The sequence below is a fragment of the Hevea brasiliensis genome, chromosome 15, assembly GCF_030052815.1.
Source record: "Hevea brasiliensis isolate MT/VB/25A 57/8 chromosome 15, ASM3005281v1, whole genome shotgun sequence".
NCBI classification, from domain to species: Eukaryota; Viridiplantae; Streptophyta; class Magnoliopsida; order Malpighiales; family Euphorbiaceae; genus Hevea; species Hevea brasiliensis.
The window spans coordinates 1,678,952-1,751,040 of NC_079507.1; the positions used below are offsets into that span (position 1 = coordinate 1,678,952).

General features: G+C 37.0%; 1 non-coding gene across 1 annotated transcript; it reads left to right on the top strand.

The window, feature by feature from the left end:
* Nucleotides 1–36,382: 36,382 nt before the first annotated feature.
* Nucleotides 36,383–36,489, top strand: LOC131174272 (small nucleolar RNA R71). Its single transcript, XR_009144520.1, has one exon. It is a non-coding gene; the product is annotated as a small nucleolar RNA R71 (small nucleolar RNA).
* The last annotated feature ends 35,600 nt before the right edge of the window (nucleotides 36,490–72,089 follow it).

Consider the following 72,089-nt stretch of genomic DNA (forward strand, 5'->3'; position numbering starts at 1 on the left):
ATCCTCCATGGCCAAGCTTCCATTTGCCATGATCCAAGCCATTTTTTCACTTGATTCCTTCACTAAAATTGTTCTACATAACTTGGGCAGTAGATAGGCAGCAAGAAAATCAAGTTTTGGTGAGTTTTTGAAGAGTTTCAAAAGTGGTAAGTATGTATTTTTTATGCTTGTTTCATTAAACTTTGTATGGATGTTATGGGTAGTTAAATTGTGGAAGGATTTTTGAAGTTTGATGAGTTAAGGGAGAGGCACATTTTTGGCAGCCATGGAACTTCAATAAGGGCAGTTTATCCTTGCATGTAAATGATAGATTCAAGTGTTGATATAAGTGTTTATGTGTGTGGGAATAAATTTGATGATGTATACTAGATGTATGTGATAGTAAGCTTGATTTTGGAAGCTTGAAAGTTAGTTGAAAGGGATGTACAATTCGACAAACTTGAAGTGTGAACCAAAATATGTTATTTCATGGTTTGGTTTATGGAATTATATTGTTGAATTATAATGCTTGTTATGGCAGCTTGTATATGTGTATAAAGGTTTGAGTATGGACAAGTAAATGAGCTATGTTATGTGGTTAAATTGTTTGTAATTGGACTTAGAAAATTCTGGACTATAATGTGCATGTTAAGTGTGGTTATAAGCTGCCAAAATGACCAAAAATGAGTTGCTAAATGTGTTTATGTTATGGTACAAAATAGAAATGGCATGAAGGAAGTGACTTGGTAAGTGTTGAATGTGTCCTTTGGTATGTGATGAAGAGTATACTGCAGGGCAGTGTATGTTTTGGCTTAGAACCTTAAATGTTTGATACATATAGTACATTTACATCATAAATATGAACTAATGGAGAGAAAACTCCTTGTGTTGGTTGTACAGGAACAGAAAATCCTGTGAAAAGATATGGAAGAGAAGAATGAGACAATAAAATAGTATGTGATGGCAGAAGTGCAAGTTGAGGCCTCAGCTCCACAAAGTGTCGAAGGCCTGACTGTACCAGTTTTACCGGTACAAATTACTGCACAAATGGCCACTTTCTTTCAACAAATGGCCACTTTCTTTCAACAAATGGCTGACACTCTGTCAGGTCAAGCTCAAACACAAACCCAACCCCCACAAGGGCAGTGTGAAATAGAGAAGAGGGAGAAATCTACGGGTCAGAACTCGAGTAGTAAATTGGGGAAGAGAAAAGAATTTGAGGAGCCCTAAGCTCAGGAATATGACAGAGGCGGATCATCAGAGCAGAGACCACTAAGACCTAGTTGTTGAACAACTAGAAGTTCCTATCCTCCTCATATCTGTAACTCTTGTGGCAAGCTACATGGAGGTATTTGTCGTAAGGCCTCTGGAGCCTGCTATAATTGTGGAAAGCTTGGACACTTTGTTAGAAATTGTACTAGAGTACCTTGATCTGCTCTCGAAAGTTCACAGATAGTCAGTAGAGGTCGAGATAGAAATAGAGTTGGTACTCCTCACAACCATAACACAGTGAATCAACCCGAACATAGTAGCGCATCAGTTAGAGCGTTCACTATGCGCCAAGGGGAAAGAGCAGAAACTTTGGATTTAGCTGCTGGTAAGTTCTTAATTTTTGAAAGAAACAATTAGTTATTATTTTATCCCAGCACTACTTAGTTGTGTGCTAGTGTTAGAACTATATGTTCTGTTGCTATTCCTTTACATGGGAATGAATTTTGATGTATTAGTGACTAGTCCTTTAGGATAAAAACTATAATAACAAGTATGATTGACATTAATTTCGGAAGAATTGTTAGCTAAAAGTATTTTTTAACACACCATAAATTATAAAGCTAATTAGCGAGCCTACTTAATGTAAGGCAAAAGGACCTAAAAGTAAGTTACAATAATAGAATTGCTCTAGATGAGGGCAAAGATGTTACTGTTAATAATTGTCAAGGGATATTGTAATCAGAATCGATTTAGGATATTAGTGGATTCGAGAAAGATAAGATGTTAGAAAACCTAGTCCATGAGGTTATAACGTAGTGACTATGTAATGTTCTTGATTGTAAGCTGTAGATTACAGTATCGACACAGTATTATTGTGTAGAGCTACATGCTTCCTCGTGGTACAATAAACTAAGAATATTTGTAAGTAATCTATAATTTGATACAGTTACACCCGAATAGAGTACTATTACAGGAAATAAATGTGAAAATTCTAGTCAAAAATTTAAAACTTCAGAACTAGCCTGTCGAACGACTACACTTGTAAGGTAGCTAGAGTCAGTGACTCGGTTACAATAATGTGAACTACCTGTACCATAGTAATTGCTATAAGCTTAGAGATATCAGTATGACTTATCATCCTCAGATGGATGGACAGTCGAAATGAGTAATTAAGGTAAATTCTGAAACTCATTGAGTTCCTGTAAATAATGAAATGAAATGATAATAATGACCTGTAAAATGTAATAAACCCTCGAAAAAATACTGAGAACTTATGTCCTTGAATCTGAGGGGAGATGGGATAGATACATCCCACTAACAGAATTTGTATACAATAATAATTGTCAAACTAGCATACAAACGGCACCCTATGAAACATTGTAAGGGAATGGATAACTATGGATTTTGTGATGAGACTTCCGAGGACACAGAATAGTCATGATACAGTATGGGTCATAGTTGATAGATTAACCAAGTCTGCTCACTTTTTGCCAGTCTTGATGGACTATAGTTAGAGAGATTGGCCAGATTGTACATAAATGAGATTGTAAAACTGCATGGAGTGCCAGTATCGATTGTATTAGACAGAGATCTTAGGTTCACTTCTAGATTCTGAGGTAGTCTTCAGAGAGCGCTAGGAACTAGATTGAACTTCAGCACGACATTCCACCCACAGACAGATGGCTAGTCTGAAAGGGTAATTCAGATATTGGAGGATATGCTACGGGCTTGTGTGATTGAGTTTGAAGGTAGTTGGGATACACACTTGCCTTTGATTGAGTTTGCTTATAACAACAGCTACCAATCAAGCATTGGGATACATCCATATGAAGCTTTGTATGGCAGGAAGTGCAAAACTCCCCTATGTTGGGATGAAGTAGGTGAAAGGAAGATGATTGGGCTAGGAATTATTCAGCAGACAGAGGAAAAGATCGGATTGATCAGAGATCGTCTCAAGGCTGCATTAGACCGTCAGAAGTCCTATGTTGATTTGAAGAGAAGAGACATTGAATATGCAGTGGGTGATAAGGTATTCCTTAAAGTTTATCCTTGGAAGAGGACATGAGGAGACAACACCCACAGCTATTCAGAAACTGATGCCAGGTAAAATTTCGAGACAAAATTTATTTAAGGGGGGGAGAATTGTAACACCCCTATATTTGGAAATGCGTTCTACTGTTCCGGTGACCAGTGTCTATCCGGACAGCTAGAATGCCTAGAACTACACTTAAATATTGATGAGGAGACATAAAATAATGAAATACAAGATAAAAAAAATACAAGAAAAACAAAGGAAAAATAATAGCAATGAAATGTAATCAAGTTAACGAGCTAAGAACCCTAGCGATGGGTGACTGCATCGGGAAGTTGCGGTGTGGACCGTTGACTAGCCCTGGACTGCAGGGAACCCTAGAAAATATTTTAAGACATAATTAAAGACCTATTAAAGTATAAATATCATTAGAAATATCAAAGAAAAATTAATTAATTAGTACAAAGAAAAATGGAAAATCGAGAAAACGACAAAACTTGGTGTTACCGAAAAATTGGGAATGCAACCTGAACAGGGGCATTGTGGTCATTTGACACCCTGAGTTGTCTTTTGGCCTAAATTTCCATTAAAAATAAATGATATTACACTTGGAAAATGTCATGAAAAATTAAATTGGTGGTACCTAATTCAAATAGCAAAAGATAGGAGCTTAATGTGAGAATTTGGAACTTTAGAATAAATAAATATTTAACTAAAATTATTCCTTCACTAAAATTATTCTACACAACTTGGGCAGTAGATAAGCAGCAAGAAAATCAAGTTTTGGTGAGGTTTTGAAGAGTTTCAAAAGTGGTAAGTATGTATTTTTTATGTTTGTTTCATTAAACTTTGTATGGATGTTATGGGTAGTTGAATTATGGAAGGATTTTTGAAGTTTGATGAGTTAAGGGAGAGGTACATTTTTGGCAGCCATGGAACTTCAATAAGGTTAGTTTATCCTTGCATGTAAATGGTAGATTCAAGTGTTGATGTAAGTGTTTATGTGTGTGGGAATAAATTTGATGATGTATACTAGATGTATGTGATAGTACACTTGATTTTGGAAGCTTGGAAGTTAATTGAAAGGGATGTACAATTCGACAAACTTGAAGTGTGAACCAAAATATGTTATTTCATAGTTTGGTTTATGGAATTATATTGTTGAATTATGGTGCTTATTATGACAGCTTGTATATGTGTATAAAGGTTTGAGTATGGACATGTAAATAAGCTATGTTATGTGGTTAAATTGTTTGTAATTGGACTTGAAAAATTATGGACTATAATGTGCATATTGAGTGTGGTTATAAGCTACCAAAATGACCAAAAATGAGTTGCTAAATGTGTTTATGTTATGGTACAAAACAGAAATGACATGAAGGAAGTGACTTGGTAAGTGTTGAATGTGTCCTTTGGTATGTGATGAAGAGTATACTGCAGGGCAGTGTATGTTTTGGCTTAGAACCTTAAGTATGTGACTCCAATTGGTATGAGACCATTTGAAGGTGAAACTAGGCACAAAAAGTGCCAACTTTCATGAAGGAAGCTTACCAAAATTCTGCTTGGAAGGTGACTTGAAAAATGACCAAATCCGGATTAGTGCATTGAAAGCCTGAAAATTGACCATTTGGGCAGTAGTTAGTGTTTTGGCCATAACTCACTCAAAAAGGGTCCAATTGACCTGAAATGTTTACCATGAATAGGTTAGACATATATCTACAATTCTTGTGAAGACACCAAAGCCCAGAAATGGCCAAAACTAAGCCAAATAGCTTGCACAATTTCAGGTCCAAAAACTGGCTGAACCAAAAGTGACCTAAAAATGACCTAAAGTGACCATTTTGATGCATTTTGACCAGCATTGGTAGATTGACCATAAATTGGTCTACATAACTCAGAATGACCTGAAATTTTGTCCCGCGTGCAATAAGACATAGGCCTACAAGTTTGTAGTTTTGACCGAAACCCGAAAACCAAGGAAACTAGGTCATCCGGCTAGGTCAAATTAGTATACCGGAATCCGATAACTTGCAATAAAATGCACTATGCATGAAAATGAATTGGGTAACATGTACTAACACTAAAAGGCCATAAAATGTGACATTTTGGTAACATTAAAACCTAGTTAACCTAGAGTGCATCGAGGGTCAACATTTTAGGTTGACTAAAGGAAATAATAGAATTCAATAAATTAAGTATTAAGCCTTATTGTTAGAAATGGTTTAAATGAGTACTGAAACACTTCAAATTGTGTTTCTCAGTTAGTAAAGACTCAGGAAAAGGGAAGGAAACACTAAGTCAGGGCCAAGAGACAGTTATCAGAGGTTTGTGCACAACTAGTCTTTAACTGATTTTGTTCTGAGTATTTCATATGATTAAATGATATATTTTTCTTATGTATTATGTTTAACAAGCATTGGATTTAATTAAATGATTATTGAAATTGTTATAGTATGTATGAATTTAGCTTTTTGAAATGGTATTTCCACAAGTGTTAAGCATTGTTGCAAATTGAATAAATTATGTTTTGGAAAATTATGATAGAACATGTTTTGAATTGTGATAGGCAATTTGCATGGAAAAATGCAAATTTATGATTTGAATTATAATGAGCATAAAAATTATTAGATATTGGAATTGACTTTGAATCAAATTGTATTGTGATTTATGCTCACTAAAAGGATTGTGATATTGTTTTATATCTCACTATAGATGCTTGTTTAGGTTATTACCCGTTTCTCTCATTTGTTGAGAAGACAATGGAGTTAGTTGTGTTTTGATTACCATGGTACATGCACAGGCTTAGATTTTCCTCTTATTAGAGGTTAGATCTAAGTTTTATGTTATGGCCCTTGCAAAAGATTCATTATTGTGATGTGTACTGTGCACGATGATTCGACCTCCTCGACCATACGGAGTTAGAATCTGATTCGACCTCCCCGACCATAGGGAGTTAGAATCACCCCGAAGATGACCCTTTCGGATTAGTCTTGCATAGTTAGTGAGATAAAGAATGGTTTTTGAGATAAATAATGGTTTTTGAAATAAAGAATGGCTTTTGAGATAAAGAATGCTTTTTGAGATAAAGAATTGTGGTTTCAATTATGATTTATGTATAATTGATTTTGTTGGAATTACCTTAAATGGTTAGTTATGATTTGATAAATTAAATTTTGTGATCAAAGTTATTTTATACAAATGATTTATATTATTGGAAATGAGTATTTTGAGTTTTGGAATTTGATGAGTATCCAGATTTACAAATTATTTGCTGTAATTTTGTCAATGTATATTGTACTATGTTTTAAATTATAGTTGTGCAACACTGAGTTCACCACTCAGCGATAGCTTTGTATGCTGTCGCAGGTGAAAAGAGCATAGAGCAATTGAGTAAGCTTCTTTGAAGAGATATCCAGATCAGCTCCAGGTTTACCCATGTACACAGGTTTTGATGTATGCATGTACTAATATGTATGTAAATTATTTGAGCAGTTGTATAAAAACTCTTGTAAAATAGTTTGGTATGTAATTAAATGTAAATTATTGTAAATTTAAATTTGAGATTTCATTTACCTGAACAGTTTTGTAATATAAAATTTGAGTCTTGTAATCAATGAAATGTTTCTTTTATGATGAGATTGGTTTGAAAATGAATTGATTTGATTATTGAGATTTGAATTGTGAGTTGAAATGAAATTATTGGAGTTGTATTTGAGAAAACATAGTGGGAGTGTGTTTCCTTGTAGGTTTTGAAGAAATGTTTTCTCAAAATACAGCCGGCGCTCTGCCAAAATTTTGAAAAATTTTTATAACACCAGATTTTAATCGATGATTTTAAATTTCACGGAAATTGATTTAAAATCCCTTGTAGTATATTTAATGGGTTACCGGTAGAGGAAGTACGGTAATTCATTAGGTGTACTATGGGATCGTGTTACATCTTATGGAGGAATAGGGTGTGACACACTCCATCACGAGTCTCCCGCTCAAATGCCTCCATATACACCACCACCTGCAGACCCGGTCCTTGCATACCTGCAGCATATGGAGACCACGCTCAACAACAGAATGCAGGCACTCAAGGATAGCCTCCAGAAAGCCCATAGCAAGCTAGACATGATACTGGAGAGGCTCAATGAAGATGGACCATTGTCACCATCGGAGACCTTTTAGAGTTAGGACTATATGATAGCTTCTTTATTGTATAATTTCATATACCTTAGTCCTAAACTGCACTCTTAAGTCTGCTTTGCTTGCTTTTTGTTCAAACTTTCAAATTCTTAATACATAATGTTCTTTCTCACAATTTTTGCACTATCTTTTAATTTTGCATATTGTGTTGGCATTGAGGATAATGTCTGCTTTGAGTTTGGGGGTACCAGGTCATTCCACGCATTGCATATCATTCTATTGCTTAAAATTATATATATTATACTTGTGTATCAAAATTCTAGAAAAATTTTGCAAATTTTAAACCTTGAGTTTCTGAAACTTAGAACTAAAACTAAAATTCTAGTGAGCTAATAATTGGACTCCATGGGATAGAGGAATGAACATATCTAGATAGGCAAAAAGGACTTTAATTTGTTTTTTGTGAAGAACTTAATCACATTAATGGAGCTAAACTAGTTAAACTCCTTCATAGCTATTAATTTATCACATTGAACTTGTAAAATTAGGAGAAAAATTTTTAAAATACAAGCAAACCTAAAAATGACTCACCAGCTCTAGAACATGTCTCTTGGACTTATCAAGGTGAAATCCTAGCATATGCTTGATGAAGAGATGATTAAGGCATTCTTTGATATAACCTCACTAAGCCTTAGCCACCCTTAATTAAAATATATATCCCTTGTAGCCAATTTGAAACCTATATTTATCCCTTAGAACTTATTGTTTATCCATATTATTTACCTAGCCCCTAGCCTAAACACCTACCCTACCCTTTTGAGGAAGCTAAATGCATAAGTAAAAAGTGTATTAAGTGCAACAGAAAAAAAAATATATAGAGAGAGGATGTAGAACTCAAGAAAGAGTGCAACTGCACAATTGAAGTCAAAGAAAAATTTGCCTTTCCAACCCAGCAAAAGTAATGAGTTTGGGGGAGAGGACAAAAGGGACATAAAAAAAAATAGAGAAGAAGAAGAAGTCCCAAGATAAGTATCATGGAAGCATGCTTGGCACTATAAGAAACCAAAAGCCCTTCCTCTTCATACAAAATCAGTAGAATAAACTTAGTATACTTGATATTTTATGCATACATGCTATCCTCATATTTGCATTCCCTAAAAACCTTTCATTGGCAACCAAGTCATTATCCCCTTAGCCCCCATTACAACCTTTTTAAAGACCTTTTGATCTTCTAAAAAGTGTATGCCATATTAGTGGAGATAAAAAATTGAGATATGCCTATGGAGTTGGAATTGGGTCACTCCATCAATTATCCATAATAGAGGCAAATTTGGGGGGAGTAAGTGTTTCTCAAGTCAATCCTGACAAAACAGGTTATTTGTGACTTATTAATAGCCTTGCATAGAGGAATAACTAGTTGAAACACCATGAAGGGAGAGCAAGTTCTAAGCAGGCAGCTATTGAAACCCTTAAGGCTTTAAAAAGGGTAATTGGTATGAAGGATTGGAGGAGTACAATTATGTGCTTATCGAATTGTTAGTTATATTCCTAAGTTATCCCCTAGAATATATTTTAAAACAGAGTTTTGTTTTGCTTGAGGACAAGCAAAAGTTTGAGTTTGGGGGTATTTGATACACTTGTATTATATAGATGTTTTTAAGTACATTTGTATACTATTTCATAGCATATAGGCAAACAATCTCATGCATAGTCATTAATTTCATTAACTTTTGTGATTTCCATTGACAAACCCTCAATTCCATGTTCTCTGCATCATTTCAGGTGTTTGGATAAAGTTCCAAGGTAAAGGAGTATAAAAGAAAGCTTGGAAAAACACAAAGGGAAGAGGAGTATTGCTGATACACTTTACACGGGTCATGTAAGCAAAGACGTAGACCCATGTAACCTACTGCCAAGGGAAAGCTGAAAGAGACAAAAAAGAAACGCAGGACATGGGCCATGTACCCATACCCGTGTAAATCATAGAAACCCATGTAAGTCTCTGCCTGGCTAGATTTGAAGAATTCTCTAAAGAACAAAAGTACACAGGCCGTGTACTTGGACCCATGTAACTAGCTGCGCCCCATGTAACCTTCTGTGACATTGCGAGATGTAAACCTTCAGAACTCCAGTTAGTTACATGGCCGTGGGCCGTGTAGTGATACACGGGCCATGTATCGTGCGGCAGCCAGTTTCCTGATTTGATTCCAGCTCCAGTCTTTTACACTCAGAACACACTTTTAATGCCTTAGGGACTCTGAAAACCTAACCCTAGGCTATTTAATATAAATAGAGGCTGTAGATAACAGAAAAGAGGAGAAGAGAGAGGGGAAATCCCACAGCCATATAATTGCTTTCTCATAGCTGTCTAGAAGAGCAGGACATCAGTATCAAGGAGAAGCCTTTAGCCAAAGTTTCACAAGATCAAAGCTACAAATCCTCTTCAGTTCTTTCGTTCTATTTCTTTTAGAGGATTTTTATTGTCTTTTACTTTATTTTTATCATGTTTGCTAAACTCACTATGAGTCAGTAATTTTCATATTCTGAAGTTGGGAGTGTAATGCTTGTAATCATTACTATGGACAAACATTAAGTTTTATTTATTAGATTTGAGATTTGTTTTTTGATTTAATTTCTTGTGATCTTAATTCATGCTATGTGTTGGTACCCACTTAGTATTGATTACAGATATTAATTGAAGGACTGAAAGGTGAAGATTAATATTAGAAAATTAAGATTTTGAATCTAGAAAATCTGACCTAGAGATAGGCTGATGACCTTTGTGGAGTTTTGAAATTAGTCAAGATCTTAAAGGGTTTTAATTAATTTAATCTCTATGAAAGTAGGGTTTAGGTTAATTAAAATACACCTTAGGTGCCTTGAGAGAGGACTTAGGATATTTTAGGATTAATTTCTATCAAGGCAAATGATTCTCAATCCAGTAAATAGACAAGATTACATCCATAGTAAGATTAAGTGTGAAATATTAATTCTGGAATTATTTCAAAATAAACTATTCATTTTAAGTTTATCATATTTTTTTATTCTAGCATTTAAAATAGACAAGTTTCATTCCCTCATTTTATTCGACAGCCTAGATAGCTAAAATCACTATGTAGTTTGGTATTTACTAATTAAATTCCTCGTGGGACGATACTCTACTTACTACTTTATTACTTATTCGTGACCCGTGCACTTGTGGGGTTGTAAAACTAGCAAACAATGGGCAGCCCCAACTTCTCCACCATAAGTGAGCTAACTACATTACAATAACTTCCACCATCCATAATAACACTGTGATGCTTGTCCTGTACTTTACTGTCCTTTACTTTGCACCTAGTGTGGAAGATGTTCTCCCTTTGTAATCGCTCTTCATCTTTCTCTTCCTTTGCTTGTGTGGTCAACAAGCGCATGGTCACAAGAACAATAGCATCATAACCCTCAGCTCCATAATCACCTTCATTACCATCACCCTCATCTTACAGTTCCTCCCTCTCTTCCTCTCTCTCCAGCTCTCCATCATCAGTAAAGATCATTACTCTCTTGTTAGGGCATTAGGAAGCAATGTGCCCATTCCCTAAACACTTGAAACACTTTATGTCCCTACTTCTTTGTGTGCCATTTGAAGCAATAAAAGTGATGTTTTTCTCCTTTCCCTCAAATTTCTCTTTTCCCTTTACTTTGGTGTGACTAGGAGTAGTTTTCTCAACCTTAGCCTTAGAATTAGTGTTTGGCTTCCATAAAGGTTTGGAGGCCAAATATGTAATTCCCTCATACTTAGCCAAGGGATTCTTCTTAAGTTGTTTTTCCACCTTCACGGCCATTTGCACTAGCTCATTCAAATCTGCATAATGGTGTAACTCCACTATGTTAGCAGTTTATGGATTAAACCCACTATGAAACCTAGCTATGGTAGCTTTGGTATCCTCCTTAATATTAGCCCTAATCATAGCCATCTCTATAGCTTTGTGATAGTCCTCCACACTTTTGGAACCTTGAGTTAGTCTTTGTAGTCTTTGATGCAACTCCCTAATACAGTGTGGTGGTACAAACCTGTAACACCCTCACTGTAGCAATTTTGTACATTCTACTGTTCTGGTGATCGGTGTCGGTCCAGATAGTTAGAACGTCTGAAAAAATATTTAGACTAAAGTGAGGAGCCATAATTAACTTAAATATTAACAAGAAAAATGCAGGAAAAATTTTAGAAATAAAATACAACTAAGTTAAATGAGCTGATGCCCTAGCAATGGGTAACCCAGTGGGAAGTTGCGATTTTCGTAGCTAGAAGCCCTTAACCCAGGGGAAAATTCATGAAATAATTTTTAGGACTCTAGAGAAGAGTTATTGAGGTTTTGATGGCATTAGAATGCCAAGAAAATGCTTAGAAAAATTTTTAGATTGGTATAGACGATTTTGGCTCAATAAGCCAAACTGAGGGCATTTTGGTCATTTCTTCTTCAGAGATGATTTTTTACCAACTTGTCCAATTAAGTAAATAAATTATATGACATAAAATTTGAATAAATATTGTTAAAAAAATTGAATTGAAAATGAATAGAAAGAAAAGAAAGGAAAAATGAAGAAAAATTGGACTTTTGACATCATATGATGTCATTATTAAAGCCTCCACCAATCAAATTTCACCAAGCTATAATAAGTCAACTTAAAGAGAGTTAAGTGGGTAGAAATTAAAAAGAAAAATCTTCATCCTCTACCTCTCACAACCCAGCCAAAATCGTCCCTAACCCCAAACCTCCATTAAAGCTTTATCAAGCTTTATACCCCACACCATTTCACCTCAAAATCCCTCACTCTCTTCACAAAAAGTTTTCCTCACCCCTTAAACTCTCTCAAGCCAGCAAAAAGAAGAAGAAAAAAAGAAGGTTTTGCAAGCTTGGGAGTTAGCTCCAACAAGGTTAGTGCCCAATTTATTCTCTTTCTCACTCAATTCATGTTTAAGGATATGATATAAGTTGAAATTGTAAGTTTAATGCATAAATTAAACTTTGAGAAATTTGAGACTTGAACAAAATTAGGGTTTGCTCATGTAATGGTATATGAACATTGTAATGGTCAATTAGTGACCATTTAACTATATGTGATGAGGAATTGAAGTGATTTAGGATAATGGAATTGAGGTTAAGTATGCTGCCTTTGGTGACCTGCAGGGCTGGGTGTGAGTCCAGCAGGTTTGGGTAGGTGTAACTTGAAAGGTGTAGGTGCAATTGATACAATACCAATTAGATATGAAACTAGACCCATAATGGCACAACTTTGGTGAAGAAAACCTACGTAGAAAAGCAACCCAACTTGACCTAAAAACTACCCTAATCCGGGTGACCAACATGTTGTCCCTGGAAAATGACCAAATGAACAATATTTGTTCAAATGGTCATAACTCAGTGTAGAAAAGTTCAATTGACTTGAAATTTTACCAGTAGAAATCTGAGACATAGCCCTACAACTTTTGTGAAGAAAATAAACCTAAATTTTGACCATAACATATTCAAAAACTGACCTACACTCAATGTACAAAAAACTGCAGAACTGATTCTGCCCAAAAATTCTGGAAAAATTGCAATCCGGCCAGTTATGGTGTTTAGGCCATAACTTGAGCTACAAAACTCCAAATGGAGTGATTCAAAAAAAATGTAACTAGACACAATAAGGAACAACTTTGATGAAGAATATTTGGCCAAATTCTTACTTTAGAATGGCCTAATGGAACAGTGAACTCTAGCACCTAAAATTGAAATTTCTGATTTATTCACCATTGGTTAGAAGTATGAATTGGCAACTAATGCCAACACTTTTGGGAACCAAAATGTGGTAAATTTATGTGATTAGGACTTATGTAGCTATTATGCATTGAAAAGTCAATAATTTGACCTAAATAGTAAAATGACTAGTAACCTTACATGTAAAGCATGAAAATTCAATCAATAACTTGGTAATGTGCCCTAGTACACCTAGTAAGATTGGTTTGGATAGGTTGGCATGCCAATAGGGTTCAGTTAGCAGTACTGCACATGGCATTATGTCATTCTGTGATTTTATAGCTTTTAGCCATTCTGATATTATGGTGATACTTGGCCTTGTGCCTAATAATTATTACAGCTTATTAGCTGTTCTGTTGCACACCGGGAGATACATATGTAACCGATGGTGTGACGGCCTAAGGTAATTGGTATCCAGTGCCAGTTTACCCATTTATCCAGTCCACTCATCCAATATAGGTTACTTGGGCAACCAAAAATGGAAGTTGATAAATTTAATGAAATAATGGATATAACAAGTACCAAATGAATAAGACTACAAATAATTACTAAAAATTTATCTGCATGAGACATCAATATACACACTGTATATTTATTTTCTTTTAGTTCTTTTTATTTTATTGTTAGAACCACTAAGCATTATTGCTTAGCGTGTTGCTTTTTGCTATGCGTAGGTACTGGAGATAAGGAGCGCGATCCCAGTAGACCCCAGTCAGGGTGAGTGTCAGATTTGCTAGTGTCCTGTGTTACCTCTCAGCTACAGTGCATTGGTAGGATGCTAGGCTATATTTTGTATTTTGTGTTTTGTATTTTTTGTAAATTTTGTAATTAAATTTTTATTTTGTCATGTAAATTGAAACTTGTGTAATTATGTATTAATGAAATTATCTATAAATGGTGTTCATAAATGAAAATTGAGTATTTATTTATGATTTGAGTATAAATATGATGTGAATGGAATGATTGGGAGGTTTGAGAAATTGTTGAAAATTGATGTGATAATTGAGAGTTGTGGAATAGAATGAGTATTGGAAGTGTTTTTCATAGGTTCTGAAGAACTATTTTCTCTATTTTTAGTTGGTACTCTGCCGAATTTTCTATAAAATTTTCGAAACCTCAATGAATTTATAATTTCAATAAATGACTTAAATGAGTTAAATTTCACAAATTGCACTTCATAACCATGGAAAAAAAAAGTTAAGGAAGGATAAAAATAATTGAGATAAAATATGATGTTCCGATACACTGTGTGGCATATCTTATTCGGCTACACTATAGATGGGTAAGGGGTGTCACATTTAGTCGCATCAGAGCATGGTTTAGGCATTTCTGGGTGTAGATTGAGTCCATACCATGTATTGCATTTGTAAGAGTTGAGATGACACTAATACAAATCTGTTTGTCTTTGTTATTTTAATTAGCATATGGACCCCATATCACAGAGGGCAGTTGAGGAGGAAGTGGAGAGTCATGCTCCACTTGCAGCAGCTGAGACTGGGGGTAGGGGAGAACCTGCTCCAGTAGAGCCTGCTCAGCCTCCACAGGCCATGTTCTAGCAAATGGCTGAGTTTTTCAGAAAAATGGCAGGGGTAATGCCACCACCACCACCTCCACAGCAGAAATCCCATCTGGAAAAACTGAGAAAATTTGGAGCAGTGGATTTCTTTGGCAAGAGAGAAGATGATTCTGTTGCAGCTGAGAACTGGTTGAACAGAACAGGGAGAGTTTTAAAACAACTCCACTGCACTCCAGAGCAAAACGTAGAAGCTGCTATATCTCTACTGCAAGATGATGCCTATCAATGGTGGGATACAGTGTCCAGTGAAGTACAGCCAGAACAAATAACCTGGGACTTCTTCCTCTCAGAGTTCAAAAAGAAGTATGTGGGTAGTGTATATTTGGAAGAGAGAAGAAGAGAATTATTAACCTGAGGCAGAGATAGCTGACAGTGGCAGAGTATGAAAAAGAATTTGTCAGACTAAGCCATTATGGAAAGGAGATAGTCCCTAATGAGGCCGAGAGGTGTAAAAGATTTGAAGAGGGGCTAAATGATAACATAAAGATAATGATCACTGCCTTAGGAATCACAGACTTCACCAAGTTAGTGGAAGCTACAGTAAAAGTTGAGAAAGTCAGAATAAGAGAGTAGATCAGGAGAGAGAGACAGCAGAAGAGGGGTCCGGGTCAATTTAGCTCATCTCCTGCACCTAGGAAGAAGTTCAAAGGTCTACCTGTGCAGAGTTCAAGTCAGCGTCATGGTCAGGGTCAGTCCCAGGGGCCCAGGCCATAGTTCACACCTAGGGGAGGCCAGTCCACACCATCAGTGGGCAGCTCTCTAGGGACGGTGTTCAGGGGACCAACCCCAGCATCTTCTGCATGTCCGCATTGCTTGAAGTGGCACAAGGGGGAGTGTTGGAGAGTGACGGGTGCCTGCTTAAGGTGTGGGTCGATAGAGCATCAGTTAAAGAACTGTCCACATAGAACTGCCATAGCTGCTCCAGCACAAGCAGATAGACCTGCCCTTGCACCTCAAAGGGGTAGGAAGTTCAGTAAATCTAAGGCAGTTGGTCTATCACTGAGATATGCATCTGAGCCAGCTGAGAGGCCAGAGGCTAGAGCACCTGCTAGATCCTATGCCATGAGAGCTTAGGAGGAGCAAGATGCCCCGGATGTTATAAGGGGTACATTCTCCCTCTACAACACATCTGTGCATGCATTAGTGGATCCAGGATCCACTCATTCATACATCTGCATCAACTTACCCATAGAAAGGGGGATACTAGTAGGGGAGAGTGACCAAGACATTCTGGTCACTAATCCATTGGGCCACAGTGTAGTGGTGAACAAGGTGTACAAAGGTTGCCCGTTAAGGATTCAGGAGTATGAATTCTTGGCAAACCTGATTGAATTGCCTTTCCATGAGTTTGACGTGATTTTGGGAATGGACTGGTTATCATGTCATCAGGCAATGGTTGATTGTAAATTGAAGAGGATTTCCTTGAAAACTCCTGAGGGTAATGAGATTACAATTGTGGGGGAAATGACAAATTTCTTATCCAATGTCATCTCAACCACAGTTGTAAGAAAACTGATGAGAAAAGGCTGTGAAGCCTACTTAGCATATGTGGTGGACACTAGGCAGGCTAAGCCAGATCTGTGTGACATACCCACAGTAAGAGACTTCCCAGATGTGTTCCCTAAAGAATTGCCTGGCTTGCCACCAGAAAGGAAAGTCAAATTTGCTATTGAGATACAGCACCAATCTCTATTGCTCCTTATAGGATGGCACCTACTGAGTTAAAGGAGCTGAAAATCCAGTTGCAGGAGTTACTGGATAAGGGGTTCATATACCCCAGTGTGTCACCATGGGGAGCTCCAGTGCTGTTGGTAAAGAAGAAGGATGGGACTTTGAGGTTATGTATCGATTACTGGCAGTTGAATAAAGTGACTGTGAAGAACAAGTATTCATTGCCTAGAATTAATGATCTGTTTGATCAGTTGAAGGGAGCAGGAGTATTTTCTAAAATTGATCTCAGATCAGGGTATCATTAGTTGAGGGTAAAGGATGCAGATATGCCAAAGACTGCATTCAGGACCCAGTATGGGCATTATGAGTTCCTGGTGATGCCCTTTGGCCTAACAAATGCACTAGCAGTATTCATGGACCTTATGAACCGTATCTTCCATCCATACCTAGATCGGTTCATAGTGGTCTTTATTGATGATATTTTGGTGTATTCCAAGACCAGGGAAGAACATGATGAGCATTTGAGGATTGTTCTGCAAACCCTGAGAGAAAAGAAGCTATATGCTAAGCTATCCAAGTGTGACTTCTGGTTGGGTGAGATTGCATTCCTTGGACATATAGTGTCAGCTGATGGGATTAAAGTGGATCCCAAGAAGATAGAAGTAGTGATGGAATGGAAGCCTCCTAGAAGTACAACTGAGGTCAGAAGTTTCTTGGGGCTAGCTGGGTATTACAGAAGATTTGTGAAGGGATTTTCTTTAATAGCTGCTCCAATGACCAAGTTGTTGCACAAGAATGTCAGATTTGACTGGAATGACAAGTGTCAGGTCAGTTTTGAGAAATTGAAGGCTATGTTGACAGAGGCACTAGTGTTAACACAGCCAGTGTCAGAAAAGGACTTTGTAGTCTATAGTGATGCCTCACATAATGGGTTAGGGTGTGTATTGATGCAAGAAGGGAAGGTGGTTGCCTATGCTTCCAGGCAGCTAAGGCCACATGAACAGAATTACCCTACCCATGTTCTAAAACTTGTAGCAATTATCTTTGCACTGAAGATATGGAGGCACTACTTGTATGGTGAAAAGTGCTACATTTACATAGAACACAAAAGTCTGAAATATTTGCCAACCCAGAAGAAGCTCAACCTTAGACAGAGGCAATGGATTGAGTTCCTGAAGGACTATGATTGTGTGATTGATTACCATCCTAGGAAGGCAAATGTAGTTACCGATGCTTTGAGCAGAAAATTCATAATAGCTTTGAGATCATTGGATGCCCGTCTATCCATGGCTCGAGATGGATCTATTTTGGCTAAATTGCAAGTGAGGCCAAACCTGCTACAACAGATTTTAGATGGGCAGAAGGTAGATGAGAAGTTAATTGCTACTATGAGCAAAATCTCAGAAAGGAAGGCAACTGACTATGAAGTGAAAGCTGATGGGTGTCTGTACTATAAAGGAAGAGTGTGTGTACCAGATGATGGGGAATTGAAAGCCAGTATTTTAAAGGAGGCACAACCTAGTGTTTATGCTATGCACCCAGGAAGTACAAAAATGTATCATGATCTGAAACTTCATTATTGGTGGCTTGGTATGAAGAAGGACATAGCTGACTATGTGACTAAATGCTTGACATGTCAGCAAGTCAAGGCAGAACATCAAGTTCCATCGGGTTTGCTACAGCCCATATGCATACTTGAATGGAAATGGGATCTGGTCACCATGGATTTTGTAAGTGGTCTACCTCTCACCTAGAAGAAGCATGACGCAATATGGGTGATAGTAGATAGATTGACGAAGTCAGCACACTTTCTGTAAGTTAGGACTGACTACTCACTGGAGAAGTTAGCAGAATTGTATATCAGTGAGATAGTTAGACTGTATGGAATTCCACTTTCCATCATATCTGATCGAGACCCAAGGTTTACATCGAGATTTTGGAAGAAGTTGCATGAATCCTTGGGTACACAACTCTACTTCAGCACAACTTTTCATCCTCATACGGATGGGCAATCAGAAAGAGTAATCTAGGTAAACATTAAAACCAATTGAATTAATACAAATATTGAACTGAAATGATAATAATAACATGAAATATATGGTAGGTCCTTGAGGATATGCTGAGGAGTTGTGTCATTGAGTTTGAGGGAAGTTGGGATAGATACCTCCCGCTGGCAGAATTTGCATACAACAATAACTACCAAGTTAGCATCCAAATGGCCCCGTATGAAGTACTATTGGAGGAAATGTAGAACTCCAGTGTGTTGGATTGAATTAGGCAAAGACAAACTGGTAGGGCCAGACCTGGTGAAACAGACTGAGGAGAAGGTAAAGCTAATTAAAGCCAATCTGAAGGTTGCCTCAGACAGACCAAAGTCCTATGCCGACCTTAAGAGAAAAGAAATAGAATATGCAGTTGGCGACAAAGTGTTCCTTAAGGTGTCACCATGAAAAAAAGTACTGAGGTTTGGAGGAAAAGGTACGTTAAGCCCTAGGTTCATTGGCCCATATGAAGTCATTGAACGCATGGGTCCAATGGCCTACTGGCTAGCTTTACCACCAGAGCTGGACAAAATCCACAATGTGTTCCACGTATCTATGCTAAGAAGATACTGCTTAGATCTGTCACATGTTATCTCCATGGAAGAAATTGAAGTACAACCAGATTTGACATATGAAGAAAAACCCATACAGATCCTGGCTTGTGAAGTGAAGGAGTTGAGGAACAAATAGATTCCATTGGTGAAAGAGCTTTGGAGGCACCACAACACCAAGGAGGCAACTTGGGAAAGTGAAGAGACAATGAGGCAACAGTTCCCTCAACTGTTTACATCAGGTAAATTTCGAGAACGAAATTTAAATTAGAGGGGAAGAATTGTAACACCCTCACTGTAGCAATTTTGTATATTCTACTGTTCTGGTGACCGGTGTCGATCCGGACAGTTAGAACGTCTGGAAAAATATTTAGACTAAAGAAAGGAGCCATAATTAACTTAAATATTAACAAGAAAAATGTAGGAAAAATTTTAGAAATAAAATACAATTAAGTTAAATGAGCTGGTGCCTTAGTAATGGGTAACCAAGTGGGAAGTTGCAGTTTTCACAGCTAGAAGCCCTAAACCCAGGGAAAAATTCATGAAATAATTTTTGAGACTCTAGAGAAGAGTTATTGAGGTTTTGATGGCATTAGAATGCCAAGAAAATGCTTAGAAAAATTTTTAGATTGGTATAGACGATTTTGGCTCGATAAGCCAAACGGAGGGCATTTTGGTCATTTCGTCTTCAAAGATGATTTTTAACCAACTTGTCCAATTAAGTAAATAAATTATATGACATAAAATGTGAATAAATATTTTTAAAAAAAATTGAATTGAAAATGAATAGAAAGAAAAGAAAGGAAAAATGAAGAAAAATGGGACTTTTGACATCATATGATGTCATTATTAAAGCCTCCACCAATCAAATTTTACCAAGCTATAATAAGTCAACTTAAAGAGAGTTAAGTGGGTAGAAATTAAAAAGAAAAATCTTCATCCTCTACCTCTCTCAACCCAGCCAAAATCGTCCCTAACCCTAAACCTCCATTAAAGCTTTATGAAGCTTTATACCCCACACCATTTCACCTCAAAATCCCTCACTCTCTTCACAAAAAGTTTTCCTCACCCCTTAAACTCGCTCAAGCCAGCAAAAAGAAGAAGAAAAAAAAGAAGGTTTTGCAAGCTTGGGAGTTAGATCCAACAAGGTTAGTGCCCAATTTATTCTCTCTCTCACTCAATTCATGTTTAAGGACATGATATAAGTTGAAATTGTAAGTTTAATGCATAAATTGAACTTTGAGAACTTTGAGACTTGAACAAAATTAGGGTTTGCTCATGTAATGGTATATGAACATTGTAATGGTCAATTAATGACCATTTAACTATATGTGATGAGGAATTGAAGTGATTTAGGATAATGGAACTGAGGTTAAGTATACTGCCCTTGGTGACCTGTAGGGCTGGGTGTGAGTCCAGCAGGTTTGGGTAGGTGTAACTTGAAAGGTGTAGGTGCAATTGGTGCAAGACCAATTGGACATGAAACTAGACCCATAATGGCACAACTTTCGTGAAGAAACCTTACCCAGAAAACCAACCCAAGTTGACCTAAAAACTACCCTAATCCGGGTGACCAACATGCTGTCCCTGGAAAATGACTAAATAAACAGTTTTTGTTCAAATGGTCATACCTCAGTATAGAAAATTTCAATTGACCTAAAATTTTACAGTAGAAAGCTGAGACACAGCCCTACAACTTTCATGAAGAAAACAAACCCAAATTTTGACCATAATATGTTCAAAAACTGACCTATAGTCAGTGTACAAAAAATTGCAGAATTGATTCTGTCCAAAAATTTTGGAAAAATTGTAATCCGGGCAATTATGGTTTTTAGGCCATAACTTGAGTTACAAAACTCCAAATATAGTGATTCAAAAAAAGAAATGTAACTAGACACAATAAGGAACAACTTTGATGAAGAACATTTGGCCAAATTCTCACTGTAGAATGGCCTAATAGAACAGTGAACTCTAGCACCCAAAACTGAAATTTCTGATTTATTCACCATTGGTTAGAAGTATGGATTGACAACTAATGCCAATACTTTTGCGAACCAAAATGTGGTAAATTTATATGATTCGGACTTATGTAGCTACTATGCATTGGAAAGTTAATAATTTTACCTAAATAGTAAAATGAATAGTAACCTTATATGCAAAGCATGAAAATTCAATCAATAACTTGGTAATGTGCCCTAGTATACCTAGTAAGATAGGTTTGGTTAGGTTGGCATGCCAATAGGGTTCAGTTAGCAGTACTGCACATGGCATTATGTCATTCTATGATTTTATGGCTTTTAGCCATTCTGATATTATGGTGATACTTGGCCTTGTGCCTAATAATTATTACAACTTATTAGCTATTCTGTAGCACACCGAGAGAAACATATGTGACCGATGGTGTGACGGGCCAAGGTACTTAGTACCCAAAGGCGGTTACTGCTTATCCATCAGTCATCCAAAGATAGGTTACTTGGGCAACCAAAAATGGAAGTTGATAAATTTAATGAAATAATGGATATAACAAGTACCAAATGAATAAGACTACAAATAATTACTAAAAATTTGTCTGCATGAGACATCAATATACACACAGCATATTTATTTTCTTTTAGTTCTTTTTATTTTATTATTCGCACCACTAAGCATTATTGCTTAGCGCATTTTTTTTTTTGCTACAATAGGTACTGGAGATACGGAGCACGATCCCAATAGATCCCATTCAGGGTGAGAGTCAAATCTGCTAGTGTCCTGTGTCACCTCTCAGTTACAGTGCATTGGTAGGATGCTAGGCTGCATTTTGTATTTTGTGTTTTGTATTTTTTATAAATTTTGTAATTAAATTTTTATTTTGTCATGTAAATTGAAATTTGTGTGATTATGTATTAATGAAATCATCTATAAATGGTGTTCATAAATGAAAATTGAGTATTTATTTATGATTTGAGTATAAATATGATGTGAATGGAATGATTGGAAAGTTTGAGAAATTGTTGAAAATTGATGTGATAATTGGGAGTTGTGGAATAGAATGAGTATTGGAAGTGTTTTTCATAGGTTTCGAAGAACTGTTTTCTCTATTTTTAGCCTGTACTCTGCCAGATTTTCTATAAAATTTTCGGAACCTCAAATGAATTTATAATTTCAATAAATGACTTAAATGAGTTAAATTTCACAAATTGCACTTCATAACCATGAAGAAAAAAAGTTAAGGAAGGATAAAAATAATTGATATAAAATATGGTATTCCTATACACTGTGTGGCATATCTTACTCGACTACACTATAGACGGGTAAGGGGTATCACAAAACCTATCCCTCATCACATCTTTCATATCTTCCCAAGTCTGGATTGCTCTAGCTCTATTTCTTCTCCTATAGGCTTACACTTGATCCCACTATACTATTGCATAATCCTTGAATTTCACAGTTGTTAATATCACCTTCTTCTCCTCACTGTAATTGTGGCAATCAAAGATCAAGTCAACTTGCCTCTCCCATTCTAAGTACACATCCAGGTCATTCTTGCTAAAGAATGTTGGAATTTTCATCTTAATGCTTCCCATGTAGCCATTCAATCTCTCCCTTTTACTATGGTACTCATTCGGTCTTCTTTCCCCTACTTCATCATCCCTAGCTACTCGTCTGCCTCTTCTTCCTCTCATCCTTCTTCCCCGTGGTGGCCTAACTCCTCTACCCCTAAAGTGATATGGCCAGTCTTCTTCAAATTCAAATTTTGCCCAATCTTCCTCATCCAGATCCTCTTCCCATTCATAGTCATGTTGTTCCTCTCTTACATTTTCTCTCCTACCTCTCCCATTTCCACCTAAATTCAACCTGTCCACACCTCCCTCATGTCTCTCCCCATTTTGGTTCCTATATTTTTTACCCCTCCTTTATTCAGTTCTAAGTCCCTTAATGGAATCTTGAAGATTGTTTAACACCATAACAAACTGATCAAATTTTTGTGAAACTGGCTTCCTATACATGGTTTCACTCCTATTCCCTTCAACTATAGTTTGTATCTCCAAATCATTACCAATAAAATCTCTTGCCCTACTAGTTTCCTTTTATTCCCTTCTTATGACATTTTGGTACCTATAAGAAAAATGAGTTAGTAGAAATGGCTCACCCTCTCAAAGTGTTTGATCACTCAATTTTAGGCTTTTATTGTCACACCTTACCCCTCTGTAAGGCGTAACATGATCCTATAGTATGTTTGCTGGTTTTACAACCACCGCAAGTGCACAGATCGCTAATAAGTAATAAAGTAGTGAGTGAAGTATCGTTCCCTCGAGGAATTTAGTTAGCAAATACCAAGCTACACAATAATTATGATTGTTTAGGCTACTGAATATAGATGAAGATTGAGTTAAATCTATTTTGGATGCTGAAAGTAAATTTTTGGTTTAAAATATTTATAAAAGTAATTCTAGAATTAAAATTTCACACTGAAATCTTTCTATGGATTTTTATCTTGTATATTCATCGGATTGAAAATCGTTGCTTTGATGGAAATTAATCCTAAGATATCCTGGGTCTGCTCTCAAGGCACTCAAGGTGTATTTTAATTAACCTAAACCATACTTTCGTGATGATTAAATTAATTAAAACCCTTTAAGATCTATGATTACTTATGGAACTCCACGAAGGATTTCAGCCTATCTCTAGGTCAGATTTCCTAAGTTTAATATTGTGATTTTCCAACACTAACCTTCACTTTTTAGTCCTTCAATTAGTATCTTTTATCATGTCTAGGTGGGTACCAACACATAGCATGCATTAAGAGCACAAAATATTAAATCAAAGAGCAAAACTTAGATCTAATAAATAGAAACTTAATATTGATTCATAATAATGACTACAAGTGCTACTCTCCTAATTCCAGAATAAAGGAATTACTCACTTATGGTGAGTTTAACAAGCATATTAGAAATAAAATAAAAGAACATGAATAGCCTTAAAGAAATAGAACAAAAGAACCGATGAGGATTTTCTGTAGCCTAGAACTTGTGGAACTTTGGCTGGAGGCTTCCCTCTTGTATTGATGATCTAGTCTCCAAGATGGCTGTGAAGGATGCGACTATGAAAGTACTGAAAAAAAGAACTACCTCTTGTTTTCTGCAGCTCCCTATTTATAATGAATGATCTAGGGTTAGGTTTTTAGTGTGCTCAAGGCATTAGGAGACTCTTCTCTTTGCCAAAGCTAGACTTAGAGCCAATTTAGGAAACTGATTGCTGCGCGATACACGGCTCGTGTGTCACTACATGGCCCAGGGCCATGTAACCTACTGGAGCTTGAATTGTTGCATCTTGTATCAAGATAGGACTTTACACGGGTCTCAAGTAATTACACGGGCCTTGTTACATGGCCCGTGTACTTTTGTTCTTCTGGGAAGTCTTCAAGCTTGGCCTAGTAGAGATTTACATGGGTCTTCATATTTTACACGGGCCTAGTTACACGGCCTGTGTACTTTAGTTCTTCCCTGGCTCTTTGTCTTTCTCCTGGCAGTAAGTTATATGGGTTTGGGGTTTTGATTACACGACCCGTGTAAGGTGTATCAATAACATTTCTTAATTCTTTGGCCTTTCCAAGCTTTCTGCTCTGCTCCTAGGCCACGAAACCTCTTCAAAACACCTAGAAACATGCAGGAAACATAGAATTCAGAGTTTGATAATGGAATTTACAAAAGTACATGAAATTGATGATTATGCATGAGATTACTTATCTAAATGCTATGAAATATTATACAAATGTACTTAAAACATCTATATAATACAAGTGTATCAAATACCCCCAAACTCAAACTTTTGCTTGTCCTCAAGCAAAATGAAAAACCTTTTTAGAATACATTTTAGGGGAAAACTCAAAAGTATAACCATAAATTCAATATGCATATAATTTAACTCCTTCAACCTTCATACCAATTCCCTTCCTTCAAGGCATAAGGGTTTTAATAGTTACCTGTTTAAAACCTCACCCCCTTTTTGTGGTGTTTCAACTAATTGCTCCTCTGTGCAAGGCGATTAATAAGCCACAAATAACTTGTTTTACTAGGATAGACTTATAAAATACTCACTCACCTCAAATTTAGCCTTTATTATGGAAATTACTGAGACTGATTTAATTCCAACTCCATAGGCACATCTCAATTTCCTATCTCTAATAATGTAGCACATACTTTCAAAAGATCAAAAGGTCTTTAAAAGGGTTACAATGGGGCAAAAGAGATAATGACTTGGTTGCCAATGAAAGGTTTTTAGGGAATGCAAAAATGAGGGTAGCATGTATGCATAAAATAACAAGTATACTAAGTTTATTCTACTGATTTTGTATGGAGAAGAGGGGTTTTTGGTTTTTGTAGTGCCAAGCATGCTTCTATGATACTTATCTTGGGACTTCCCTTTTTTTTTTTTTTTTATTTGTGTCCCTCTTGTCCTCTCCCCCAAACTCATTGCATTTGCTGGGTTGAAAAGGCAAATTTTCTTTGATTTCAATTGCACACTTGCACTCTTTCTTGAGTTTTACATCTTCTCTCTATTTTTGCACCTAATATACTTTTACTTATACGTTTAGCTTCCTCAAAAGGGTAGGGTATGTGTTTAGGCTAGGGGCTAGGTAAACATGTATGGGTGAACAAGGAAAATTATACAGGTGAAAGTATAGGCTCAAGTTGGCTGCAAGGGGTATATTGTAACTAAGGGTAGCTTAAGGATTAATAGGGCTAAATGAAGGAATGCCTTAATCATTTCTTTTTCAAACATATGTTAGGATTTAGCCTCGATAGGTCCAAGAGACATGTTCTAGAGTTAGTGAGGCAATTTTAGGTTTGTTTGTATTTCAAAAATTTTCTCTCGATTTTGCAGGTTCAGTGTAACAAATTAATAGCTATGAAGGGGTTTAACTAGTCTAGCTCCACTAAGGTGATTAAGTCTTTCACAGATAACATATTAAAGCCTTTGTGCCTATCCAGATACATTCATTCCTCAATTCCATTGAGTCTAATTATTAGCTTCTTAATATTTATGGTTATAATTCTAAGTTATAATTCTAAATTAAAAGCCAGTTCAAAATTTCAAAATTTACAAAATTTTTTGAAATTTTAATACACAAGTATAATATGGATATAATTAAGCAATGCAATGAAATGCAATGATATGCAGTGCATGAAATGCATCTGTACCCCCAAACTCAAAGCTGACATTGTCCTTAATGGCAACACAATATGCAAAATTAAAGTACAGCACACAAAATTATCAAAAAGTTTATTATGTATTAAAAATTGAAAGTTTAGACAAAGAGCTAGAATTAGAGACCTATGAGCACTAAGTAGGACTAAGGCAACCAAGTTTTTACATGAAGGAACCTATCCTATAGTCCTGATTCTAAAAAGCCTCTGATGGGGATGATGGTCCCTCTCCATCGAGTCTCTCCATGATCATGTTAAGCTTGATGTGGGCCTCTTGGAGACTGTCCTTGAGCACTTGCATCCTGTTGTTTATGGTGGTCTCCATTCACTGAAGGTATGCAAGGACGGGTGCAGACCCTTATTTTGTGATGAGTATATGCATTGAGGTTGTGAGAAACCCAATGATAAAAAATTATATGACTGTAAGATGTAATTGGAGGCATGGAGTTGAATTATTAATTCTATGACGTGATCTTGAAAAAAAAAATAATATGTTTTTTTGGGGAAGTGAATTTAATTAAATTTAAATAAAATTTTGTTTTGTTTAAATTTAATATGGGTAATTTTTAAATGTACCTAATTAAGTTTAATTAGGCCTCATGGGCCTAAGAAAGCCTAGTTAGGAATTTTAAAGAGAACCCATTTAATTTATTTTTTGAAAATTAAAATAAGAAAATATCTTTTTCTCTATCCCTTTCCCATACAAACTCTCTCTCCCCCTTTGGCCCAACTCTCGTCCTCACTCTCTATTGGTACCACCCCCTTTCCTTCTCTTCCTATTGGTTGGAACACCTCACCCATATCCTAGTCTCACCCAAATTCCTCAATCCCAGTTGTTTAAGTTATTTGAACCTTATCACATTAGGACTTCAAACCTTACCACACCTCTTCCTTACTCTCTATTGGTGCCTTCCCCTTCCCCTTTCTTCCCATTGGTTGAAACACCTCATCTATATCTCAGTTTAACCCAAATTTTGCAATCCTAGTTGTTTAAGTTATCTGAACTTTATCCCCTAGGACTCTAAACCCTATCACACCTCTCTCCCAAAACCCTATAAATACCCCACTGAAAAAAAAAGGAGGTGGAGGGGAAGACAAAAAAAAAAGGAAAAAAAATTAATGAGAGGAATAGCCAAAATTCTTTTTGTTCTTCTTTCTAGCAATATTTCTCAAAGGTTAGTTCTTTTATTTTCTTTTCAAGATCTATGCCATGTAATATTTAATTCTATGTTCCTTGTTTTTAAATTATTTTATATGTTCATATAGATCATGTAATCATGTTTAATTTGAGAGTATACATAACTATGCACATGTTCAGTTTTCTGTCTCGTATTTTTATTATTTTTTGTTATTTTCTAAATTTGTAAAAAAATTTTAATAAATTATATTCATATTCTACACAAAATTTTATTAATCTTAGGCTCAAGAATCACTAAAAAAGCTTTAATATTTTGTAAGTTATGGCTGTTTGAAGTTAGGGTTTCTGTAAAATATGATTTGTAGGATACTCGACTTATGGAGCCCATATCTCCCTTGTTTCTTAATATATTTGTGTAAATCTGGTGTCTAAAATTAATTTTGGAATCTTATGAATCTTTTTCAATTAGTTTCGCATTCATCTCTGTTATGGTTGGTGAGTTATGAATTTTATAAAAAAGTAGTGCGATTATGTAACTGGAAAAAGTTACGATTTGTTTAGACCATTCGGCTTGGGTTTTGTTTGGTTTATAAATTTTATGATGTTGTATGATGTTTTGGCTATCTTTAGTAATTTTTTCATGGTTTTTAGGCTTTTCTAACTATTTTTCAAAAATCAAATTTCTTGTTACTATCAATCTGCCAGAATTTGGAAATTATATATTTATGCATGTTCTTGTATTTTATTGGATTCCTATTGATATTTGATCTATTTTTCTGTGCTTTTCTAATTCAAGAAGTATTATGAAGTGTTTGGAATATGTTAGAAGATGTGGACCCTTAGGTAGTTGTAACTAATTAGGAATCTTAACCCTTTAGGAGACTAGAGTTAGAATTCAATGTGAATTGTTATTAATATTTTCTTATTTTCTTTATTTCTTTTATTTTCTTTAGTTTCTTTATTTTTTATTACAAACAAAATTAGTAGGTAGCCCTACAATAAGTACCAAAGAGGGCATTTGCATGGAGCTTACATAGAGCTAAACGGGAGTAAGCCAAGGATATCATCGCCATACTAGAAGAGAAGACCATTTTTTAAGGGTAGCTTGCCCCAATGGCAATTGCAATTACTAACAAGTAAGTAATCCTAAATTCCTAGAATAACCATTGGCATGAAATTGTAGTAATAGTAGGATTTTTATTTGGTGAATTAAAATTAACTTTGTTTTTAATTTAACTGACGTTTGTATGTAATTAATTTAAATAAATACTTTGTAAATTAAAATTAATCTTGTTTGTAAATTAAACTAACATTGGCATGTAAAATAAATTTAATTTAATACTTGGTAATTGTAAAATAAATTTGCATGTTAGAAATCTTTATTAGGTTGTGATTGTTTGGGCCTTATGTGATATTAGAATAAATTACGCATGTACATAATTAACTTAGTTCAATTATCCTTAGGGTAACTTGGTGAAAATTAATTAATCAGGTTAAATGGAAACGTCGAGTTATTTGAAATTGAATTTTTTTGTAAATTAAATTCTCAATAATAAATTAATTTTAGTCATCTGGTAAATATCATTTAAATAATTAGCAATCCCATAGATAGGAATTACTTGTGCATGAAAATTATTTGTAAACAACAACCCTTTTGTGAATTACTTGCATGTGTAGAATTAGAATTGCATTTTTTATTATGAAGTTTAATAAAGGAATAATAAAAAAGACTTTTAGAAACATTAGTAGAGGACTGACACTCGAATTAACGAGGTTAGACTAGGCGTAAGGGGTGCCTAACACCTTCCCCTTATGTACCCACTATCCCAAACCTAGACATTGAGCTATGGTAATGACGGTTATGGAAACTCTATAAGGAGTAAGTTGCCATCCATGACCCTCGGAAGAAACACTGAATATGTCCCAGTTATTACCCGGGTGGTAACTCTTGTCTATCTATACCTTCGTGGCATAAATCCTTAGTACCGTGGTAGTGTTGTGGGAAGACGGTACTTACCAATGGTTTGATTCTATTAGGATTGTATGAGGTGCATGTATAGGAAATGCTGTCTAAAGAGGTGGTACTTAAGTGAGACCATTGTGACTCCATCTTTCCTGGGCATTACCTGAGGTATTTTATATAATTCTAATGGATGATATTTCGTCTCACGCCCCCCTCCTACAACAGGTTCTATCGGTGTTGGAGTGTAGGGAGGCACTCAGGCGGGGGACTCATGGTGGAGTGGTTCTTGGGCTTCCTTCTGTGTCTGTGATGGTTCTCCAGGTTCTGCTTGTGCTTCGTTTCTCCTGGGGATGAGATTCCTATCAGCATCAAGCAGGAAGCAGGAGTTTTCAACCTTTTTGCACATCCCTATGGAGATGTAGATGGTCTGGTTGATTTTGGTGGTACCAAATATAGAGTGCAGCCTGTAATGCCCCGGGACAAATTCGAAGTGGAGTGCTATTGTGATAATGAGTCTGCCAAGCACTATGTGGCCTATCAGCCGATGAGAGATGCAGCAAAGGTGGTTGCATAGGAAGAAACCCATGCTGCATCGCTGCTTGGTGACCATACACCAGAGGAAGAAGAGCTCATTGGCATTTACCACACCTAGGCTGTCACCGCGGCCTGTGATGGTATGGGCAGCAAGTCGGTGCATATACCTCAAGGCAGAACTATTGATGCCAAAAGATTTGGATTTGCTGGAGTCATAAACGTCGGTGTTTGGTGCGATGGATCGCCAGAAGTCCACGCTGTTGTAGATCATTCAATTTTGTGGAATCTCTTGGAATTCGGTGCTGTTAAAGCCAAACACTGCATTGAACTCGTCCATGTTCATAACTCGATCAACGCTAAGAAGTCAAAATTTGATCCTCCCCCTATCTTCCCAATCTGTAGGCTATAGAGTGGCCTTGAAATTGCCAAGGAATTCTAAAGTGGTGTCCTTATAAGCCAAAAACTGGAGTTGGGTGAATCTGGTCCACCTAATACTGTCAAGGAGTCCATCAATCTCTTCACGTATACTGAGTTCCTCCAATAACCTGAAATCCATATACTTCGTAGAAATAATCCTCTGGTTATTGAGCCATGCACACAAGTCTCAGTGGGTGGAATCGTAGAATAGCCAGGTAATGGAGAACTCGGGTTGTGGTTATTATGGAGGTTGCAGTTGAGGTGCTAGTTGTGGTTTGGGTTGTGGTTGTGGTTGGGTTGCCTTGTTCGTGGGCGTTGGGGTGATGGCTGAGGAGGAGAAGGTGAGGAGTCACGTTCTTACCTAGAGGAGGAGCCCATTTGTCTGGCTAGTCTCTTTGCAGGTGCCATTGGAGATCTTTAGAGAAGGAAATACAAGGGTTTTGTAAGAGAAAAAGAGATTTGAGGGGTTTTTAAAGGGAAAGAAGCTTGTAGAGGAAGAGTTTCTGAGTTGGCAGGAGTTTAATGGGAGTTATGCGGATTTAAAGAGTCGTTGTGACCTTTCGTTTCACGTGTTTTGTGCCCCAGGTGTCGCTATTGTGACATGATACATGGGGCGTGTACCACTACATGGGTCCCGACCATCGGACCTGTGTAACTTTCTGCTCTAGAATTTCCTTTCTCTACCAAGTTACACAGCCCGTGTAATTTTGATTTGGGACCCGTGTAACTTCCTGCCGCTAAGTTATTTTTGCTAGCCTGTTACATGGTCCATGTAAATAGGAGTCATGACCCGTGCAACTTCCTATATGAAAATGGCAATGCTAACTAAGTTACACGGCCCGTGTAAATGCGACTTAGGACCTGTGTAACTTTTTGTCTCCCTCAAACTTAGAGCTTCTCTCATCATTGTTAAAGCACGCTCCATGTAACTTTACATGGGTTAACTCATGTAAGCTTCTGAAGCTTGTGAAGGTGTGGTTTCGGGGTTCCAGAAGATTACACGGGGTGTGTAATGTTTATAGACGACCCGTGTAATTTTCTAACTCTCCAATTTTCTCTGTATTAAAACTTTATGTTACCACTATGAATGAAATGGATGTAAAAATTAATAACAGAACTACTTCCCTGATTTTATATGATCTCGTCTTGTGTGGTTTTGACTCCGTGTCTCCTCTCCTTTATTGCCCTCGGATCCCCGCTTTTTGCGGAATGAAGACTTGGGGTGCCTACCAAATAAAGCATGAACAAACATAAAACAAAAATAAGAGTTAAAATAAATGAAATTATATAAAATAAAAATAAAAATAAAAATAGAAATTTTGGGTTACCTCCTAAAGAGTGCTTGTTTATAGTCTTTAGCTAGACTGTTCCCTCATTATTCATGACTTATTTGGAGGATGATCGAAGGTGCATGTGGCTCCCTTCTCTATGGATTCTCCCGGGAAGTGTGGCTTCAGGCTTTGCCCGTTCACTTTGAATGCTCCAAGGGTTTCACTCCAAATCTCTATAACTCCATGCGGGAAGACTTGCATAACCTTAAAAGGTCTGGACCATCGTGATCTTAGCTTTCCTGAAAAAAGTTTTAGTCTACAGTTGAAAAGTAGAACAAGGTCTCTTTCTTTTATTTTTTTTCTTGCTATGCGTCTATCATGCCATCTTTTGGTTTTTTCCTTGAAGATTTTGGCATTCTCATATGCATCCTATCGGATTTCTTTCAACTCAATGAGTTGTAGGAGCCTTTTTTCACCAGCAGTTTTGAGGTCAAAATTAAGAGTCTGAATTGCCCAGTAAGCTTTATGTTCAAGCTCGATATGGAGGTGGCATGATTTTCCACAAACTAGCCGGAAGGGTGTTGCTCCAATTGGAGTTTTATATGTAGTACGGTATGCCCACAATGCATCATCTAACTGCACAGACCAATCCTTCCTTGAGCGGTTTTCTGTTTTCTCTAGGATTCATTTCAGCTTCCTATTTGAAATTTCTACTTGATCAATGGTTTAAGGATGATAAGGTGTGGCCACTTTATGAGTCACTCCATACTTCTTCAAAAGTGTTTCAAATTGTTGATTGTAGAAGTGACTTCCTCCATCATTGATTATTGCTCGTGGTGTGCCAAATCTTGTAAATATGTTCTTCTTAAGGAACTTTGTGATCACTCTGGCATTGTTGGTTGGTGTGGCTATTGCTTCTACCCATTTTGACACATAATCAACACCAACCAAAATATATTTGTTTCCACAGGAAGAGGGGAATGGGCCCATGAAGTCTATCCCCCATACATCAAATAGCTCTACCTCAATTATACAGTGCAGTGGCATTTCATTCCTTCTGGAAATGTTACCTATTCTTTGGCATTGATCACAAGCTAGCACGAAGGATCTCACATCTTTAAACAGATTAGGCCAGTAAAATCTTGCTTGCAAAATTTTAGCTGCTATTTTTGTAGTGCCAAAGTGTCCTCCATGTGGTGATGAATGGCAATGCTGGAGAATGCTCTCTATATCCTCCTCCGGTATGCACTGTCTTATCAGCCTGTCATTGTATCTCTTATATAGCAGAGGTTCCTTCCATGTGTAGTATCGTACATCGTGCAAAAATTTCTTCTTTTGCTGGTAAGACATGTTGGGTGGCAAAATCCTGCATATAAGAAAATTCATAAAATCAGCATACCATGCAACTTGGGATAACACTAATAGGTATTCATCTGGGAATGAGTCATCTATTGGCAATTCTTTAGCTTCTTCAAGGTACTCGTGTCTCAGCCTTGAGAGATGATTGGCTACCATGTTCTCTACCCCCTTGTTGTCCTTGATTTCAAGGTCAAATTCCTAAAGTAGTAGGATCCATTGAATCAACCTTAGCTTCGCTTCCTTTTTATTCAAAAGGCATCTGATAGCAGCATGGTCTGTGTATACAATGACTTTTGATCCAAGAAAAGAGGATCTGAATTTGTCAATTGCAAACACTACTACTAGGAATTCCTTTTCTATGGTAGCATAGTTGATTTACACTTTGTCAAGTGTTCTGCTGGCATAGTAAATGGCATGGAGTTTTCTATCTTTCCTTTGTCCAAGTACTGCTCCTGTAGCATAGTCACTTGCATCGCACATGATTTCAAATGGTAGCTCCCATTCAGGTGGTTGCATAATGGGTGCTGAGATCAAGGCCTCTTTTATCCTGTTGAAAGAAGCAAGGCAATTTTCATCAAAATCAAAGGAAACATCTTAACTTAATAGATATGTCAATGGCTTAGCTATTTTGAAAAATCTTTTATGAATATTCTGTAAAAGCCTGCATGTCCCAAAAAGCTTCGCACTTCTTTGACTGATGTAAGTGGTGACATTTTTTCGATGATCTCAACTTTCACCTTGTCAAATTCAATCCCTCTTTTTGATATCAGATGACCAAGAACTATGCCTTCTCTTACCATGAAGTGGCATTTTTTCTAATTCAGGACTAGGTTCGATTCTTCACATCTTTACAATACTTTGGATAAGTTAGCTAAGCAATCATCAAAAGTAGTTCCATAGATAGAAAAATCATCCATAAAGACTTCCATGATATTTTCAATATAATTAGAAAAAATAGCCATCATGCATCTTTGAAAGGTAGCAAAGGCATTACAAAGACCAAAAGACATTCTTCTATATGCAAAGGTTCTATAAGGGCATGTGAATGTGGTCTTTTCTTGATCTTTTGGATGAATAGGAATTTGAAAGAATCACAAATACCCATCTAGATAACAAAAGTAAGAATGTTTTACTAGCCTTTCTAGCATTTAGTCGATAAAAGGGAGAGGAAAATGGTCTTCTCTGGTAGCACTATTCAATTTCCTATAATCTATGCACATGCGCTAACCAGTGACTACCCTAATAGGGATCAGTTTATTGTTTGAATTTTGGATAACAGTTGTCCCCCCTTTCTTAGGCACTACATGTACTGGACAAACCCATTTACTATCATAAATTGGGTATATAATACCCGCGTCTATTACTTTCAGAATTTCTTTCTTAACTACTTCTTTCATGTTTGGATAAAGCCTTCTTTGGTGTTCAATAGTGGGTCTACTATTTTCCTCCATGGGTATCATATGCATGCAAATCGAGGGATTATTCCCTTTCAAGTCTTCTATTTTATACCCTATAGCCTTGCTATGGGTCCTGAGTACTCTTAGCAATTTTTCCTCTTCTATATCAGACACGCTAGCATTGACAATAACAAGATATTTAGAGTTTTAGTCCAAAAATGCATACCTTAGTGAGGAGGAGAGAGGTTTAAGTTCTACCTATTTAGTGTTGTTCTCTAGCTTGCCATTGGGTTGTTCCTCCTTTAACTCCTCCATCTTGAAAGCTTGGGCTAAGTGTAGGGGTGGATTAGTTGCCAAAGATTGTGCACAAGCTGTAATCTTTGTGTTTTCATTATCCGTTAAATGGTTGTGTACAATACATGCTTCAAGAGGATCTTCAGGATGTGCCTTATGAAATTCCTCCTTAACTTATTTGTCAACTATATCAACCTTAAGGCATTCATCAGGTTCAAATTTGTGTTTCATCATGTCGAACAAGTTGAATTCCACTTCTTCATCTCCTACCTTTAGAGTTAGCCGCCCATTTTTGACGTCTATGATTGCTTCAGTGGTTGCCAAAAAAGGTCTTCCCAAGATGATATGGATTTGAACATCCTCTTCCATCTCAAGGACAACAAAGTCAACTGGAATGAAGAATTTGCCCACCTTAATAGGGATGTTCTCAAGTATGCCTACAGGATATTTAACAGACCGATCAGCTAATTGCAGTGAAATTATTGTGGGCTTTAGTTTCCTGACTTCCAGCTTTTGACATATTGATAGAGGCATTAGACTTACACTTGCCCCAAGATCACAAAGGGCCTTGTTTATTTTCTTATCACCAATGAGACAAGGTATGGAGAACCTTCCTAGATCTTTCACCTTTGGAGGTAGTTTTTTTTGCAATATAGCACTGCATTCCTCTATTAGAGCAACAGTCTCATAGTCCTCCAGCTTTCTTTTCTTTGACAAAATTTCCTTAAGGAAATTTTGTATAGGATGGCATCTGAGAAAGTGCTTCAGTGAAGGGAATGTTGATGTAGAGTTTCTGTCAAACTTCTAAAAACTTCCCAAACTGCTTGTCTAATTTGGCTTTCTGGAATCTCTGAGGAAAAGGTAGGGGAGGCTGATATGGCTCTAGTAGCTTTTTTTCCTTCTTTGCTTCCTCTTTCTGATCCTTCTTAACTTCTTCTTCTTTCTTCTGTACTTGGCTTTCAGATTTATCAGAGGATTCCTCTATTGGTTTTTCCTCTGGTTGTTCTAAAATTATTCCACTCCTCAATGTAACTATCTTACAATGCTCTTTTGGGTTCATCTCTAGTTGATTGAGCAGTTTACCAGCAGCTTTGCTTAAAGAACTTGCTTGCTGAGCAATTTGATTTTTAAACATCTTATTATGGGTAGCAAGTTGGTCCATTCTGGAAGTCAGCTGCTTGATCATTTCATTCTGTTGTTGTTGAGCTGCTAGAAGGCCTTCCATAATGGATTCCATGGTCGTCTTTTGTTTAGGCTGTTGAGGTTGAGGAGGTGGTGGTGGCTGTGCAAAGTTTTATCCTCTATTCTAAAATCCAGGGGGTGCTGGTGGTCTATACCCTTGCTATTTGTTCATTAGCTAATTTTGGGAATACGACCATGAGAAATTCGGGTGATTCCTCCATCCAAGGTTGTAAGTATTTGAGTATGGATTGTTGAGCTGCTTTTAGTTGAAGTTTCATCCATTATTCACATAGTTCATTTATTCTGTGGAGGGTTCATTGAAGTTGTTGAATTCCGAAGTTGTATATCCTCCTCCACAGTCGTCGTAATGTTGGTTGCTTACACCAACAGCGTTGGCTTGCGTTCTATCAAGCCGCTTCGTGAGCTGATCAAATTAAGCATTTATCATGCTTAGGGCATCCACTTTCTAGGATCCCTACTATTCTCCTTGTGTTCTCTCTTTCATTTGACCACTAGTAGTTGTGATATGCAACCCTTTCCAAAAGTTCAAGCGCTTGTGTCACTGTTTTCTCCATTAGGTCACCTTTTGCTACTAAATCTACTGTGCTCCTTGTAGAGGGTAGTAGCCCATTATAGAAATTCTAAACCAGGAGGCAATCTTTTATGCCATGGTGTGGACATTCCCTCTGCAGGTCCTTATATCTTTCCCATGCATCATGGAGTGATTCACCTTCCTTTTGTCTAAAAGTGTTGAGTTCAACCCTCAACTTTGCAGTCTTTGCAGGTGGGAAATACCTTGCTAGAAAAGCTTGAGAGAGGTCTTCCCAAGTGGTGAATGTTCCAGCTGGTTGAGAAAGTAACCACTTCCTTGCTCTGTCTCGAAGGGAGAATGGGAATGCTCTAAGTCTTATAGCTTGATTAGAGACTCCATTCATCTTGAATGTATCACATAGGGCAAGAAAGCACCAGAGGTGGTAATGTGGATCTTCCGTTGGTGAACCCCCAAACTGGGTTTGTTGAATCATCTGGAGCCATGCTGGTTTCAGTTCAAAATTATTGGCTTCCACTGTGGGTCTTGTAACACTAGGTTAGAATCCTTTTATAGATGGAGATTACTTCCCTGGTTTTGTTCAATTTCCTCTCATGTGGTTTTGACTTAACGATTCCTCTCCTCTCTTATTTTCAGTTCTTTGCTCTTCCAGAATTGATATCTTAGGGGTCCTACAAAATAAAACACGAATAAATATAGAACAGAAATCAAAATAAGAAAGGGAAAGAAGGAAAATTCAGAAAAATTTGGTTGCCTCCCAAAAAGCGCTTATTTGTAGTCTTTAGCTGGACTTTGCTTTTATTGTTCATAATCTATCTGGAGGGTTGTCAAAGGTGCAATTGATTCCTTTCTCTAAAGGTTCTCCCTAAAAGTAAGGCTTCAGCCTCTGCCCATTGACTTAAAATGCACCTGAGATTTCACTCCACACTTCTACTGCTCCATGTAGGAAGACTTGGGTTACCTTAAAAGGTCCGGACCATCTTGATTTTAGCTTTCCTAGAAAGAGTTTCAATCTGGAGTTGAATAACAGGACAAGATCCCCTTCTTTGATTTCCTTCCTCAAGATGTGCCTGTCGTGCCATATTTTGGTTTTGTCCTTGAAGATCCTAGCGTTTTCATAAGCATCCTGTCTGATCTCTTCTAGCTCATTGAGCTGTAAAAGTCTTTTTTCACTAGCAGCTTTAAGGTCATAGTTTAGGGCTTGGATGGCCTAATAGGCTTTGTGTTCAAGTTCGACAGGTAGGTGGTAGGCTTTTCCATAAACCAAGCAAAAGAGTGTTGTTCCAATGGGAGTTTTATATGCATTGTGGTATGCCCACAATGTATCATCTAGTTTCATGGACCAGTCTTTCCTTGAGCAATTGACCATTTTCTCAAGGATATGTTTTAACTCTCGATTTGAAATTTCTACTTGGCCGCTGGTTTGAGGATGGTAAGGAGTTGCCACTTTGTGAGTTACTCAATATTTCTTCAATAAATTTTCAAACTGTCGATTACAGAAGTGACTTCTTCCATCGCTAATTATCGCTCTTAGTGAGCTAAATCTTATGAAGATGCTCTTTTTGAGGAATTTCGTCACCACTCTTCCCTCACTTGTTGGTGTGGCTTGTAACACCCTCCCGGTAGCAACTCCGTACATTCTACTGTTCCGGTGACCGGTATCGGTCCGGATAGCTAGAACGTCCAGAAAAATATTTAAACTAAAGTGAGGAACCATAATTAACTCAAATATTAAATAGAAAAATTTAGTAAAAATTTTAGAAATAAAATACAACCAAGTTAAATGAGCCGGTGCCCAAGCGATGGGTAACCCAGAGGGAAGTTGCGGTTCTCGCAACTAGGAGCCCTAGACCCAGGGAAAAATTCATAAAATAATTTTTGGGACTCCAGAGAAGGGTCATTGAGGTTCCTACGGCATTAGAATGCCAAGAAAATACCTAGAAAAATTTTCCAATCGGTACAGACAATTTTGACCCGTTAAGCCAAACGGAGGGCATTTTGGTCATTTCGCCTTTAGAGGTGATTTTTGGCCAACTTTTCCAGTTGAGTAAATAATTAATATGACATAAAATATGAATAAAAATTACTAGAAATTAAATTGGAAATGAGTAGTGGAGGAAAGAAAAGAAAAATACAATATATGCAATTTATGACATCATTGTGATGTCATTTAAAATTTTCCACCAATCACAATTAAGCAACCATTTGACCAACTAATAAAAGAGACTAAATGAAGACCAAAATAATCAAAAATACAGCAGCCATCTCCCTCCCCAAAAGCCAGCCGAAACCCATTCCCATAGCCACCCTCCATTAAAGTTTTTTCAAGCTTTAGATTTCCATCATTTCCACCATATTTCCCTACCCTCTAAGTACAAAAATTAATTATTTCACCTTGAGAAGAAGATTGATAATAAGAAGAAGAGAAGAAAGTGAAGAATTTGAGCTTTTGAAAAGCTCTTAAGTGAGGTTAGTGCACCTATCTACTTAAAACCTTTATTTTCCATGTTAGTAGCTTGAATTAAGTAAGAATTTGTAACTAAAATGAACAAAAATTATGTGTATACATACTATGGATTTCGGCAGCCCTATGGAAGGAATGGGTTTGATAGTTTTGATGGACTTAAAGTGGACTAGAGATCATGTTTGAAGTACATAATTATGTGGATAATGACTTAGCTAGTTAACTAGGGTAACTAGTGTGAAATGGAAATGGAAATTAGGGTTTTGAGAAGTGAAAATTTGACTTGGCTTAGGAAATTGTTAGAGAACATTTTAATGGTCAATTAGTGACCATTTTAGGTAAGTTGACCACAATTTGGACTGAAATATAGTATGGCAAAATGAATGTGTAGGCTGCCTAAGGACAGCAGCAAAGTGGCTGAGATTTCAGTCCACTTGGACTGCCATATCTTTGGCTGTGTTGGTCCAATTGGTATTTGGCCAATTGGACATGAAACTAGGCTTATAATGGCACATTTTTGCTGAAGAAACCATGCCCAAAAGACCAAAGCAAGAGGACCAAAAGTTGGTCCCAATCCGATACCTCTGTAATACACTGCAGAAATGACCAAATGAACAGTAACTGTTCATTTGGCCATAACTCACTGTAGATATGGTCAATTGACCTGAAATTTTTACATCAACAAGTTAATACATAGACAAACAACTTTCATGAAGGAACCTATCCCAAATTATGACCAGAACCAATTCAAAAATGCAATCACAGTCACTATTCATGGTACTGTAGATTTGGTAATTCTGCAGTTTTGGAAATCCGGCCAGCTATGGTTTTTGGACCATATCTGAAGCTACAAAACTCCAAATGGAGTGACTCAAAAAGGAAATTCAACTAGACAAAATAAGGAACAACTTTCATGTTTACCATTTCCTCAAATTCCCACTGCAACAGGGCCCAATTGAACAGTAAAGTTAGGTCACAAAAATTGAAATTTCTGCCCTCTTAGATTTAAGTTGGGAAATGGTAATGGTGACCGATTCCAACAAGTTTTAAATGCCAAATGTGGTATGTTGGGAGTGCCAAAGTCAATGTACATATTTTATATCCAAAAGTCAACATTTTTGTTGACCAATAAGGTGAATAGTAACACCAAAACTTGAAATTCACAAATTGAAGAATTTAAAAGTTTCAAATGCCCTAGTATACCTAACAAGATTGGTTTGGATAGTTTGGCATGCCAATAGGGTTCAGTTAGCAGTACTGCACATGGCAATATGCCGTTCTGTGATTTCATGGCTTTTAGCCATTCTGACCTTGCATTGAGATTTGGCCTTGTGCCTGAGATTATTTACAGCTTGGTAGTTGTTCTATTGCACACCGGGAGATGCATTTGTGACCGATGGTGTGATGGCCCGAGGTACTAGATACCCAGTGTCAGTTTACCCGTTATCCAGTCCAGTCGTCTAGTGTAGGTTACTTGGGGCAACCAAATGAATAAAAATGGACAAAGTTAATGATACACAAATTCAAAACAAATAAAACATATACATTCGTTACATATTTATTTATTGCTATCTTTTATTTTATTATTGCACCACTAAGCATTATTGCTTAGTGCGTTGCTTTTGCCACGCGTAGGTACTGGAGATACTGATCATGAGCCCAGTAGACCGCAGACTGGGTGAGTCCATCCTGCAGTTCTGCACAGTGTCCGTGTCACCTCACCACCTGCAGTGCATTGGTAGGACACTAGGTGTCATTTTGTCATTTTGTAACTAAATTTTTATTTTCTCATATGTATTTAGAATTATGTAATGTATTTTGAAGTTCATGTAAATTATGAAAATTGTATTTGTGAATGGAAAAGTAAATATCTATCTATGACTTGGATATGTATGGAAGTAAATTGAGTATTTATCTGTTGCTTATATATGAATACCCTGAGAAATGATGATTGAGGAATGAGATTGGAAATTGTTGAGATTGTGATATTGAGATTTTGTTGATGAATTGAAGTTGGGATTGTTTAGAAATTATTTGGAAGTGTTTTTAACAGGTTCCGAAGAACTGTTTTCTCCATTTTTAGCTGGTACTCTGCCGGATTTTCTTTAAAATTTTCGGAACCTCAAATAAATTATGATTTCAATAAATGACTTAAATGAGTTATCTTTCACAAATTATATTCAAAAACATGATATAAATTAATTAAGGTATATTAGAGTGTGCCGGTACACCGTGTGGCATTACTTACTCGGGTATACTGTACACGGGTAAGGGGTGTCACATTTAGTGGTATCAGAGCACGGTTTAGGCGTTTCTGGGCCTAGATTGAGTCCATACCATGCATTGCATTTGTAAGAGTCGAGGTGACACTAATGCAGATCTGTTTTTCTTTCTTATTTTGAATAGGATATGGACCCTTCCTCACAGAGAGCAGTCGAGGAGGAAGTGGAGAGTCATGCTTCTCCTGCAGCAGCTGAGACTGGGGGTAGGGGAGAACTTACTCCGCCAGCTCAAGCAGAGCCTACTCAACCTCCACAGGCCATGTTCCAGCAAATGGCCGAATTTTTCAGACAAATGGCTAGGGTAATGCCGGCACCGCCACCACCACCACCAGCTCCACAACCAAAATCACACCTGGAAAGGCTAAGAAAGTTAGGGGCAGTGGATTTCTTTGGCAAGAGAGAAGATGATTCTGTTGCAGCCGAAAATTGGTTGAACAGAACAGGCAGAGTCTTAAAACAACTCCACTGCACTCCAAAGCAAAACCTGGAAGCTGCCATATCTCTGTTGCAAGATGATGCTTATGAATGGTGGGACACGGTATCCAGTGAAGTACAGCCAGAAATAGTAACTTGGGACTTCTTTCTCTCCGAATTCAAGAAGAAATATGTGGGTACTGTATACCTGGAAGAGAGAAGAAGAGAGTTTATTAACCTGAGGCAGAGACAGTTGTCAGTGGCCGAGTATGAGAAGGAATTCATCCGATTAAGCCGCTATGGAAGGGAGATAGTCCCTAATGAAGCTGAAAGATGTAAGAGATTTGAAGAGGGACTAAATGACAACATAAAGATCCAGCTCACTGCCTTGGGAATTACAGAATTTACCAAGTTAGTGGAAGCTGCAATAAAGGTTGAAAAAGTAAGAATCAGTGAGCAGACTAGAAGGGAAAGACAGTAGAAGAGGGGCCCAGGTCAGTCTAGTTCAGCTCCTGCATCTGGGAAGAAGTTCAAAGGTCCAGCTGCATAGAGTTCAGGTCAGCCACACGGTCGTGGTCGGGCCTCAGGGCCCAGTTACGCTACCCCTAGGAGAGGTCAGTCCACACCATCAGTGGGCAGCTCTCCAGGGATGGGGTTCAGGGGACCAGCCCCAACATCGTCTGCATGTCCGCATTGCCTGAAATGGCATAAGGGGGAATGTTGGAGAGTAACCGGTGCCGGCTTAAGATGTGGGTCGACAGAGCATCAATTGAGAAACTGTCCACGCAGAACTACTACAACTGCTCCAACACAAATAAACAGACCTGCTCCTGCACCACAAAGGGGTAGAAAATCTGGCAAATCTGACGCCGTGGGACCATCACAGAGGCCTGCATCTGAGCCAGCAGAGGGGCCTGACAGCAGACCACCTGCAAGAGCTTATGCTATTAGAGCTCAGGAGGAGCAAGATGCCCCGGACGTCATCAGGGGTACGTTTTCCCTCTACAATACACCTGTGCATGCATTGGTGGATCCAGGATCCACTCATTCATATATCTGCATCAACTTACCCATAGAAAGGGGGATACTAATAGGGGAGAGTGACCAAGACATTCTGGTCACAAATCCATTGGGCCACAGTGTGGTAGTGAACAAAGGGTACAAGGGTTGCCCGTTAAGGATTCAGGGGTATGAATTCTTGGCAGACCTGATTGAGTTGCCCTTCCACGAGTTTGACGTGATTTTGGGAATGGACTGGTTGTCACGTCATCAGGCAATAGTTGATTGCAAATTAAAGAGAATTTCTTTGAAAACTCCTGAGGGTAATGAGATCACTGTTGTGGGTGAAAGGACGGATTTCTTGTCCAATGTCATCTCAGCCACAGTTGCAAGAAGAATGATGAGAAAAGGCTGTGAAGCCTACCTAGCACATGTGGTGGATACTAGGTAGGCTAAGCCAAACCTGAATGATATACCCACAGTAAGAGACTTCCCAGAGGTATTTCCTGAAGAATTGCCTGGTTTGCCGCCAGAAAGGGAAGTTGAATTTGCTATTGAGACCACCAGTGCACAAAGACCCATTTCCATTGCTCCTTATAGGATGGCACCCACTGAATTGAGGGAGTTGAAAACTCAGTTGCAAGAGTTACTTGATAAGGGGTTTATACGCCCCAGTGTGTCACCATGGGGAGCTCCAGTGTTGTTTGTAAAGAAGAAGGATGGGACTTTGAGGCTTTGCATTGATTACCGGCAGTTGAATAAAGTGACAGTGAAGAACAAATATCCGTTGCCTAGAATTGATGATCTATTTGATCAGTTGAAGGGAGCAGGAGTATTTTTCAAAATTAATCTCAGATCAGGGTATCATCAGTTGAGGGTAAAGGATGCAGATGTGCCAAAAACTGCATTCAGGACCCGATATGGGCATTATGAGTTTCTGGTGATGCCCTTTGGCCTAACAAATGCACCAGCGGCATTTATGGACCTTATGAACCGTATCTTCCATCCATACTTAGATCGGTTCGTAGTGGTCTTTATTGATGATATTTTGGTGTATTCCAAGACCAAGGAAGAACATGATGAACATTTGAGGATTGTTCTACAAACCCTGAGAAAAAAGAAGCTGTATGCTCAGTTGTCCAAGTGTGACTTTTGGCTAAATGAGATTGCATTCCTTGGACACATAGTGTCAGCTGATGGGATTAGGGTGGATCCCAAGAAAATAGAAGCAGTGATGGAATGGAAGCCTCCCAAGAATACAACTGAGGTCAGAAGCTTCTTAGGGCTAGCTGGGTATTACAGGAGATTTGTGAAGGGATTTTCCTTAATAGCTGCTTCAATGACCAAGTTGTTACATAAGAATGTCAGATTTGACTGGAATGATAAATGTCAGACCAGTTTTGAGAAGTTGAAGGCTATGTTGATAGAGGCACCAGTGTTAACACAGCCAGTGTCAGGAAAGGACTTTGTGGTCTACAGTAATGCCTCACATAATGGGTTAGGGTGTGTATTGATGCAAGAGGGGAAAATGATCGCCTATGCTTCCAGGCAGTTAAGGCCACATGAACAAAATTACCCTACCCATGATCTAGAGCTTGCAGCAATTATCTTCGCACTGAAGATATGGAGGCATTACTTATACGGTGAAAAGTGCTACATTTACACAGACCACAAAAGTCTGAAATATTTGCCAACTCAGAGGGAGCTCAACCTTAGACAGAGGCAATGGATTGAGTTCCTGAAGGACTATGATTGTGTAATTGACTACCATCCTGGGAAGGCAAATGTAGTTGCTGATGCTTTGAGCAGAAAGTCCATCACAGCTTTGAGATCATTGAATGCCCGTCTATCTTTGATTCGAGATGGAGCTATTTTGGCTGAGTTGTAAGTGAGGCCAAACCTGTTACAGCAGATTTTAGATGGGCAAAAGGCAGATGAAAAGTTAATGGCTATTATGAGCAAAATCTCAGAGGGAAAAGCAACTGACTATGAGATGAAAGCAGATGGGTGTCTGTATTACAAAGGAAGACTGTGTGTACGAGATGATGGGGAATTGAAGGCCAGTATTCTAAAAGAGGCACACACCAGTGTATATGCTATGCACCCAGGGAGTACAAAGATGTATCACGATCTGAAGCTCCAGTATTGGTGGCCTGGTATGAAGAAGGACATAGCTGACTATGTGACTAAATGCTTGACATGTCAGCAAGTCAAGGCAGAACATCAAGTTCCATCAGGTTTGCTACAGCCTATACGCATACCTGAATGGAAATGGGATCGGGTCACCATGGATTTTGTAAGTGGTCTACCTCTCACCCGAAAGAAACATGATGCAGCATGGGTGATAGTGGACAGATTAACGAAGTCAAGACACTTTACGCGATTAGGGTGACTACTCATCAAGAAGTTGCATGAATCCTTGGGTACACAACTCCACTTCAAGATGACTTTCCATCCTCAGACGGATGGGCAATCAGAAAGAGTAATCCAGGTAAACAATTGAACCAATTGAATTAATACAAATATTGAACTAAAATGATAACAATAACATGAAATATATGTCAGGTCCTTGAGGATATGCTAAGGAGTTGTGTCATTGAGTTTGAGGGAAGTTGGGATAGATACCTCCCACTGGCAGAATTTGCATACAACAATAGCTACCAAGCTAGCATCCAAATGGCCCCATATGAAGCACTGTATGGGAGAAAATATAGAACTCCAGTGTGCTGGACTGAATTGGGCGAAGACAAACTGGTGGGGCCAGACTTGGTGAAACAGACTGAGGAGAAAGTGAAACTAATCAAAGCCAACTTGAAGGTTGCCTCAGACAGACAGAAATCTTATGCCGACCTGAAGAGAAAAGAAATAGAATATGCGGTTGGCGACAAAGTATTCCTCAAGGTGTCACCGTGGAAGAAGATATTGAGGTTTGGAAGGAAAGGTAAGTTAAGTCCTAGGTTCATTGGCCCATATGAAGTCATTGAACGTGTGGGTCCAGTGGCCTATAGGCTAGCTTTACCTCCAGAGCTGGACAAGATCCACAATGTGTTTCACGTATCTATGTTAAGAAGATACCGCTCAGATCCTTCACATGTCATCTCCAGGGAAGAAATTGAAATACAACCGGATTTGACATATGAAGAAGAACCTATACGGATCCTGGCTCGGGAAGTAAAAGAATTGAGGAACAAACAGATTCCACTGGTGAAAGTGCTTTGGAGGCACCACAACATCGAGAAGGCAACTTGGGAAAGTGAAGAAACAATGAGGCAATAGTTCCCTCAACTATTTGCATCAGGTAAATTTCGAGGACGAAATTTAAATTAGAGGGGAAGAGTTGTAACACCGTCCCGGTAGCAACTCCGTACATTCTACTATTCCGGTGACCGGTGTCGGTCCGGACAGCTAGAACGTCCAGAAAAATATTTAAACTAAAGTGAGGAACCATAATTAACTCAAACATTAAATAGAAAAATTTAGTAAAAATTTTAGAAATAAAATACAACCAAGTTAAATGAGTCGGTGCCCAAGCGATGGGTAACCCAAAGGGAAGTTGCGGTTCTCGCAACTAGGAGCCCTAGACCCGGGGAAAAATTCATAAAATAATTTTTGGGACTCCAGAGAAGGGTCATTGAGGTTCCTATGGCATTAGAATGCCAAGAAAATACCTAGAAAAATTTTCCAATCGGTACAGACAATTTTGACCCGTTAAGCCAAACGGAGGGTATTTTGGTCATTTCGCCTTTAGAGGTGATTTTTGGCCGACTTGTCCAGTTGAGTAAATAATTAATATGACACAAAATATGAATAAACATTACTAGAAATTAAATTGGAAATGAGTAGTGGAGGAAAGAAAAGAAAAATACAATATATGCAATTTATGACATCATTGTGATGTCATTTAAAATTTTCCACCAATCACAATTAAGCAACCATTTGACCAACTAATAAAAGAGACTAAATGAATACCAAAATAACCAAAAATACAGCAGCCATCTCCCTCCCCAAAAGCCAGCCGAAACCCATTCCCATAGCCACCCTCCGTTAAAGCTTTTTCAAGCTTTAGATTTCCATCATTTCCACCATATTTCCCTACCCTCTAAGTACAAAAATTAATTATTTCACCTTGAGAAGAAGATTGATAGTAAGAAGAAGAGAAGAAAGTGAAGAATTTGAGCTTTTGAAAAGCTCTTAAGTGAGGTTAGTGCACCTATCTACTTAAAACCTTTATTTTCCATGTTAGTAGCTTGAATTAAGTAAGAATTTGTAACTAAAATGAACAAAAATTATGTGTATACATACTATGGTGTGACGGCCCGAGGTACTAGATACCCAGTGCCAGTTTACCCATTATCCAGTCCAGTCGTCTAGTGTAGGTTACTTGGGGCAACCAAATGAATAAAAGTGGACAAAGTTAATGATACACAAATTCAAAACAAATAAAACATATACATTCGTTACATATTTATTTCTTGCTATCTTTTATTTTATTATTGCACCACTAAGCATTATTGCTTAGTGCGTTGATTTTGCCACGCGTAGGTACTGGAGATACTGATCGTGAGCCTAGTAGACCGCAGACTGGGTGAGTCCATCCTGCAGTTCTGCACAGTGTCCGTGTCACCTCACCACCTGCAGTGCATTGGTAGGACACTAGGTGTCATTTTGTCATTTTGTAACTAAATTTTTATTTTCTCATATGTATTTAGAATTATGTAATGTATTTTGAAGTTCATGTAAATTATGAAAATTGTATTTGTGAATGGAAAAGTAAATATCTATCTATGACTTGGATATGTATGGAAGTAAATTGAGTATTTATCTGTTGCTTATATATGAATACCCTGAGAAATGATGATTGAGGAATGAGATTGGAAACTGTTGAGATTTTGATATTGAGATTTTGTTGATGAATTGAAGTTGGGATTGTTTGGAAATTATTTGGAAGTGTTTTTAACAGGTTCTGAAGAACTGTTTTCTCCATTTTTAGCCGGTACTCTGCCGGATTTTCTTTAAAATTTTCGGAACCTCAAATAAATTATGATTTCAATAAATGACTTAAATGAGTTATCTTTCACAAATTATATTTAAAAACATGATATAAATTAATTAAGGTATATTAGAGTGTGCCGGTACACCGTGTGGCATTACTTACTCGGGTATACTGTACACGGGTAAGGGGTGTCACATGGCTACTGCTTCTACCTATTTTGACACATTGTCGATGCTAACTAGGATATATTTGTTTCCAAAGAAAGTTAGGAATGGGCCCATGAAGTCTATTCCCCACACATCAAACAGTTTGATCTCAAGTGTATCATGCAGGGGCATCTCATTCCTTTTTGAAATGTTTCCCATTCTTTGGCATTAATCACAAGCTAGCCCAAAGGACCTTACATCCTTAAACAGATGTGGCCAGTAAAACCCTGCTTGCAAAACTTTGGCTGTTGTTTTTGTGGTGCCAAAGTTTCCTTCATATAATGATGAATGGCAGTGTTGAAAAATGCTCTCTATTTCCTCTTCTGTGTGCATCTTCTTATTAGCCCATCAATACATCTCTTGTACAGTAGAGGTTCCTCCCATGTGTAGAACTGCACATCATGCAAAAATTTCTTCTTTTACTGATGAGTCTTGTTTAGAGGCAATACCTTGCATACCAGAAAATTAACAAAGTCAGCATACCATGAAGCTTGGGAGAATGCTAGTAATTGCTCATCAGGAAATGAATCATCAATTGGCAAATCCTCGATGTCCCCTGTGTATTCCAGTTTCAGCCTGGAGAGATGGTCAGCAACTATATTTTTGAATCCCTTTTTGTCATTAATTTCAAGGTTAAATTCTTGCAGGAGTAAAATCCATTGAATAAGCATTGATTTTGCCTCCTTCTTGTTCAAAAGGTACCAGATGGCAGCATGATCTGTAAATACAATGACTTTTGACCCAATTAAGTAGGATATGAATTTTTCAATTGCAAACACTACTGCTAGGAATTCCTTTTCTATGGTAGTTGAAGGAGCAAAAGCATGTAAATTGTTAGATTAGAACAATGAATTTAAAAAATTTTCTTCTAGGGTTTCATGCATCATGCCACATCCATTATGTGCCTAATTGATTTCAATGTTCAATTGAATATTAAAACACTTTTAATATGTATTAGGATCTACATTTGCCATTTAAGATTTTGAATTAATAAATTAATTCATTAGAAACCTATATTAAAAGAATAATATGTGCACTAACTTTTTGATGCACTGTAGATGTAATTGGTACCTTTGTGAAGCACCTAGGACCCCAATTATTATCCCTCTAGCTTTTCCACACCAAGATCACTAATGGACAGCCCTTAAATAAGCTTCTCAAGCCTTGCCAACCTATTATAATTTAGGTTTTTGCATTTAGAGAGGTTGTAGATGTGTACAGGACACTAGAAACAATTTCTAGCAATTTTAATTCAAAGAAATTTGGGCAATTTTTTTTAAATTGATGAGAGAAGATGAAGAGAGGAGAGAGAGCTATGGGTGGCGGCACACTTGAGGGAAAAATAAGAAGAATGTGTTTATTTTTCTTTCTTTTCCCTTTTATAATTAGGTCATCACTTAAAACCCTTGCCACATGTCATTACCTGATTGCATCTTAATTTTAATTGGCCTAATCACATTAAGCCAATTGTCGAAGCTAGATATGGTGCCATGTGTCAGCATCTCATTGTGCCACATGTCACCCTATGAAATGACCAAATTACCTTTGTGTTTTAATTTTGAGTTCTCAACCTAAAATAATTATTTGTCCTCTTCTAATAAATTTATATCAAATATAAATTAATTAATTAATCTCTATTAATTAATTTCTCATAATTAAATTCATACTTAAATACTTTAAATATAAATTTAACTTGTACTATACATCCAATAACCTAAATTTGATTTCAAGCTATGCTAGGGACTTTGCAATCTAATTACAAACTAAACCTGTTTAATTAATCAATTAAACACTTTAATTATTCAATTAAATCACATTTAACTTGGTGATTACTTGTGTATGTGTATGACTCACTAGGCTCATCACTAATTCGCAATGAGATATGATATCAACTCTTAATATTATCAAAACTTTTTCTTACCATAAATGATTTCTCTAAATCGTTTTAGGTACCTCATAGACCATGGTTAACACCTAGCATAGCATTCCATGTTCACCAATCAGTAATAAGGAATACCTTAAATGAACCTATAATCATATGTTACCATGCACTAGAATCTCTCTGTTACAAAATCCCAATTCGAGCTAGAGTCATGGTTTATGTCAAATCCCATTTGCTATGAATATTATGTTCACTTTTAATTCCAGTTCTTGATTAATTAGATTTTCTTATCATAAACTCTTTTCTGACTAAATCTATCTGTCTTGGCCAAGAACTTGAAACATTAAGAACAATTAAATGAACATAGGATTTTATTCCTATTTACTTAGATTAACAGATTCCATCTTGATTAACACCTACCTTCATATATAACTAGTAGGAGCCAACACATGCCCATATATCCATACACAGTATAAGTATGAAAGTAGTATCAAACTCAAACTACCTATATACAAGATAACTGTGTTATCTCAGGTCTAAAGATAATATGCACTGATATGATTTATGATAATGCATTGACAAGAGTAAACTCCACGTGCTTGTCATAAGTGCCACTGGTTCGGCCTACTTATCATGTATAAGTGCCTATCATATTTGTTAAATGGCATGAGACTCAACATTTCATCTTATTTATATCTCATCTAAATACCTTGGGAACAAACATGAATACAATCTTTCTGGACAAGTCATGTCCTTATTATGAAGCATCCTCGATTGTGAACCAACTTATGATACTTTGTGCTAGAAATACTGTCACTCATATTCTTAACAACTTAAGAATAGAATTTCTAACAAAATTATCAATGGACCTTTTCTATTACACATAAATATATTATGTAAATGGAAAAGTGAAATTGCCATTTATTAATTAAAATGTTTACAAGATACATACTAAATGGTATGCTCTAGGGCATACTACTAATAATCTCCCACTAGCCCTAGAGCCATTCATTACAATATCTTAGACCCATCTTCTCAAGATGTGAGTTTAGCTGAGCTTGTGACATAGGCTTCGTGAATGGATCAGCTGGATTTTCAGCTGATGCTATTTTCTGCATGGCTACATCGCCTCGCCCAACTATCTCTCTGATAATGTGGTAGCGCCTTTCTATGTGTTTGGATTTCTGGTGAGACCAAGGTTCCTTAGCCTGTATGACTGCTCTATTGTTGTCACAGTGGAGTGGAACTGCTGACTCAATGGAAAGAACTACTGCAAGTTTTGTCACGAACTTCTTTATCCAAATAGCTTCTTTTGCAGCATCTGATGCTGTAATATACTCAGCCTCTGTAGTGGAATCTGCAGTCGTACTCTATTTGGAACTCTTCCAACTGACTGCATCTCCATTACAAATGAACACAAACCCAAAGGTAGACTTTCTAACATCGATATCTAATTAGAAATCAGAATCAGTATAACCATCCAATTGCAAGTCACCAACTCCATAAATTGAGAATAAATTCTTAGTTCTTCTTAGGTACTTAAGGATATTCTTGACAGCTATCCAGAGTTCCAAACCTATATTGGATTGAAACCTGCTAGTCAAACTAACAGCATATGTGATATCCGGCCTAGTACACAACATTGCATACATCAAACTTCCAATAGTCGAAGCATATGGAATCCTGGCCATTTTATCTCTTTCTTCAGGTGTCTTTGGAGACATCTCTTTAGAAAGGTGGATACCATGTCTCACTGGTAACAATCCTCTCTTGGAATCAAGCATGTTAAACCTCTTTAACACCTTTTCCAATTATAGACTTTGGGATAAACCAATTATTCTTTTCACTCTATCTCTATAGATGTGAATCCCAAGAATATAGGTTGCCTCCCCTAAGTCTTTCATGGAGAATTTATTTGATAACTATACCTTTACAGCTGTCAACATACCTATGTCATTACCCATCAACAAAATGTCATCCACATACAAGACAAGGAAAGTGACAGCACTATCACTAACCTCTCCTGTATACACATGGCTCATCCTCATTTCTAATAAAACCAAATGACTTAATGGCTTCATCAAAATGGATGTTCCAACTCCTTGAAGCTTGTTTCAACCCATAAATGGATCACTTTAGCTTGCATACTTTGGAACCATCTTGGGATTCAAAACCCCTAGGTTGTTCCATGAAAATGTTTTCTTCAATGTATCCATTGAGAAAAGCTGTTTTGACATCCATCTGCCAAATCTTATAATCATAGTATGCAGCTATTGCTAATAGAATCCTAATTGATTTAAGCATGGCAACAGGCAAGAAAGTCTTTTCATAGTCGATTCCTTGCCTTTGGTGAAACCCTTTCGCTACTAGCCTTACTTTATAAGTCTCTAACTTTCCATTAGAACCAATTTTCTTCTTGAAAACCCATTTATTCCTTATAGGTACAGTACCTTTAGGTGGGTCAACAAGATCCCAAACTTAATTCTTATACATGGAATCAATTTCAGATTTCATAGCATCAATCTATTTTGAAGAGTCTATATTTGATATAGCTTCTTCATAAGTAAGTGGATCATCTCCATGATCTACTTCTTCATGAGTAAACAACTCTTGTTCATCTTCATAAAGAAAACCATATGGTCGATCTGCGAGGAATAGTTGTAGATGTTTCATCAATAGGTGTAAGTTGACTAGATGGATCTATATCCATCTGATCTGTTGGTTGGTCAAAATTCTCCAATTCTAACTCTATTTGCCTTCCTTTGCCTTCTTCTTGAACAAACTATTGTTCAAGAAATGTGGCATCTCTACTTACCACAACCTTTTGTGATATAGGCAAATAAAAATAATATCCAAAACTCTCTTTTGGATATCCAACAAATCGACTTTTTTTTATCTGGTTTCCAATTTATCAGTGTTCAACTTTTTGATATAACCTGGATAACCCCAAATCTTAACATGTTTAAGACTTCATTTTCTTTCATGCCATATCTCATAAGGTGTGGAAGATACTGATTTTGATGGAATCCTATTCAGAATATGCAAAGTTGATTCTAATGCAAATCCCCAAAAGGAGATTAGCATACCATATCTAATAGGGTACGATTTCTCCTTTCAGATACACCATTCAGCTATGGCGTTCCTGGAGGAGTCAGCTGGGAAACAATGCCATGCTTTTTTAAGTATTCATCAAATTTAGTACTTAAGTATTCATCTCCACTATCAGATCGAAGAGCTTTAATACATTTTTCCTATTTGATTTTTTACTTCAGATTTAAATTCTTTGAACTTTTCAAAGGATTCATGTTTCTATTTCATCAAATAAAAATACCCAAACCTTGATTTATCATTAGTAAAGGTAATAAAGTAATGAAAACCGCCTCTAGCCATTTCTTTAAATGGACCACATACATCACTATGTATTAGCTCCAAAATATTTTCAGCTCTTAGTCCTTATCCAACAAAGGGTGATCTAGTCATTTTACCTTGAAGGCAGGACTCACAAGTTGGAGTAAGTTCAGAATCCAATGAGGATAAATCCTTATTTTCTTCAGTTTTGCAATCCTATCTTCTGCAACATGACCTAATCTTAAGTGCCAAATATATTTTGAACTTGAGTTGATTTTCATCATGGCATTGCATTCTTTTAGATTGCTTGCATTCATTTTGTGTTTATCATTATTATTCAAATAATAAAGACTATCATGCATATAACCCGAGCTAACATATTTACTTCTAAAATAAATATTACAAACATCATCTGTGAACTGAAATTCATAGCCATTTCTAGTCAAACTAGATATATAAATGATGTTCTTAAAAGCATCAGGTACATATAAAATATTATTCAAACACAAAACATATCCAGACATGTAAAAACATTTAGATCCTATGGCTAAAGCTTCAACAATTGAGCCATCGCCAATCCGGAGTCTAACATCTCGAGAACGCAAGTAGTTACTATTTGCTAGTTCCTGCATATCATAAGAAATGTGAGAACTAGCACCAATATCTAAAACCCAAGCTGTAGATAAACTATGAGCATCATCAGCATCCAAATAACAAGATATAGACATACCTTCTGAAGGTGTATCCTTCTTGTCCTTCAGAGAAGCAAGATACTCTGGGCAGTTCCTTTTCCAGTGCCCATCCTTCTGGCAGTGGAAACATTTTTCTTTGCCTCCATTAGCTTTGGTCTTCTCTTTCTGTTTAGCTATCTTCTTAGAAGGACCAGGAATTTGAGGTTTCTTTTTCTTATTGCCCTTCTTCTTATTGGACTTTCCAATAGAAGAAGATGCAATCAAAGCTATCTCTTTTCCTTTATTGCCCAGCATATTCTTTTGGGCAATAACCAGTATGTTAAGTAAACTAGCCAAGGTGTATTCTTGCTTAGTCATATGGAAATTTGTCACAAAATTCCCAAATGAATCAGGTAGGGACTAAAGGATCAAATCCGTCTGTAGTTGGAAATCCATGTGAAAGTCAAGATGTTCCAGCTGCTCAATCAGCCAAATCATCTTGTGGACATGATCCCCAACATTCTGTCCCTCAAAATTCCTCATGTGGAATAGCTGCCTAGATATCTCATACCTAGCATTCCTGCTATGCTCACCATAGGACTCTTGCAGATTAAGGAGGATCTCACTTGCATATTGCATATTTTCATGTTACTTCTGTAACTCATTACTCATAAAAGTAAGCATGTAACACTTGGCTCTCATATCATGCTCCTTCCACTTGTCCAAAGTTTCAAGTTCCTCTTGAGTGGCCTCTGGAGGTAAAGGACCAGGAACTTTTGAGTCTAGAACATATCCTATGTGTTCAAAGTTCAGGACAAGTTTCAAATTTCTAAGCCAATCAGAAAGATTAGGTCCTGTCAACCTATTATGATCAAGTATGTTTGCAAGGATATTGGATGGTGGTGGTTGTGGTGTGCTCATTATTATCAAAAAATTAATTGTAAAAAATAACCAGATTGATTAGTAAATGTATCATGTATTTAACCAAAATGATTATGGCCTTTTAATCAAATTGGTCCTTCCACTAACTTAGCGAATCCTATATTCCAAAATAGGAAACGAAAATCCTAGTTAGATGGATTTCTAGTGGGTGATTGAATTCTTATAGTCTTATTGATCATCCTCAGGCACATCTATTATTGAAATTACAATAAACTATAAGTGAGCAACTCTTTGCCCATCACATCTCATGTGAGGTTCAATGATTTACGTAGCCCCTAATGCTCAAAATCTCAGGCACATCCATTATTAACTTATCTTGCATTAGTTAAGTTGATCCCATTAAGCCAGTAAACATGCAAATAATTTTAATGCCCTCAGGCACATCCATTATTGGCCATCAAACCATTTACATATTTACATCTCATACTTAACAATTATTCTTAAGAAAATCTCTTAAATTAATTGCATCATATGCAAGTATTTAAAATTTCTTAAAATAATTGCCTTAATAGAGGGCCCATGATATAATTACTTTAATTATACCATTTCCAACTTAATCATTTGTTTGGAAGATTTGGTGATCGGCTTAATTATTATTATGGTCTCACTTTGCACATTATCCAATTAGCATGCATATATCATATAATTGCATACATTTCCATACATCTCATGCATACATGGATAAACAATATACATTTCCATACATCTCATGCTTACATGGATAAACAATAAATATGGTATGATCATGGACTTTCTAAGGGATTCAATTTTAAGCCACCAAGAATTGAATCAAGGCATTCCTAGGTGCATTTCATTCATTTATATTAAAAGAGTTGCTGAAGGAGTACATAATCAACACTTGATCTTGAATTCCTCCCACTGGTCCCACCAATGCTCTTGACCTCCTTAATTTTCTTGCAATCCAATTACATAGTAATCCTTGACATACTAAGGTGAATTTACAAGAACATGGACTTTAAAGTCCTCAAATAAATGAAATTACAACCCAAAATTATTACAATACTTATAATACATGCCACCAAAATAAATTAATTAATTTACAACCCAAAAAAAATAAAAGAAATAAATCCAATCACATTGGTCTTTTATTATCCGTGATCATCCATCATGCATATCACCATTTAACAATTAAATAAAAAATACATACTAAAATTAAATTAAATATCTCATATTCAACTAAAAAATTCAGATTTGAATCTCATTCAAATAAATTTAAAAATTCAGATTTGAATCTTATTCAAACAAATTTAAAAATTCATATTTGAATTACATTTAAACAAATTTAAAAATTCAGATTTGAATCACATTCAAACAAATTTAATTGTGTGATTATAATTTCTAATTAAACAATTTAATTAGTCATGTGCATAATTATGGGCATCAAAGCATACAACAATTGTATAATCATCCTCATACCATGCTCACCATTGAGGTGCTATCCAACAACCATGAGCACCATTGGGGTGCCATCCATGCCGCCACACTTTTGATGCAACTAGCAATGAATCAATAAAAAATTGATTAAATCACACAATTAAATCTCATATTAAACAATCTAAATGGCAAATATAGTGGCTCTGATACCAATCGAAGGAGCGGAAGCATGTAAATTATTAGATTAGAACATTGAATTTCAAAAATTTTCTTCTAGGGTTTTATGCATCATGCCACATCTATTATGTGCCTAATTGATTTCAATGTTCAATTGATTTCAACCAGAACGGATCACTTGGGAATTCTTCCTCACAAAGTTCAGGAAGAAATATGTTAGCAAAGTGTATTTAGAAGAGCGAAGAAGAGAATTTATCAGTCTGAGATAGAGGCAATTGTCAGTGGTTGACTATGAGCGTGAGTTTGCCAGACTGAGCCGGTATGGGAGGGAGATAGTCCCTACAGAGGCAAAGAGGTGCAGAAGTTTGAAGAAGGACTCAATGACAATATCAAAGTCATGATCACAGCATTGGAGATTAAAGATTTTGCTAAGCTAGTAGATGCTGCATCAAAAGTGGAAAGGGTCTGAATAAATGAACAAAATAGAAGGGAAAGACGAGAAGAGAAGTGCAGGTCATCCGATACATTTTCTGCTCTCGATGAAGAAGTAAGGGTCCTACGCTCGAGTTCAGGACCACCACAGGGTCAAGGTCAGTCTCAGGGGCCCAGACCACAGTTCACACCTAGGAGAGGCCAGTCCACACCATTAGTGGGCAGTTCTCCAGGGACGGTGTTTAGTGGACCAGTCCCAGCATCTTCTGCCTATTAGTACTGCCAGAAGTGGCATAAGGGGGACTATTGGTGAGTGACCGATGCATGATTATGGTGTGGATCTACAGAACATCAAATCAAGAATTGTCCGAAGAGGACTACTACAGTTGCTCCAACACAAGCTGACATGCCTGCTCCTGCACCTCAAAGGGGTAGGAAGCCCAGTAAATCTGAGGCAGCTGGTCCATCACTGAGGCCTACATCCGAGTCAGCTAAGAGGCCAGAGACTAGAGTACCTACCAGGGCCTATGCCATCAGAGCTCAAGAGGAGCAAGATGCCCCGGATGTCATCAGGGGTACGTTTTCCCTCTACAACACTTCTGTGCATGCATTGGTGGATCCAGGATCCACTCATTCCTACATTTGTATCAAACTACCCATAGAGAGGGGAGTTTCAGTAGAGGAAAGTGATCAAGACATTCTGATCACAAATTCACTCTGCCACAGTGTGGTAGTGAATAAGGTGTATAAAGGTTGCCCGTTGAGGATTTAGGGATATAAATTCTCGACAAACCTAATTGAATTGGCCTTCCACGATTTTGACGCGATTTTAGGATTGGACTGGTTGTCACGTCATCAGGCAATAGTTGATTGAAAATTAAAGAGGATTTCTCTGAAAACTTCTGAGGGTAATGAGATCATTGTTGTGGGTGAAATGACAGATTTCCTGTCCAATGTTATCTCAGCCACAATTGTAAAAAGATTGATGAGAAAAGGCTGTGAAGCTTACCTAGCACACGTGGTTGATACTAGGCAGGCTAAGCCAAACATGTGTGATATACCCACAGTAAGAGACTTTCCAGATGTATTTCCTGAAGAGTTGCCTGGTTTACCACCAGAAAGAAAAGTCGAGTTTGCTATTGAGGTAATGTCAGGTACAGCACCCATTTCTATTGCTCCTTATAGGATGGCACCTACTGAATTGAAGGAGTTGAAAATTCAGTTGTAGGAGTTACTCGATAAGGGGTTCATACGCCCCAGTGTGTCACCATGGGGAGCTCCGGTGCTGTTTGTGAAGAACAAGGATGGAACTTTGAGATTGTGTATTGATTACCGGCAATTGAACAAAGTAACTGTGAAGAATAAATATCTGTTGCCCAGAATTGACGATCTGTTTGATCAGTTGAAGGGAGCCGGTGTATTTTCAAAAAATTGATCTCAGATCAAGGTATCATCAGTTGAGGGTAAAGGATGCAGATATGTCAAAAACTGCATTCAGAAGTCGGTATGGGCATTATGAATTTTTAGTGATGCCGTTTGGGTTAACAAATGCACCAGCAGCATTTATGGACCTTATGAACTGTATCTTTCATCCATACTTAGATTGGTTTGTAGTGGTCTTTATTGATGATATTCTGGGTATTCCAAGACTAGGGAAGAACATGATAAACATTTAAGGATTATTCTGCAAACCCTACGAGAAAAGAAACTGTATGCTAAGCTGTCCAAGTGTGACTTCTGGAAGAGTGAAATCTCCTTTCTTGGACACATAGTATCAGCTGAGGGGATTAGAGTGGATCCCAAAAAGATAGAAGCAGTGATGGAATGGAAGCCTCCCAGAAATACAACTAAGGTCAGAAGTTTCTTAGGACTAGCTGGGTATTACAGAAGATTTGTAAAGGGGTTCTCTCTTATAGCTGCTCCAATGACCAAGTTATTGCATAAGAATGTGAAATTTGGCTGGAACGACAAGTGCTAAGCCAGTTTTCAGAGGCTGAAGGCTATGTTGACAGAAGCACCAGTGTTAACACAACCAGAGTCGGGAAAAGACTTTATGGTCTACAGTGATGCCTCGCATAATGGGCTAGGGTGTGTATTGATGCAAGAGGGGAAAGTGGTTGCCTATGCTTCCAGGCAGTTAAGGCCACATGAATAGAACTACCCTACTCATGACCTGGAGTTAGCAGTAATTTGCACTGAAGATATGGAGGCATTATTTATATGGTGAAAAAATGCTACATCTATACAGACTACAAGAGTTTAAAATATTTGCCAATCCAGAAGGAGCTCAATCTTAGACAGAGGCGATGGATTGAATTCCTAAAGGACTATGATTGTGTGATAGATTATCATCCTGGGAAGGAAAATGTAGTTACTGATGCTTTAAGCAGGAAGTCCATCACAGCTTTAAGATCACTAAATGCCTGTCTATCCTTAGCTCATGATGGAGCTATTTTGGCTGAGTTACAAGTGAGGCTAAACCTGCTACAGCAGATATAAGATGGGCAGAAGGCAGATGAAAAATTGATAGCCATTATGGGTAAAATTCCAAAGGGAAAGGAAACTGAATATGAGGTGAAAGCAGATGGGTGTCTATACTACAGAGGAAGAGTGTATGTACCGGATGATGGGGAACTGAAGACTAGTATTCTGAAAGAAGCACACACTAGTGTTTATGCTATGCACCCGGGAAGCACGAAAATGTATAATGATTTGAAGCCTCATTATTGGTGGCCTGGTATGAAAGAGGGATATAGCTGACTATATGACTAAGTGTTTGACATGTCAGCAAGTTAAAGCAGAACATCAAGTTCCATCAGGATTGCTACAGCCTATAAGCATACCTGAATGGAAATGGGATCGGGTCACTATGGATTTTGTTAGTGGTCTACCTCTCACCCAGAAGAAGCATGATGCAGTATGGAAAATAATGGATAGATTGACGAAGTCAGCACATTTTTGCCAGTTAGGACTGACTACTCAATGGAGAAGTTAGCAAAATTGTATATCAGTGAGATAGTTAGACTACATGGAATTCCACTTTCCATCATATCTGACCGAGACCCAAGGTTTAAATCGAGATTCTAGAAAAAGTTGCAAGAAGCCTTGGGCACACAACTCCGCTTTAGCATGGCTTTTCATCCCCAGACGGATGGAAAGTCAGAATGAGTAATCCAGGTAAACCTAAGAACTAATTGAATTTTCACAAATAATAAATCGAAATGATAGTAACAATGTGAATTATGTGATAGATCCTGGAGGATATGCTAAGAAGTTGTGTCATTGAGTTTGAGGGGAGTTGGGATAGATACCTTCCACTGGCAGAATTCGCATATAACAATAGCTACCAAGCTAGCATTCAAATGGCTCCGTATGAAGTACTGTATGGGAGGAATGTAGAACCCCAGTATGTTGGACTGAATTGGGCGAAGATAAGGTAGTAGGACCAGACCTGGTGAAACAGACTGAGGAGAAAGTGAAGATAATCAAAGCTAACCTAAAGGTTGCCTTAGATAGACAGAAATCTTATGCCGACTTGAAGAGAAAAGAGATAGAGTATGCAGTTGGTGATAAAGTGTTTCTCAAAGTCTCACCGTAAAAGAAAGTACTGAGGTTTGGAAGAAAGGGTAAGTTAAGCCCTAGGTTCATTGGCCCATATGAAGTTATTGAATGTGTGGGACCAGTGGCCTATCGGCTAGCTTTACCACCAGAACTGGATAAAATCCATAATGTATTCCATGTTTTTATGCTGAGAAGATATCGCTCAGACCCTTCACATGTCATTTCCATGGAAGAGATTGAAATCCAACTAGACTTGACATATACAGAAGAACCTATACAGATCCTAGCTCGGGAAGTGAAGGAACTGAGAATTAAATAAATTCCACTGGTGAAAGTGCTTTGGAGGCACCACAACACTGAAGAGGCAACTTGGGAAAGTGAAGAGACGATGAGGTAACAGTTTCCTCAACTGTTTGCATCAGGTAAATTTCGAGGACGAAATTTGTCTTAGAGGGGAAGAGTTGTAACATCCTCACTTTAGCTAGTCCGTATAGTCTACTGTTCCGATGACCAATGTCAGTCCGGGTAGCTAGAATGTTTGAAATTATAATTAGACTAGAGTGAGGAGTTATAAAGAAACTAAATAATGCTCATAACAATCAAGGAAAATTTTTAGAAACGAAATACAATAAGGTTAAACGAGCCGAAATACTAGGGATGAGTAACCCGAAGGGGAAGTGACGGTGAAGGCCGTTAGCAACCCTAGACCCAGGGAAAAATTATAAAATAATTTTTGGGACTCCAGAGAAGGGTTATTGAGGTTTCTATGGCATTAGAATGCTAAGGAAATGCTTAGAAAATTTTTTATATTGGTACACACAATTTTAGCTCATTAAGCCAAACGGAGAGCATTTTGGTCATTTCATCTTTAGAGATGATTTTTAGCCAACTTTTCCAGTTAAATAAATAATTTATATAACATGAAATATGAATAAATGTTGTTAAAAATTTAATTGAAATTAAATAGACAAGAAAAGGAGAGAATGAAAGAAAATGGAATTATGACATCATAATGATGTCATTAAAACTCTCCCAACCAATCCAATGTTGACACATGGCATAAGCTTATTTAAAAGAGACCAAATGGGCTGAAAAATGAAAAAAAAAATCAGAACTCTCTCCCTCATCTTCTTCTTGCCGTCACACATACCCTCCATGGCCACTATGAACAAGCTTTTTAAAGCTTGATTTCCCTAACTTTTACCCAACTAAACCCTATATTCCCAACACAAAAAATTATTCTTACATCTTGGAGAGTCTTTTGGGAGAAAATAGAAAGGAAAAAGAAGAACCCTAGCAAGTGGGAAATCTCACTCCATTAGAGGTTTGTGACCTAACCTTGGTTTTCACTTTAAATTCATGTTTAAGGACTATGAATGAGTGCAAATGACAAAGAAATTGATGAAATACCATTTGTATACCATCCCTAAATTTCAGCAGCCTTGGTTGGGGTATGATTGTGATGAGTTTTATGGAGTTAAAATGGTAGTATGGCTGCCCTCATTATGCATCTCTTAAGTGAAGTGATGAAATGCAAATGATAAAGCATGGTTGATGATGTTTGAGTTAGGGTTTGGGATGAAAATGAAACTTTAGTCATGTGATGATGAAAGTAGGTTTTAATGGTCAATTAGTGACCATTTGGTTTTGTTTGAATAAAAAATGAAGTGAATTGTGTAGTGGGATTTGAGTTTGGTGTGGCTGCCCTTGGTGACCTGCAGGAATGGGCATGAGTCCAGCAGGTTTGGGCAGCAATAACTAGAATTGTAAAGGTTCAATTGCTACAAGGCCAATTGGATATGAAACTAGACACATAATGGCACAACTTTGGTGAAGAAACCATGCCCAGGAAACCAAATCAAGTTGACCAAAAGATTGCCCTAATCCGAGTGACCTGCATTCTGCCTGGGCAAAATGACCAAATGAACAGTATTTAGTCATTTGGCCATAACTTAGTGTAGAAAGGTCCAATTGACTTGAAATTTTACCAGCAATAAGCTGATATATAAACCAACAACTTTCATGAAGAAACCTAACCCAAATTATGATCATAACATATTCAAAAAGTGACTTGAAGTCACTGCTCCTAATAGTATAGATTTGGTAAGTTCAGAAATTTTGGAAAAATTTCAATTTGGCCAGTTGTGGTTTTTAGGCCATAACTTGAGTTACAAAACTCCAAATAGAGTGATTCAAAGAAGGAAATGCAAATAGACAAAATAAGGAACAACTTTCATGTTGATCATTTTCCCAAATTCCCACTACAAAAATGACTAATGGAACAGTAAACACAAAGCTTGAAAACTGAAAATTCTGTCCAATTAACATTAAGCTTAGAAATGGTATTGGCAACCAATACCAACAAGTTTAGAATGCAAAATGTGGTATGTTGGCAGTATTAAAATCAATGTACCTATTGTCCATATAAAAGTCAATATTTTGTTGACTAATGAATTGAATAGTAACACTAAAACTTGAATTTCAAAAATTGTGAAACTTAAAAGTGTAAAATGCCATAGTATACCTAGCAAGATTGGTTTGGATAGGTTGGCATGCCAATAGAGTTCTGTTAGCAGTACTGCATATGGCTTCATGTCATTCTGTGTTTCATGGCTTCCTATGCCATTCTGTGACATAATAGCCTTTGGCTATGTTATTTGAGTTGTTACACTCGAGTTTTATCCCTGATGATTATTACAGCTTATTAGCTGTTCTGCTGCACACCGGGAGACACAATGTGACCGATGGTGTGATGGTCCGAGGTACTTAATACCCAATGCCAGTTTACTCGTTTACCCAGTCCAGTCAACTAGAATGGGTTAATCGGGCAATGATAATAAATTTTACAAAATTTTAATCGAATAATACTACAATAAATATTAGAAATTAAGTCTACCAAAAAATGTAAACATACATTCTGCATACTTATTTTTATTTTATTTTATTTTATATTGTCACCACTAAGCAGAATTGCTTAGCGCGTCGCTTTTGCCATGCCCAGGTACTGGAGACCTAGCTGGAGAGCCCAGCAGACATCAGACAGGGTAAACTTTCAGAGCTGCATCCAGAGTTCAGAGTCACCTCACATCTACAGTGCACATTGTAGGACATTAGGACTTGGGATAGCATTTTGTATTTTGTATTTTGTATTAATTTTGGATTGTAACTATAAATTCATGAAATTATTTGATGATGTAAATATATGAAATTTCATGCTATTGAAATTTTTTGTATAATGTATGTGGAAAAATAAAATGTTGAGAAATATGTATAAATATGCTTCAAGTGAAGAAGTGAATAGAAAAATTTTGAAAATAGTATTGAGATTTTGAGATTGATTTGAAATGTGTGTAATGGAGTTCTGGATTTGGAAATTATATTGGAAGTGTCTTTTAAACAGGTTTAGGAGAACTATTTTTCCAATTTACCGCCGGCACTCTGTCGGATTTTCTATAAAAATTTCCAAAAAATTCAAATTTATCAAAAATTGTAAATAAATGAATTAAAAAGGGACAAATTGTAATTAAAATATGAATTGGTGCTCCAGCACACTGAGAGGCATAACTTGCTCGGCTACACTGTAGACGGGTAAGGGGTGTCACACAGTTGATTCTTCCTCTAACTGTTCTAAAATTCTTCCACTCCTTAATGTAACTGCTTTACAGTGCTCTCTTGGGTTCATCTCTGATTGACTAGGCAGCTTACCAGCAGTTTTGTTTGAAGATGTTACTTACTGAGCAATTTGATTTTCAAGCATCTTGTTGTGGGTGGCAAGTTAGTCCATTCTGGAAGCTGGCTATTTCATTATTTCATTTTGCTGTTGCTAGGCTGCTAGGAAGCTTTCAATCATGGATTCCATAGTCGACCTTGGTTCAAGCTGTTGGCTTGGAGGAGGTGGCAGTGGCTATGTAGGGTTTTGTCCCTTATTCTAAAATCCCAGGGGTGCTAGTGGTCTGTACCCTTGTTGTTTGTTCATTGGTTGATTTTGTGAATTTAACCATGAGAAATTTGGGTGGTTCCTCCATCCAGGGTTGTATGTATTTGAATATGGATTGGGGGGCTATATCTGGTTGAAGTTCCCTCCGTTATTCACAGAGTTCATCTATTCTGTTGGGAGTTCACTAAAGTTGTTGTACTCTGAACCCATGAATCCTCCTCCACAACTGTTATCGTGTTGACTGTTCATCCCTATAGCATTGGCTTGTATTTTATTAAGCCTCTTTGTGAGCTAGTCAAATTGAGCATTTATCATGCTTAGGGCATCCACTTCTAGGATCCCTGTTGTTTTCCTTGTATTCCCCCTTTCATTTGACCAATCGTAATTGTGATATGCGACCTTCTCTAGAAGTTCAAGTGCTTGATCCACTATTTTCTGCATTAGGTCACCTTCTACTGTTGAATCTACTGTACTCCTTGTAGAGGGCAGTAGCCCATTATAGAAGTTCTAAATCAGGAGCCAATCTTCTATGCCATGGTGCAGGCATTCTCTCTATAGGTCTTTATATCTCTCACATGCATCATAGAGTGATTCACCTTCCTTTTTCCTAAAGGTGTTGAGTTCAACTCTTAACCTTGCAATCTTTGTAGGTGGGAAGTACCTTGCTAGAAAAGCTTGTGAGAGGTCTTCCTAAGTGGTGAATGTTCCAGCTGGTTGAGAAAGTAACCACTTCCTTGCTCTATCTCGAAGGGAAAAAGGAAATGCTCTGAGTCTTATGGCTTGATCAGAGACTCCATTCATATTGAATGTGTCACAAAGGGTAAGAAAGCACTGGAGATGATAGTGCAGATCTTCTGTTGGTGAACCCTCAAATTGGGTCTGTTGGATCATATGGAGCCATGCCAGTTTTAATTCAAAATTGTTTGCATCCACTGTGAGTCTTGTAACACTAGATTGGAATCCTTGTATAGAGGGAGCTCCGTAATCCTTCAAGAGTCTCGGTCTGTTGTTGTTATTGTTGGCCATAGTTGGAATTTCTAGATTTCTTTGATCTTGTCATTCACGTTTCCTCTACCTCCTGATAATTCTTAGGGTTCTGTCTATCTCTGGATCCAAATAAAAAACTTATTCCTCTGGTCTTATTCTGGTCATATACCAAACCAATCACCTGAGAAAGAATAAGAGAATAAAACAATTTAAACAAAATTAAACAATAAATGAAAATGCCTAAATCAGCTAAATTACTTATCGCCTAATATTACTAAAATTAAAGTTCCCAGGCAACGGCGCCAAAAACTTATTTACTGGTTTTACAACCCCGCAAGTGCACGGGTCGCGAACAAGTAATAAAGTAGTGAGTAGAGTATCGTCCCATGAGGAATTTAATTAGTAAATACCAAACTACACAGTGATTTTGGTTGTCTAGGCTATCGAATAAAATGAGGGAATGAAACTTGTCTATTTTAAATGCTAGAATAAAAAAATATGATAAACTTAAAATGAATAGTCTATTTTGAAATAATTCTGGAATTAAGATTTCACACTTTAATCTTACTATGGATGTAATCTTGTCTATTTACTGGAATGAGAATCATTTGCCTTGATGGAAATTAATCCTAAGATATCCTAAGTCCTCTCTCAAGGCACCTAAGGTGTATTTTAATTAACTTAAACCCTACTTTCGTGGTGATTAAATTAATTAAAACCCTTTAAGATCTTTGACTAATTTTGAAACTCCACAAAGGTCATCAGTCTATCTCTAGGTCAGATTTCCTAGGTTCAAAATCTTGATTTTCTAATATTAATCTTCACCTTTCAGACCTTCAATTAATATCTATAATCAATACTAAGTGGGTACCAACACATAGCATGCATTAAGATTACAAGAAATTAAATCAAGGAACAAATCTCAAATCCAATAAACAAAACTTAATGTTTGCCCATAGTAATGATTACAAGCATTACTCTCCTAATTCTAGAATATGAAAATTACTCACTCATGGTGAGTTCAGCAAACATGATAAAAATAAAGTAAAAGACAATAAAAATCCTCTAAAAGAAATAGAACGAAAGAATCGAAGAGGATCTGCAGCTTTGATCTTGTGGAACTTTGGCTGAAGGCTCCCCCTTGATACTGATGTCCTGCTCTTCTAGACGGCTGTGAGAAAGTGATTATATGGTTCTGGGATTTCCCCTCTATCTTCTCCTCTTTTCTATTATTTGCAGCCTCTATTTATATTAAATGGCCTAGGGTTAGGTTTTCAGAGTCCCTAAGGCATTAAAAGTATGTTCTGAGTGCAAAAGACCGGAGCTAGAATCAACAGGAAACTGGTTGCCGCACTATACACAGCACGTGTATCACTACACGGGCTAGGGCCGTGTAACTAACTGGAGTTCTGACAGTTTGCATCTCGTGATGTCACAAAAGGTTACACGAGGCGCAGCTAGTTACATGGGTAAAGTACACGGCCTGTGTACTTTTGTTCTTCAAAGAATTCTTCAAATCTAGCCAAGCAGAGACTTACACAGGTTTCTATGATTTACACAGGTCTGAGTACACGGCCCGTATATTGCATTTCTACCTTGTCTCTTTCAGCTTTCCCTTGGTAGCAGGTTACATGGGTTTGTGTCTTTGCTTACATGACCCGTGTAAAGTGTATCAGCAACACTCCTCTTCCCTTTGTGCTTTTTCGAGCTTTCTTTTGTACTCCTTGACCTTAGAACTTCATCCAAACACCTGAAATGATGCGAAAAACATAGAATTGAGGGTTTGTCAATGGAAATCACAAAAGTTAATGAAATTAATGACTATGCATGAGATTGTCTGCCTATATGCTATGAAATAGTATATAAATGTGCTTAAAAACATCTATATAATATAAATGTATCACCCACTTTCAAGCATCCTAAACCTTATGGATTACAATGGTTGAATAATTGTACAAAAGTGAAAGTGACCAAGCAATGTGTTGTTCCATTCACCATAAGTAAATACCATGATGAGGTCTATTGTGATGTGATACTTATGCAAGCTACACATTTGCTACCTAGGAGACCATGGCTGTTTAATAGAAATGCTAGTATAGAAGGCCAAAAGAACACCATTACCTTCATTAAGGATGGCCGAAAGGTCACCTTGCTGCCATTAACACCTTCTCAAGCTCACCAAGACCAAATGAACATTATGAAGTCCATAAGTGAGGCAAAAGTGAGTGTGAGTGAAAATGAAGGAGAGGTCTTTCCATCTAGTGGTAAAATGATAGATGAGGGAGAGAGAAACATGAGAAGAAAGATCCCAAGAAGGAGGGATGAGGCTTAGGGAGAAAGGAAAGCAAAGAGAGAAAAGTGAGTTTGTATGCTAAGGGGAAAGAGGTGAGAGAATATTTATGTGTGGGGAGGCCATTATTTTTGCTAATGTATAAAGAAAATTATTTGTCTATCTTTGATATTGATTCTTCTATTCATAGTGTTGTTGTTTCTCTTTTATAGGAATATGAAGATGTTTTTCCATATGAGTTGCCTCTAGGATTACCACCCATCAAAGGGATTGAGCACCAGATTAATCTTGTACCTAGAGCACAAATACTGAATAGACCTGCATTAAGAAGCAACCTTGAAGAAACAAAGGAGTTATAAAAGTAAATGGAGGAGCTTCTGGAGAGGGGATGTGTAAGGGAAAGCATGAGTCTGTGTGGTGTGCCAGTGTTGCTAGTACCTAAAAAGGATGAGAGCTATCGCATGTGTGCGGATTGCAAAGCCATAAACAAAATCACTATAAAATATTGACATCCTATTCCTAGATTAGATGACATGCTTGATGAGTTACATGGTGCATACATATTTTCCAAAATTGATTTGAAAAGTAGTTACCATCAAATTAGAATGAAAATTGGAGATGGGTGGAAAACTGCTTTAAAACTAAATATGGATTGTATGAATGGATGGTGATGCCATTTGGGCTCACAAATGCACTCAGTACTTTTATGCGCTTAATGAATCATGTGTTGAGATCTTTCATTGGAAAATTTATCGTTGTGTATTTTGATGATATATTGATTTATAGCAGCAACATTTATGAAAATTTGCATCATTTAAGACTTGTCTTTGATGTGTTGAAAAAAGAAAATTTGTATGCAAATGTGAAAAAGTATTCTTTTTGTTTGGACAAGATTGTTTTTTTTTTCTTTTTTTGTTTCATTGTGAGTAGTAAAGGAGTCCAGGTTGATAATGAGAAAATCAAGGCTATTAGAGATTGGCCAACTCCTAAAAATGCATATGAAGTTAGGAGTTTTCATGGATTGGCTAGTTTTTATAGGAGATTTGTGCTTAATTTTAGTTCAGTTGCTGCTCCTTTAAATGAACTTATCAAAAAGAATATTGCATTTGAGTGGAAGAAGAAATATGAACATGCATTTTCTGAACTTAAAGATAAATTGTGTTTTATACCATTATTGAGCTTACCTTATTTTAATAAAACATTTGAGATTGAATATAATTCATGTGGTGTAGGGATTGGAGGGGTTCTCATGCAAGAGAAATAACCAATTGCATACTTTAGTGAGAAATTGCATGGTGCTACCTTGAATTACTCTACTTATGATAAAGAGATGTATGCATCAGTTAGGGCTTTGGAAACTTGGCAACATTATTTATGGCCTAAAGAATTTGTCATGCATTCTAATCATGAATCCTTGAAGCATGTTAAGAGCCAACATAAGTTGAGTAAAAGGCACATAAAATAGATTGAATTTGTTGAGTCATTCCAATATGTGATTAAATACAAGCAAAGAAAAGGGAATGTAGTAGTTGATGCACTTTCTAGGAGACATACACTTTCTAGGAGACATACACTTTTGAACACACTTGATTCTAAATTGTTTAGTCTTCAACATGTTAAGGAATTGTACGCAAATGATGAGGATTTTGCACAAGTATATGCTATATGTGAGCATAGCACATTTAACAAGTTCCTTAGGCATGATGGGTACTTGTTTAGGGAAAACAAATTATGTGTGTCTAGGAGCTAAATTAGAGACTTACTTGTGATTGAATCACATAGAAGCGGGTTGATGGGGCATTTCGGCATTGCAAAAACACTAGACATCCTTAGGAACACTTCTTTTGGCCACACATGAGGAGAGATGTTGAGAATGTGTGTGCAAGTTATGAGGCATGTAAGAAGGCCAAGTTTAGGGTGATGCCGAATGGGTTATACACACCCCTACTCGTGCCTAAGGCATCATGGGTTAACATTTCTATGAATTTTGTATTTGGATTACCTAGGTCATAGAGGGGTCATGGCTCTATTTTTGTGGTAGTTGATAGGTTCTTTAAAATGCCAAACTTTATACAATGTAGGAAATGTGATGATGCATCTTATGTAGCTAACCTATTCTTTAGAGAGGTAGTGCACTTACATGGCATTCCTAGAACTATTGTAAGTGATAGGGATATAAAATTTATAAGTCATTTTTGGAAAGTGCTGTGGGAAAAATTGGGAACTAAGTTTTTGTTCTCCACTACTTGTCATCCTCAAACGAATGGGCAAACTGAGGTAGTTAACAGAACTTTGTCTACACTATCAAGGGCTATGATTAAGCAAAATTTGAAGTCCTAGGAGGATTGCATACTATTCATTGAGTTTGCATACAATAGAGTAGTGCATTCATCTAGTGGTTTCTCACCATTTGAATTAGTGTATAGAAGCACCACAATTCAAAGGAGCCATAACAAGGTCAAGAGCCAAAGCTTTGCAAGCATTAATCATGGAGCAAGAAGCCCTAACACATTCGGCCAATACTATGCAGAGTCAATTGGAGTGTTTTACAATATTGCAACTACATATTCAAGGTGACCTAGCTTAATCGAATTAGGAGGAATCTATTTAGAGGCCTGCTAACTTGGCATGCCATGTGGATGGTGACGTGGCAACTTTGATTAGGTGGCAACATATGTGGATGATGTATTAGCATGCTCACCTACCACTTTGGTTCAAGTCATTATCCATTACACAATTGATGAGTGGGAAATGTCATTATCCAACCTTTTTGCATTTTTCGTAAAACCTAAAGTTCCAAATTTGGTTACAAGATAATGGCAGACTTTGAGGGAAGAAATCTAATTTTGGAGGCCTTCCTTTTATAGTTAAGATATTTAAACATTTAAAGAAATGTATTGTGTAATAACCAGCCAAGCGTGGATCATTAGGCATTTGTCATGCTTGGCTAAACAACCATATAAACTCTTTCTTCTTCATTTTATTAATAGGATATTAGGTTTTATATTTTTATAACTCCATTAGAGAAAGTTTGTAAGAACTTAAGCTCCAATACTCTTAAGTGAGGCTATGTTCTTTGCTAAGTTCCACCTAGAACTTAGATTCAATATAAGTTAGTCACTTGTATTGTCTTATGCATAAACTTGAGATTACTTGGCACAAGTTGCCATTTTGTTTTAAGTGCTTTGACTCTTTGTAATTTATTTTTGTTAGTTAATATATTCAATAGTTAATATATTTAAGGTTTCTCTTCTACAAATTAGTGTTGTGGTTTGTATGGTAATGTTTAAGTGAGTTTGAGTTACTGGAGTTAATCTTGGTTGCCGGAATATATCCTTCATGCATGGCTGAACCTAATGAATCCATCCGTAGTGATTTAACTAGGCTTTCATCAGGGAATTTTTGGTAGAGCTATGAAATGCATAAAGATCAGAAAGAACACCAACGGTGAAAGCACCCCTTTCCTTCAAGACGATTCATGGCATGTCAAGCCCTAGTAAGGTTTTTCACTTTGCATTAAATTAAACCACATGCTCCATTGCTTATGTAGGCCCCCGTCAGATAAAGTACATTACATAGTCCATTTTAGGGACTGACGACTTATCCATTCAGATACTTTGGCACTGGATGTTCCCAAAATAAAATAGGCACTCTCGGGTTGGTGAAGAGTTGCTCTTTGAAGAGTACAATATGATGAAAGTTGTAAGCTGTGTTTTAAAGGGGCTTTTAGCCACATGGATAGTTTATTATGCTTATCAGCACCTGACCTTGAGATGTGGATCATTCAAGGCACATTAGCATGACATACTTCTCCTATTTTAAATGGTTCCTTTTCTATTCATGTCAACATTTTTTTTATAGAGGTTATCATGTCAGTAATAGGATCCCTACCCCATAATAAACTAAAATTATTATTTCTCTTTAGTTTTGACATAATCAACATAATCTTTTTTTTTATGAATTAATTTATTTTAAGGTATATGTGTGAAACACAAATCACTTTAAATACAAGAAGTTGGTTGGGCGAATTGGTCTAAGTGGAGAGAAAAAAATGTACACATGAACTAAGGATTCAAAAATGGTTAACCAAAAACTGACACTTGTATTCATTATTATTAGACATTTGAAATAATAGAAAGTTAATATTTTTATTTCGGCAAAAGGCATATTTAGGCCCTTTAAGTTCTGCTAAATAGTCACATAAATCCTTAAAGTATTTCGAAGTTTAATTAAGCCCTTTAACTTTTTTAAAAAAGATAAAATAAGCCTTTCAAATTTTAAAAAAGATCAGATAAGCCATTGGGGCTAAATAGGTCCTTTAACTTTTAAAAATAGATAAAAGGACTGAATTATAATTTATCTCTAATATAAATCCAATCAAGGCTATGCATGAAGATCTTCTAATGCATGAGATTCTCATCAACAATTCTGCGTATTTGAATTCTTTTATTAATATTTTTAAAGTTTTCTTTTAATAAGTTCATTAAAAAATATTTCACATAAAATAAATGTATATTTTATTTTAATTATGGACATATTTCTAAAATTCTTATATATATATATATATATTTGTTGATTTATAAAAAATATTTAATTAGTATATTATATGTATAATAAAATTATTGTAGGCCCTTATTTTGTGATGAGTATGTGCATTGAAGTTGTGGAAAACTCGATGATGAAAAATTATATGACTTTAAGATATAATTAGAGGCATGGAGCTGAACTATTAATTCCGTGGCATGATCTTGAAAAAAAAATAATAATATGTTTTTTTGAAAAATTAATTTAATTAAATTTAAATAAATTTTTTTTTTGTTTAAATTTAATATGGGTAGTT